This window comes from Alosa pseudoharengus, unplaced genomic scaffold (assembly GCF_046254945.1).
Source record: "Alosa pseudoharengus isolate Yale_2024_CS ecotype anadromous, Long Island Sound unplaced genomic scaffold, YU_APseudo_1.1 YU_APseudo_1.1_scf_17, whole genome shotgun sequence".
Lineage (NCBI taxonomy): Eukaryota > Metazoa > Chordata > Actinopteri > Clupeiformes > Clupeidae > Alosa > Alosa pseudoharengus.
Genome location: NW_027468640.1, coordinates 9,720,428 through 9,792,516, shown reverse-complemented (window position 1 = coordinate 9,792,516; position 72,089 = coordinate 9,720,428). Strand labels below are relative to the sequence as shown.

The 72,089-nt window shown below is 39.5% G+C and overlaps 2 protein-coding genes across 6 annotated transcripts in view; both read left to right on the top strand.

Moving 5' to 3' along the window:
- Positions 1 to 19,329: 19,329 nt before the first annotated feature.
- LOC143127939 (butyrophilin-like protein 10) lies at positions 19,330 to 54,287 on the top strand. The gene is made up of 16 exons (XM_076289626.1): positions 19,330 to 19,378; positions 21,969 to 22,028; positions 27,396 to 27,749; positions 27,847 to 28,002; positions 28,810 to 28,950; positions 30,656 to 30,733; positions 36,311 to 36,334; positions 37,435 to 37,467; positions 38,234 to 38,275; positions 38,707 to 38,757; positions 39,813 to 39,872; positions 40,958 to 41,038; positions 43,033 to 43,086; positions 52,065 to 52,139; positions 52,642 to 52,698; positions 53,840 to 54,287. The coding sequence occupies exons 2-16, from the start codon at positions 21,971 to 21,973 to the stop codon at positions 53,866 to 53,868; spliced, it is 1,293 nt and encodes a 430-aa protein (XP_076145741.1). The 5' UTR covers positions 19,330 to 19,378; positions 21,969 to 21,970; the 3' UTR covers positions 53,869 to 54,287.
- A 15,236-nt stretch (positions 54,288 to 69,523) lies between these two features.
- The window catches only part of LOC143127216 (uncharacterized), a 57,864-nt gene continuing 55,298 nt past the window's right edge, over positions 69,524 to 72,089 (top strand). For all 5 annotated transcript variants that reach the window (XM_076288560.1, XM_076288556.1, XM_076288555.1 and 2 more), the window contains exon 1: positions 69,524 to 69,605. The gene's annotated coding sequence lies outside the window, so the exon portion shown is untranslated. The remainder of the gene's footprint in view (positions 69,606 to 72,089) is intronic.

Below are 72,089 nucleotides of genomic sequence, written 5' to 3'. Positions count from 1 at the left end.
CACGCACACACACACACACACACACACCCACACACATAACATAAACATGTACATGCACACAATTCAAGAATTTCTCAGAATTATGAACAGGCAAGATGGAGGTGGGGTTGTATAAAATGAATTTTACATGTGAAATCTATGAACTAATCATGTTTTGGTACTTGTTGTCTAGCAGATACCAGTGAGAATTGAGTGTGGATAATGCAATTTAGTGAGACAGTTAGAATCATATAGGCCTTTCAGCGTGATTTATTTTTTGTGGAAAAAATGTGCTGGACTGGGCGGCGGTCATATTTTGTACCGCTCTGCGGTACATCTAGTCTATCTATAAATTACAGGAACGTCTGACTGTCTGTGTGTCAGTGTGTGTGTGTGTTATAGTGATAACCACATATCTGTCGAACCGTCTATCCGTTCTATTTCAAACTTGGCAGGTGTCTTGCTACAGGCACAAGTGACGTTTGACGTTGTTTGGATAAGAAATGCAAAAGATATTGTTAAATATATCGGTAAAAGAAGCACACATTAGCTTTCTCCGCTTTACTGTATCCACTCCCACTCTCATACAGCACAACGCAGGACCAGAGACAGAGAGGGTAAGCAGAATTTTGGCAGCACTGAATTAGGGCACAGCACGGGTCAAGATGCAAGATGTTTGGATGATTATCATGTCTGACATCAACAATAAAGATCCCCTTAAGTTTTCAAATTTAGTAGTGAGTCTGAGGCACTCAAAAGGATATTTGCAAATAAAAAGCCTTTATTGAGCATGGCTATCAATTAAAATCATGCCAACATGTTTCGGCCAAGATGGCCTTTCTCAGGGCAAGATTCCCTGTATGCAGTTTGCTACAAGCCAACAAACACAGGTATGCAGTGGCTATTCAAAATGACTTAAAAATGATGTGCAACAAATTGACACTTTGAATAGCCCAATAGACTTTGGATTTGAGACTTTGAGACAAACAACAATTCCGACTGCAAGGTCCCAAATTAAAATGAGTGATAGGCTAATGGTCCCAAATTTAACTAGAATGTAATGCCAGAGGAATTACAATAGTGGATGGAAAGCTGCTGGGTTAATGTTGGTGGGGAGATTCCTGAAAAAAAAACATTGAAGCACTTAATCTTTGAGTTTATACAAACCCTTGTACCAAAAAACCTTGTGCGTCAGGCATTCTTGAGATATCACACTCAAGGTGGGTTTGGCCTTGACATTGACTTAATCATTGAGTCCATACAAATGTTCACACCAAATTTGAAGCATGTGCGTCAAGCCGTTCTGAAGTTGTGACACAAGCATGAAAGCTGGCCTTTGGAAAATGTAATTCAGAGTATGCAATGCAAGACTACTGTACCTACAAAACGGGGCTTTCAGTTGGTGTTGATGACTGCTCATTCTGCAGCCAGCTAACAATTAAAATAATTGAATCAACGTCACACTGCCACATTTATTCTACATCACTTTTGCACCCTTCATTAATATTAAAGCAACGTTGAAATTCTAACTACAGATCAATGGGATTTCAATGGTATTTCCATTTAAATGAATATTGAAACAATGTTGAAATTATAACCAAACTAAAGATCAATGTGATTTCAGTGGTATTTCAATTGATATTAAACCTCAGAAAACCACTACTAGCCTAATCTGGCAAAACATTGGGAAATTCATATCCTGCTTTATCTACAGCCAGGATAAATTTGGCTAGGCCTAGGTATGTCTTGTTTAGGCTACACAAGCTTGCATAAATAACCATTGACAACTTGTTATCAGTTAAGCAAGTGCATTTATTCACTCTTCATCTAGAAATTCGTGTGTACTGTGTTTTCCTGCCATCCATAGCAGTTGCAGTCAGCCTGATCCTTCAGTGGCAGAGTGAAGCGGCACCTAACAGAAATAGGGGGGGGGGGGGGGCAGCTGTTAGATAAATATGTTCAACTGAGCAACAAACTAACAGCTAAGCCTACAATCAAGTTATTTTACGCCAGTGGTTCTCAAACTTTTTCTTTTATTCCCCACTTAGATCAAGGGGGCATTTTTAAACCCCACCTTTCCCTCATCGCTCTAAATCAGACGTTTCAGCGATTTCACTCAAATTCTCAAAGGCATAATACTGTCGCGATCGAGGCGCCTGTCCCATACCTCAAGTTTTTTGGTGAATGCAGTAATCTTAGATCTGCTAGGTGAGGTAGGTGCTTGTCTTAGCCTTGTAACTGGAGATTTAACTCATTGAGCCACTCATACAAACGTAGTTCAAAACGAAGGCCAAGTTTCAGCCAGTGATTGTTTGCCATTTCCCTCGTCAGCTGGCAATTTGAGTGCTTAGCTATAGCTGCTACCGCCTCCACTGCACACAACCGCGAATCTAGAAACATGAACTTACTATGCTAAGCTATAAGTTTGAAGCTAACGCCAGCTTGCTTACTTGATTAGCCGAGTCGTTTTAAACAGACTTCACACACTCAATTCAAATACAAAACACAAATAATTAACTTACATTGGGTTTGGTAGGAAAATGTCCGTTTCGTCGTCGTTTGTTGGACGAACCAGACAACAAGAACGTAAACTTTCTTCAAGAGGATGCTTGACAGCAGCAGTGCCTGTAGAATCGGTAGGAATTAGAGGCAAGGAGAACGCTACTGCGCATGCGCACAAGTTCATTACGGGATGTGTAGTTTTAGGGAGCACCAGATTGTATGCATTAGGAGCTGAGACCGTTGAATTCACAGGTGACACCTGTGTCAGTGTTCTAATTAGCCCGGGAAATTCTCTGGGAGCTTAACAAGCGCAGCTGGCTTTAGGCATGGCTTTAGGCCATTATGACATCACAGCCTTTGAAGTTTAAGGGGGAAAAATGAGCTTTTTACCATTTTTAATCCCTTATTTCTCAAAAAGTATAAACTTTTTAAAAAATCTGAAAAAATAACTCTCTTGCCCCACTCCAGACCTTCAGAACGGTTATTTCAACATGTCTGTACGTTAAGCGGTTAGAGTCGCATTAATTCTTGAAAAGGTAAAAAGAAAAGGTTATAATAATAACTAGAAAAGCATTTCCTGAAGGAAATACAGTGCATGAAAATGCAAAAATATGATGAGTTTATTTGGTTAAATTATTTGCTTGGTAGATGAGGTTTAATATAGTTGGAATGACTGAACTAGGTAGATGAGGTTTAATATAGTTGGAATGACTGAACAGTTAAATAGGTGGATAGTTTAAATGGTAAAATTATTTAGGTAGATAGTTGACGATAACTGACAGTTGGAATGGCTCTAATGTTTGCTAGCAGTTATGCTAACTATGTTAACAAAGATAATAATGTTAACCAAGTTACTATGCTAACTAGCATGCTAACAATGTTAAAATGCTAACTATGCTAACCATGTGACTTAGCTAACTTAGCTAATCATTTTTAGCAGTTTTGTTAAAAATGCTAACTAGCATGCTAACTATGCTAACCATGTTACTTAGCTAATCATTTTTAGCAGTTTTGCTAAAAATGCTAACTAGCATGCTAACATGCTAGCATGCTAACTATGCTAACCATGCTAACTAGCTACAGTGGGTAGGGGTCATAGTTGATGACAAGTAACAGTTACAATGGCTGAACAGTTAAAAAGTTCAGTAAGTTTAAAGGGTTAAATTGTTTAACAGTGAAATATTGTAGTGAGGACTTTTATTTTGAAACAGTTTTTGGCAGAGGAAGCAGTTGGACAGGATGTGTAGTCTTAATAGAGGCAGTTTGTATGCTTAAAGCCTGAGACTGGCAGTTGATGCAGCTGGCCCGAACACCTGCCATAGGATTCTAATTGCTTAACGGCAGTCTTAATAGAGCCATATTGTATGCTTAAAGCCTGAGACAGAGTATATAGTTTAAAAGTTAAATGTAGATAGTGTAATGGATGTTGATAGACAGAAAGTTGAATGGATGTTGATAGGCAGATTGTTTAATGGATGTTGATGGATAGTTTAATGGGTGGATGAGTGAATGGTTTGAAGAGGATGAATGGATAGAAAGTTGGATGAAATGTGTCTTATATCCTTGTAGAATGTAGAGACAGAGAGAGTTGGTCTAGTTCAGTAGAAAGCAGTTGATACAGGTGCAATCAGTTGAACTGATTCTTTGATGGGGCCTAGATGAGCAGCTGGAAGATGATACAGGTGCAAATCAAGTTAATTAGTGCATTGTGATGTCATCAGCCCATGTTAAGTCTATGGGGACATTTTGAGTAGTTTTTAACTAATAGTTTAAAAAGTATAAAAGTTACAAAGCTGAAAAATACATAGCCCACATGTCCTAAGTAAGACCTACGCAACATAGTTTGAATGAAGTTTCTACGTTAAACGGTTGAAGCTGCATTAACTGCGTTAGAAGAAGACGAATAATAAGAACTAGAAAAGCATTTCCTGAAGGAAATATAGTGCATGAAAATGCAAAAATATGATGAGTTCATATGGTTAAATTATTTGCTTGGTAGATAAGGTTTACTATAGTTGGAATGACTGAACAGTTAAATAGGTTGATAATTGAAATGGTTAAATTATTTAGGCAGATAGTTGACGATAACTAACAGTTGGAATGGCTCCAATGTTTGCTAGCAGTTATGCTAACTATGTTAAAGATAATAATGTTAACCAAGTAACTATGCTAACTAGCATGCTAACAATGTTAAAATGTTAACTATGCTAACCATATGACTTAGCTAACCTAGCTAATCATTTTTATTAGTTATGATAACTATGCTAATTAGCATGCTAACATGCTAATTGTGTTAACCATGTGACTTAGCTAACTTCGCTAATTATTTTTAACAGTTAAGCTAACTATGCTAACTAGCATGCTAACATGCTAGCATGTTAACTATGCTAACCATGTGACTTAGCTAACTTAGCTAATCATTTTTAGCAGTTTTACAAAAAATGCTAACTAGCATGCTAACATGTTAGCATGCTAACTATGCTAACCATGAGACTTAGCTAACTTAGCAAATCATTTTTAGCAGTTTTGTAAAAATGCTAACTAGCATGCTAGCATGCTAACTATGCTAACCATGTGACTTAGCTAACTTAGCTAATCATTTTTAGTAGTTTTGCTAAAAATGCTAACTAGCATGCTAACATGCTAGCATGCTAACTATGCTAACCATGTGACTTAGTGAACTTAGCTGATCATTTTTAGCAGTTTTGTTAAAAATGCTAACTAGCATGCTAACATGTTAGCATGCTAACTAAGCTAACCATGTGACTTAGCTAACTTAGCTAATCATTTTTAGCAGTTTTACTAAAAATGCTAACATGCTAGTATGCTAACATGCTAGCATGCTAACTATGCTAACCATTTTACTTAGCTAACTTAGCTAACTAGCTACAGTGGGTAGGAGTCATAGTTGATGACAAGTAACACTTACAATGGCTGAACAGTTAAAAAGTTCAGTAGTTTAAAGGGTTAAATTGTTTAACAGTGAAATATTGTAGTGAGGACTTTTATTTTGAAACAGTTTTTGGCAGAGGAAGCAGTTGGACAGGATGTGTAGTCTTAATAGGGCCAGTTTGTATGCTTAAAGCCTGAGACTGGCAGTTGATGCAGCTGGCCCGAACACTTGCCATAGGATTCTAATTGCTTAACGGCAGTCTTAATAGAGCCATATTGTATGCTTAAAGCCTGAGACAGAGTATATAGTTTAAAAGTTAAATGTAGATAGTGTAATGGATGTTGATAGACAGAAAGTTGAATGGATGTTGATAGGCATATTGTTTAATGGATGTTGATAGATAGTTTAATGGGTGGATGAGTGAATGGTTTGAAGAGGATGAATGGATAGAAAGTTGGAGGAAATGTGTGTTATATCCTTGTAGAATGGAGAGACAGAGAGAGTTGGTCTAGTTCAGTAGAAAGCAGTTGATACAGGTGCAATCAGTTGAACTGATTCTTTGATGGGGCCTAGATGAGCAGCTGGAAGATTATACCAGGTGCAAATCAAGTTAATTAGTCCATTGTGATGTCATCAGCCCATGTTAAGTCTATGGGGAAATTTTGAGTAGTTTTTAATTAATAGTTTAAAAAGTATAAAAGTTACAAAGATGAAAAATACATAGCCCACATGTCCTAAGTAAGACCTACGCAACATAGTTTGAATGAAGTTTCTACGTTAAACGGTTGAAGCTGCATTAACTGCGTTAGAAGAAGAAAAATAATAAGAACTAGAAAAGCATTTCCTGAAGGAAATACAGTGCATGAAAATGCAAAAATATGATGAGTTCATATGGTTAAATTATTTGCTTGGTAGATAAGGTTTAATATAGTTGGAATGACTAAACAGTTAAATAGGTTGATAATTGAAATGGTTAAATTATTTAGGCAGATAGTTGACGATAACTAACAGTTGGAATGGCTCCAATGTTTGCTAGTAGTTATGCTAACTATGTTAAAGATAATAATGTTAACCAAGTAACTATGCTAACTAGGATGCTAACAATGTTAAAATGTTAACTATGCTAACCATATGACTTAGCTAACCTAGCTAATAATTTTGATTAGTTATGATAACTATGCTAATTAGCATGCTAACATGCTAATTATGTTAACCATGTGACTTAGCTAACTTCGCTAATCATTTTTAACAGTAATGCTAACTATGCTAACTAACATGTTAACATGCTAGCATGCTAACTATGCTAACCATGTGACTTAGCTAACTTAGCTAATCGTTTTTACCAGTTTTGCAAAAATTGCTAACTAGCATGCTAACATGCTAGCATGCTAACTATGCTAACCATGTGACTTAGCTAACTTAGCTAATTATTTTTAGCAGTTTTGCAAAAAATGCTAACTAGCATGCTAACATGCTAGCATGCTAACTATGCTAAACATGTGACTTAGCTAACTTAGCTAATCATTTTCAGCAGTTTTGCAAAAAATGCTAACTAGCATGCTAACATGTTAGCATGCTAACTATGCTAACCACATGACTTAGCTAACTTAGCTAATCATTTTTAGCAGTTTTGCTAAAAATGCTAACTAGCATGCTAACATGTTAGCATGCTAACTATGCTAACCATGTGACTTAGCTAACTTAGCTAATCATTTTTAGCAGTTTTGCAAAAAATGCTAACTAGCATGCTAACATGTTAGCATGCTAACTATGCTAACCATGTGACTTAGCTAACTTAGCTAATCGTTTTTAACAGTTTTGCTAAAAATGCTAACTAGCATGCATAGATATATACACTAGATGTCGCCTTCTGCTTCTCAGCATGCGTCAACACCGCCGCCATCATGGTACAGGGATCTGAAGCGCTAAACTAGTTCTCCTGTATTGTCAGCGTTACCTATTTAGCGACGTTTGGCCATCCCCAGCGATAGAAAACCTTTTTAGCGATTAGCGACAAATTTGGGAACTTCTCACAATGATGGCAGATCGGCTTCTTTGTTGTTGAAACGTAAGAAAATCACCTTTCTCATGGCTTTGTCATTTATGAATTCAGCTACATCTCGTTTGCCCATGGCACTGACCCATGCATATAAAAGTAACGACTGGCGTAGCCTATGTAGTAGCAGAGGTAAATGTTCTACAGATATACAGCAACTTCTGGTGAGATTACAACTTACATGAGTAAACGAGACGAGGGGTATGTGGCCTCAACCAGAGCCTGTCTACGAAGAGCCTGTTTACTTTCATTGTATCGAACCTGGTTGCAGTTTACTCATTGTTCCTCTAGGGGCCGCCGCTAGCTAGTGCAGAATGAATGGGAGTCTATGGGGCTAGACGGGTAAAATGTATCTTTATTATCGTCTTAAGCTTAGTTTTCTCTAGACTCAACCATAAAAACATGCCTGTCAGTTGGAACGACCCAAAAAACTAGATAATTGCTTGAGATTTTGACGATTTATGGTGATTTTATTTTCGCTAGATCTTTGCCCAGATTGACGCTAATGCATTATAGAGGAGTGGATCACTGAAGCAAGATGGCGTCTCGATTGACGCATTCGTTCCAATGAACAGCAGTAGTCAAGGCGACATCTAGTGTATATATCTATGACTAGCATGCTAACATGCTAGCATGCTAACTATGCTAACCAAGTTACTTAGCTATCTTAGCTAACTAGCTACAGTGGGTAGGAGTCATAGTTGATGACAAGTAACAGTTACAATGGCTGAACAGATAAAAGTTCAGTAGTTTAAAGGGTTAAATTGTTTAACAGTGAAATATTGTAGTGAGGACTTTTATTTTGAAACAGTTTTTGGCAGAGGAAGCAGTTGAACAGGATGTGTAGTCTTAATAGGGCCAGTTTGTATGCTTAAAGCCTGAGACTGGCAGTTGATGCAGCTGGCCCGAACACCTGCCATAGGATTCTAATTGCTTAACGGCTCTATTGTGATGTCATCAGCCCATGTTAAGTCTATGGGGAAATTTTGAACAGTTTTTAATTAATAGTTTAAAAAGTATAAAAGTTACAAAGCTGAAAAATACAAAGCACCCATGTCCTAAGTAAGACCTACGTAACATAGTTTGAATGAAGTTTCTACGTTAAGCGGTTGAAGCTGCATTAATTGCGTTAGAAGAAGAAGAATAAGAAGCCTAGGAAGAACAGTACAGTGCATTTTCATGCACTGTAATAAGAAGCCTAGGAAGAACAGTACAGTGCATTTTCATGCACTGTAATAAGAAGAAGAAGAAGCCTAGGAAGAACAGTAGAGTGCATTTTCATGCACTCTAATAATAAGAAGAAGAAGCCTAGGAAGAACAGTAGAGTGCATTTTCATGCACTCTAATAATAATAATAATAAGAAGAAGAAGAAGCCTAGGAAGAACAGTACAGTGCATTTTCATGCACTGTAATAAGAAGAAGCCTAGGAAGAACAGTAGAATGCATTTTCATGCACTCTAATAAGAAGAAGAAGAAGAAGAAGCCTAGGAAGAACAGTAGCACTCTAATAAGAAGACTTGGAAGAACAATATAGTGCATTTTCATGCACTATAATAATAATAATAAGAAGAAGAAGAAGCCTAGGAAGAACAGTAGAGTGCATTTTCATGCACTCTAATAATAATAATAAGAAGAAGAAGCCTAGAACAGTACAGTGCATTTTCATGCACTGTAATAAGAAGAAGAAGCCAGGAGATTTCAAGATAGTGGATTCCATCCACTATAATGACGTTTCGGAATGCCACACAGCTAGACAACGAGTAGCAGACAGAGCGACATGTAATTTATGCTACCAAAGACTGTTTTTGAGTCACATTATTGCAAATCTCATATGATGATGCATCTTTCTACAAAATGGTTTGTCTTCTCTATCAGGAAGTTATTCAATAAGCTTAACAATAAACATATAGCCTTAACTCAAAACAGCTGTTAGGCTTATGTAACTTTGATCTCTAAAAATGTCATATGCAGCTATGCCTAAATTCTGATTACTGCACATTAATTATAGGCTAATATATTTTAATATAATATTCAGTATTCATTAATGAATGCTTAGCTGTATATTGTAGTATAGTGAATACTAGTATATTGAATCACAGGAAATAAGATTTGTGGCTGATATATGAGCCCAAACATACTATGTGCCTATTTTAGCGCCCCCTTCTAGAGATGTGTCATACTTGGTGTTTGTGCCATTATGAATGAGCCTCTGGACTGCTGAAATTGGATTGGCGGTTGGCCGGCATTTTGAAATGTGTGACGTGTGGCACTTCATTAGATACAGTATCATAAAATCAAGCCAAGTATATGTGTAGGCATTTTTATCTGAAACGGTTCTTGAGATATTGACATGTGGCAGTTGTAGCAACCTCCATAGACAGAATTTCATGAGATGTGATTGGACTTTTACATCAGAAGATTTAGAGCTCAACAGTTACTGCCCACTCCCATCAATTGTCTTTATTTACAACTCGACGATAAGCCATAACCATCCCAGTTAGACTAGGTAGATCTATGAAGCAATTGTATAGTATGATATTAAGCTGATTAAGCTGAAACATTTTAATTTGCAATTTCAAGGAGAACACTACAGTAGCCAAAATCCTGAGGGTGGGGAAATAGGTGAGGGCTGAGGTAGTGAGAAGCAAAGCGTTGCCATCTGATAAAAAAAAAAACAAATTCTCACATTGAAAGTTGAATTCCCAGTGCAAACAGTGACTAACAAGTTAGTCACCTTGTTGTTTTAAATTCAATAGAAAGCGTGATATGTGGTTTGGTTGGATAAGGTAGTATTTCCAATGGTTGATGGGATGATTCCTTTACACTGAAAATTACATATGGGGATACCTTTGCCTTTTCAGTGTTTTTCTGATTTTTTTTTAATCAATTTCAATTTAAATCAACAGGAAATTTGCTCCCAGCACCAGAGCCATTGTGGAGATCGGCGGTCACTGTTGAGCTCTATTGGCAATAGAATGATTACTGAAATTCGGTTGATGTGTAACTTTGAAATGGAGGGACAATTCCAAAATTCATAAAGTAATCTTTGTCCACATGGCCTGGACATAGTTTGAATCAGTCTGTCAACTGGCTTGAGAATCTGGTTCTTGACCAAATGGTTCTTAAGATACAGAAAAAGAAAATATTCATGCAACAAAGGTAGAAGAAACACTGTCTCTCTTGCACACTGTTTCCCTTGCAATATTAATTGATTATGAATGTTTCAATCTGTAGACCTTTGTCCGGCCTATGGATCGAAATGTTCATAATAAACAGTAGAATAATAGACCATAGAATGCCACTTGGACACAGACTGGGGCTTGATCAACCTCGGTCAGCTCACCTGGATCAGGGTGTCTGTTGAAACAGGATACAACTCTTGAAGTTGTGTCCAAGTTTGGGCACAAGTTTGAATGGAATGGAGACAGCTATTCTCTTCTCAGATTAAAACAAATTCTCAGTTGTTTGTTGTTGAATAATGGTGATGGATGCTTAGTGGTGACTTCATTTTTATTCAGGAGACAGTGGATAGGAGAATTCATCATGAAAAACAAGACCTCCTGGAGAAGTTCAGTGTCAAGGGTGAGGAAGAAGAGGGAGAGAGAGAAGAGAGTGTGGCACAAATGATGGACACACAGATGATGGCTCATATTCTGGAGGGTAACAGACATGATGAGACATGATTAAAAAATGCATTTATTTTACCACAAGAGGGACCCGTTGTCATTAATTGCAGGTTGTCTGGTGCGGCAATGTCATGGAGCTCCGCCAAGGTATTACAGTTTTTTCTGAATGCTTAAACACATTTTTTCTAACTATGGCTTTTTTTGCAAAACTCTACACACAAATGGCAAAACCACTCACTGAGTTCTCAAAACTAAAAGCACAAACACTGCTTTGCACTCAGTTTGCAGTTTTGTAACACACACTTTGCACAACTGTAGGCACAATGGCTATTATTTACACTATTTTGCCAACTCTCTGGCACACTTTCTCATGTGAAAACTGTTTTAGATAATTAGTTCACTTTGCAATCAGCCTAAGCACTATAAATAAGCCACAGGTAATGTACAATGGGTATACAATGGAGTGAGCAGGAAGAGTGAGAAGAGAAAGAAATAGCCCTTTTACAGACAAAAAAACAGTCTACATGTGGGGATATTGTCATGTCAGGCCTGGATACGTCATTCCACAATATATTTTTCCCGGTGCCTTGGACTAGGACATTGCATGTGATGTAGACAGAATTTTGAGAGAGACGACCCGATGTAGACTGATTTGTTTTGTCTCAGTGAAATGCTATTTTGTGTTTTGACTTGGAAAACACACTTGTGTTTGTTTTGATGTGTGTAAATAAACACTACTGTAATACCGGTACTTGAAGTTTGGATCCCTGTATGTTTACAGAACTATGACAAAAGTATGACCTCAAACTGACATAGTCTACCTTGTGCACAGAGAAAGCAAAAGCCAGATGTGTTTTTCATTCATACCATCAGTGTGTTGTTGGCACATTGTGTGCTTACTATTGTGATGGCTTGTGTTTACTGTTAGATACGAAAACACCATTTTTACGAAGGTGTGAAGAGTTAAGCAAGGTGTGTTAGCTTTTGCAAGAGAACTACAATGTTTTGCTGATTGGGTGAGAGGTTTTGCCATTTGTGTGTAGAGTTTTGCAAAAAAAAGCAATAGTTACAAAAAATGTGCTTAAGCAATCAGAAAAAAACTGTATTACACTAAATGTTTGGTTGTTTTTTCTATTGTCTTGTAATATTAACCTCTTTAAAAAAAAAAAAAAAAAAAAAAAAACTCATTAGTTGCCAAAGAGAAAAAAATGACAATTAACAGATTTGTTTAGAGTAGCCTGTATTTGTTTGTTTAGAGTAGCCTGTTAATGATACTGTAATGATTAATGAGAAATGATTCTTACAGCTTTCATCGGCAAAATAAAAAGTGATTTCCCAACATACCCACACATTAAATAATGCACAGAACAATACATATACAATTATGTTCTATTTTGTTTAATATAAGATTGGAATGGTTTTAGACATTTTTGTCCTTTGATTGTGTCAAGAGGAAAGGACTCATCATCAAATGATTAATTGTCGTCATGTGTCCTCATGTGGTTCTTATGAGCGTCTAATTAACAATGGGTCATGTGAGTATTTGATTGACAAAGGTCACAAAAGCAGTTTGGTCGACAAAGGGTTTGGCATCAATGAAGGCTGGGGTGATGATTAAAATAAATGTTGAAGATTTCCACTACAGGGACACTACAGGCTATAATCGGCATATCATCAGTCAATAGAAACTGTTTCTTACACATTATTGTCTTTGTTCTTATACTTTTTTGTTTTAGTTATGTTTTTTGTACTTGTATACTTAATTGTACTGTTGTTATAGACATCTTTGTTTTTGTTTATTCTTTTTTAAACCTGATGTTTTCATGTCTGTTTTATTTTGCCTTTGTACAGCAATTTGTAACTTGGTTTTAGAAAAGTCCTCTATAAATAAAGATTATTATTGTGTCATTATATATCACCAGCCTCTACTTTTCCTACACGGAAAGCTGTTTGCTCTAAATGTTCCTGTGCTGTACTGTTGAGATGCAGCATGCATGTAAATGCATGTATACTTACTGAACAATCATGTTCAGCTAGATAGATAGATAGATACTTTATTGATCCCCAAGGGGAAATTCAAGGTCTCATACAGGTAGCAAACAGACATCACACACAACATGCACGTACAGCAGAAAAAGTAATATAAGTATATAAATATAAAAAACACTGAACAATAAAGACAGTAGAAGATAAAATACTAAATATACTAAATCAAATATCCACAAAGTGTGCTTAAGGATGAATAAGCATGAGGTGCTTGCAGTGACAGGCCAGGGACTGAGCCTGTGAGCTGCAGGTGATTGAACAACATGTATTATTAGTTATGATCTTGGCTGTGGATTTTAAATCTTCCGTCATTTCTGTTAAAAGTGCAGGTGATGTTGTGGGCTGCCTGTACCTGCCCTGCTGGAAGGTGGGGGTGGGGGAGAATCAATGGGGGAATGTAACAAAGAACAAATACTTTGTTACTGTGTTTTAAGTACATTTTCCATTCATCTGTACTTTACTTAAGTACAATCAATGCCTACCTGACCGACACACGTTTGTCTCACCAGTAAAGTTGGGTTGCTACCAAAGATTCTAGAGTGCTAAGCGTCCCGATAGAATAGAATCGTGTTTCAGCAAAAGTGTGTATGTTGTAACATCCATAACCCTCACGCTTTCTACGTCCCTGTGGTGGACGTCTGTTGGTGTTTAGCTCAAATGCCCACTGTTTTGACACTTCTTAAATTGATTTAAATTATATTTTACTTTTTTTTTATTTAATTATATTTTTTCCTCTTCATTTTATAGTTTTTTGTAAATGTTCATGAAATGTTAATCTAAATGATGGAGGTTCATGTTGGTCTGATGTGCAAATCTGATTTTGTTGTCAAGGCTCATCATCCAACAGTCCACTCACATGTGATGTGTGTAATACATTTAATGAGTTTTAGATTAAAAAAAATAACTCACTTTTACATTGCTTTACATTACATTTGGCTGACACCTTTAAACCAAAACGACTCTCAACATGGTCGGTAAACAATTAAGGTAGAGTGCGATAAGTTAGTGCATCAGTGAGTGCTATTTCCATACAGTTAAGCGTCAGTTCTAGTCAGGTGGTAAGTACTAGAATTAGCAAGGCTAGTTGTAAGTAGTGCTACGAGAGGAGATGTTCTCTGAAGTGCTGGGTCTTCAGGAGTTATTTGAAGATGGATTTGCCTGAGCGTACCATTGAAGCTTCCTGTTGGGCAGTGCACATAGGCTACTACAACAATAATGATATGATAATGATAATAATACATTTTATTCATAAGCACCTTTCAAGTCACCCAAGGACACTGTACAATTAAAAGGTTATGGATGTTATACATTACTGTCATGATCTGGCCCAAGATCTTGTGATCCTGTCCATGTTTTCCCTGTGTTCTGTTGTGATCTGTCTTGTGTTTTGTGTGCCGTGTTCCCTTGTTATCCGCTCCATGTTTTGTTCTGCAGTGGTACTTCCTGGCCGAGCCGTATAAAGAGAGAGTTTGGCCAACTAGGAAATCAAATTGGCACACTGTTGAATACCTATAAATCTGTATATTACATATTGACAAACAATGATAACATTTATATTAGGGCTGTCAAACGATTATTTTTTTAATCGCTGAATTTCTATAGTTAATCGCGATTAATAGCATATTTTATCCCATGATTGAAACTATATTATTTTGCATTTCTGAACTTTTCAGAAGTCCATATTAAAAATATAAAGCATTACCAGTGTATCTTAATTGGGATTCAAATGAAAGCAAAGCAAGTTACTTTATTAACTTAATTTGATTATTTCAAATCAAATTTCAAAAGATGTGCAGCAGACCTGAGGCAACACAATGTATTCTTCAGAAATATAGCTGATATAAACTGAAATAAATGCTACAGCAAAAGTGCATGCACAAAATGTACACACATTATAAAGGGTATAACAAACAGAAAATACTCCATATAGCCTATATTCATTATCTTTGAGTTCAGTTGAAAATAAGGAACTTCTCATATCGAGAAATATGCACAAATGTGCAAAATGTAGCCTAGACCTATAGCACATTTCAATGAAGTGCATAACAAACAGAAATAGCCTAGTCCAGTGGTTCTCAAACTGTGGTGGGTACCACTGGTGGTACGTGGACTCCTTCTAGTGGTATATATAAATATATAATTCAAAATCCTTAACCACACAACCACTGAAGTTAAATTTAAACTATTTTTTGTCTTTCATGACAAAAAAGTAGGCCTTTATTTGTTTTAATCAGCCTATAGGAGCCAATATAATAATTTAACTGTATGGAGGATTAGCAAATGGTTGACAAACTAAGCTGTGATGGCAAGTAAAGGAAAGGGAAGCTAACATGATGGATCAAAAAGATTCATGCAATCATGGCTCCAAACGGGAAGTATTAGAAAAAGAAGTGTGGTTAATATGTCGAGCAGAAACAGAAGTTGGTGACAATGAGCCCAGCACATGCGGCTAGTGAAGCTTCCATAGCACCTGCAAGCAACAAACGACACAAAATAATATGTATAATATACATTATGTGAAATTGGCATGCACTATTGTATTTTAATGCCAGTCATAATGGTGGTACTTTGAGAGCCAATTGTTTTCTGAGGTGGTACTCATTGTGAAAAGTTTGAGAACCACTGGCCTAGTCTTTGGCCAGCTCGCAAGCCCAAACAAGTGTGTGCAGCGTGCCTACTGTTTTGTTTCCGGTCTAGCTAGATCCAGTGTGGTGTTGTAGTTTTTCTAACGTTACTAGATGTTGCAACAGCATGTGTAAAAAAACGACAAAGTTTGCTAGGCCAAAAAGAACGTTAATCTTGCGATAAAAAAATTGACGCCGTTAAAATGGGGTTGCGTTAACACCGTTAATAACGCGTTTAACTGACAGCACTAATTTATATGCCTGTTATAATGGTGAAAATAAGCGATTATTTTCAACATAGCATATTCGCCCCATAGGGTTAAGCTGTAGTCATCTGACGTTGGTATGAAACATGGCGGAGTTGGCCAAACTCTCTCTATGGCTACATCCCAAAGCTCTATTTGAATATGGCCTCTCTCTTCGGTCCTCGATCCTCCAGCTCGTGCTCCAGAAATCATTCAAAGCTCTTGACTTTGGAACAGTGCTCGACGGAGTTCGATGACGTAGCGACCTTGAAAAGGCAGCCTTTGAGTATGCTTCCTCGACTTTGAGAAACAGCCTCTCCATTCCTCCATCCTCTATCGTTCCTTCCTCGTTTCCTTCACAAAATTAATTAGAAGGAGGGGTTAGAAAAAGAGGAAGGAAGGAAAGAAGGATGAACAAAAAGACAAATGATCTGCAGCCTACATGTATATATGGCTCTGCTTCCTGGTGGGATGGGAAAAATATTTTTTCCAGTGAAATCATCATCATTCACGTCCCTTCATGTGGGAATAAGAGGTGGGAAACTGGGGGAAGATTTTGCTAACGGAGTTGCCCAGTCGGGGGCCGTCGTCACTTTTGTTGTCACATTGTAGTTCATTTGTAGTCCATGTGGCCTTCTATGTCCAACAATTGTAATGTGAACTTTGTGTCACTTGAAAGCTGCATATCCTTCTTTCACTAGCGTCTTACACCATATCTTTAAGCAGATATTGTTTATTTAAGATTAGTGAGTGTATGCTGTAACCTTTGCTGTGGCATCCATGTTTTTCACATATTCCGACGACAAAGCACATGAACACTCACAGTGGGAAAAACAACGTAATCACCGGGGCGGTCCTTGATATTCCCAGGTGGCATGAACAGACCATAATTGAGTTATATGCGGCACACCTGTTCCCAGTCTAACAATCACCCTCACTATTTAAACCCTGTCCCCTCTTGTGTTCTTTGCTGGATTGTTTTGAGTCTTTCAGTCATGTCACATAAGTCCTGTGGGGTATACTACGAAGCATGTTAAACATATCTAGGCTATCTAGACATATCGAGGCTTCACAAAGCCTTGACTCAGGGGTATAAGTTAAGTGATGCTATGATAGCAGTTATGTGATATATTTGTCAAACTAGGCTTTCAGCCCAGATCTGTGCGCATTCTCGGTGTTGGATGATGTTGGCCAATTGTGAAACGTGGAGACGCACAAGACCGCCTCTATTTAAAAACAATTACTTCCGCATTCATGAGCGATAGTGTAATCTACGCTGCGGTCATTTTTAGTGTCTAGCCTATAACATGAAATAAATCGATTGTCATCAGATGTTGTATGGTATGCACGTCCATAGTGGCATATTTGCACGCACAACACTGTTAAAGCGCCTACGAGTTCCAAAATGTTTGTAGAGGCGGAGCTCCACTTGTAAGATATGACATCCTACACGTGAGATATTCATTTTTCAAGATAATTGATTGGTCAGTGGGCGGTAGCTTCACACGATTTGCATTATAACTTAGCACATAACCTGCTCCTGACCAGGTTTGGTTGACAGCATAAGACACCATGGTGATTCAGCGACGCTAAAACAGAGCCACATTCGTGTCACAGCATGTCACAGCCCTGTGTTACAGCGGCTTATTGTTGGGATGTTTATGGTCCCTCCGTTTGATGTGCGTTTTGGCACCCCCTTGTTGCCACCGCTCTCCTTGTTTTTCAGGCCTCCAAGCTCGCGCCCAAGTGTAATGGCTACACCTGCACCCAGGGGTGCAATGCCATTTAAGGCCAACCTAACCCTGCTTGAGGAGAGAGGCGTTTAGGATCCGGAGTCGTCCCCATCACTAGGGGTGCAATGCCATTTAAGGCCAACCTAACCCTGCTTGAGGAGAGAGGCGTTTAGGATCCGGAGTCGTCCCCATCACTAGGGGTGCAATGCTATTTAAGGCCAACCTAACCCTGCTTGGAGAGAGGCGTTTAGGATCCGGAGTCGTCCCCATCACTAGGGGTGCAATGCTATTTAAGGCCAACCTAACCCTGCTTGAGGAGAGGCGTTTAGGATCCGGAGTCGTCCCCATCACTTCCATCCGTCCCGTTGTTAGAGGCCTTTGCCATATCGCTGCTGTCTGGCTGCCTGTCCTGAGAACCCGCTTGCTTTTTGATTTTCGTTTGAATACCCTAGACTCGTTTGTCATTACTGTAATCTTTAATTTTTGGTAATAAATATATTTTTGTACCCTGCGAGGCAATTCGTGTGCGCCTTCCCTCTTTATGTTACTTTGGTTCGTAGCACCCTGGCTATGAGCGCAACATACTAATCGCTAACCCACTAATCGAGATTCGTAGCATAGCCCACTTGTCAATTCTGTGTCTAAAGTGTACTGTGTCAAGCTTTGTTTTTTGTGGTCTTCGACTGTATTTGTGTTTTTTTTTTTTGCCTTTTTCAATTGACTCTGATTCTTGGAGTTTGAGATCTTCTGACTGTTTTCGCCTTAACTGTCTTGTAAAGTTTGATCCTGCTCTGTCTGAGATTCCTTGTTTTTGAACTGCCTGCCTTTACTGAACTTGTAAAGTTTTTTTTTTTCAATTCCTGGTGTCTGCTATTTGGTCTAATCCTACACGCCGGTCATTGGACCATGGCAATTACATAAATACAGACAGACACAGAGGACATTTTACAACTAAGTTCAATGCTACACACTACGTACAGAGACACAGACACAGATGACACTTCACAACAGATAACACGAATACACAGACACAGGGCAAAGTGGAAAAAAGACATTGTGAGAAATAAAATGAAGAAAGAGGATAAAAACAGTTTTGAAGCAGTGGAATGGGGTTGGGGGCAGAGGGGGAGGCTATTCTGAACAGATGTGTTTTAAGCATGGTTTTGAAGGTGCAAACACACACACAGCACACACACACACACATCAAATATGGCGTGTAGTTGAAATATCTGCCAGCCACATCATTTAATGGCATAAGGGGGCGCTATGGAGTCCCCAAACCTCTGTCTCTGTGACAGTGACTGTGAGGACTGAAGTGCACCAAATGAGTGAATTAAACATTAACTTTTATGACTTTTATGAGAGCAGCTACAGATATAAACCTCTGAACTTGGCATTGTATGCAATGTTGCCTACAGTTTATACCACTCATACAGTATATTTTAGAGTTTGTTTCAAATCAGACCTAAACTGAGCAGAAAGCGTGTTTTGAGCCTATAGCCAGGGTCCCTTGCATAGCAGCCCCCTCCGCTATCACATGCAGGTTCGCCCTGATAAGCTGCGGAGTAAGTGAAAGAGAAAGAGACAGTGGACGGAAATGACCTCTGTTGTTCTGATGAGAGCACTGGATTAAGCAGATTAGTTTCTTTAGAGAAACTTGGCCCTAGAAGAAGGTAAGAAAATGTATTTCTGTTTAAGACAATGTTGAATATTGAAATGACACAGTAAAATAATGCAATTGTAAAGTTCATTTTGAACTACCAATTGTGTGAAAGAAAATAGAGAAGTAGAAAACAGGATATGCCATGGCAACCTGCTATGGAAATGCTGCATGGGACTATGTGTGAACTAGGCTAAATGAAAAATGCACAACAAGCTACAGAGTGATTTTCATGAAGCATAAAACAAAATATGCTGAGATACGTATTAAGAAGTATAAGAACCTATAGCATTAGTATTTATATTGGTCCAATTATTCAAATTATTGCCAGTGGGTAACTGTGGGGATATGCTTTCTAGCTTTTACCTTGAATATAAGTGTGGATATGGGTTGAATGACTACAGGATCATTGAAGGTAAGACAAACAAAGATTGTCGACGTGTCCTGGGGCATGCAGCAACGTCAAGGGCATAGTTAATCTTTAACTTCAATAAAAAACACTGTAGCCAGGAAATGATACTTCTGGAGGAAGACAGTGAGAGGGCTTTATACAGGGACTTGATACAGTAACTCTGTATACAGCACCATCCACAATTATTGGCACCCTTGGTAAAGTTAAGTTAAAAGGTGGATTTGCACCCTGCTGAAACAAAAGAGCAAGAAACCAGCTTATGCTGGTAGCTGGTTTTAGCTGGTCTTTGCTGGTTTTTTTCTTCCAGCTCCTGCTGGTGTAGCTGGTTAGGGCACCAGGTGGACAGGCTTGACCATCTGAGGAAGCTGGTCTTGCTGGTGTGACCAGCCTGTCATGTGCATGATACAGCTGGTGTAAGGTGGTCTGGTCATGCTGGTGACCAGCCTGTCATGTGGGATACAGCTGGTGTAAGGTGGTCATGCTGGTGACCAGCCTGCCAAGCTTGACATTGCTGGTGTAAGATGGTGCCACCACTTTGTTTGTTTCCAGTTTTCTGAGCCTGGGCTGCCTACAGAGACAGGTTTTTTACATGGCAATCACGGAATGTCACGATGAGATGATTGCTGAATGTGACAAAAAATTGTAATGGCTTGAAATAGCGTATTCCTGACTGCGCCTTTCAACTGATCAGGCTGGGGTTTTTTCAGCAGGGCATTATCATTTTAGTCTCAGAGTGAAAACAGTGAGAAAAAAAATCCAACCTTGAAGGGAAGCAAAATTTATTCAGAGGGGAAAAAACGAAATACTTAAAAAGAATGATGTTTTGCAAATAAACACATGCCCATTCTAATGGCACCCATAGAAAATCGTATAAACAAAATATAACTGCACAGGTTAACTCTCCTACATTCCACTGCTAGCAACCCTGGAGATTGAGGCTGAAGATCAGCACCCTCCTCGTCAAATGCAGGAGAAACATTTTTGGAACAACTTTTCCAAACTTTTAAACTTTGCCTGTGCACGTTTTCTGAATTATGCACCGACTTTGTACGTCTCATTCATGACTGTTATTTAACCCATGTCACTGGAAATTATTTACTTGCTCCCGCATAGTAAACCATCCATTACTTGACAATCAATGTGTTTTCAATGTTGTATAGTTTGCCACGATGTGGCACCCCTGGTGGTTTGGCGTCCTGGGCCCTGCATAAGTGGAGAGGGACCCATGTTTATCTTGTTACTCCACACAGCTTTTATCCATAGCAACACAGACTCAACTATGGGAAACAAACCCAGGTGGATTGATTGCCAATGAGTGTCATTACCGCTGCTCCACCACACCCTTAGTATCATCCTGTAGGTCAATGATCCAAGATATATGTCCAGATCAACACAAGACAGTGTAGCATTGGTGTGTTCAGTGACTGTCTGCTGGGGTACCCAGAATGCTGAGCGGTTGTATTGTGCTGTCATAATGTCGAATTAGTTGTGTTTTAGGTTGCATTTGCGTGTTTACCATGTCATGTACTGTATTAGTCAGAGTGTTTAGTCTCGCTTTGGGTGTGTCTCCTGTATTATCCTCATGTTGGTGTGTTTGATTATTGTGTGTATGATTGTGGCTACCCTTGTGTTTCCCTGTATTATTTCCAGTGTTTTCCCACGCGTCCTCTCATAAATCACTTGCATTCAACTTGAGTCTTAAGTTCGCTGTTTGATACAATAGTTTACTTAACACAATCTTATGCCGGGGTTATCTTTGTCCTCTGATCTTAAATCAATAGAAAACCGGTTGGGGAAGCTAAAGGGGAGAACGCTCAGGAGACCACCTCTGAATGTGGACGATCTAAAGAGATTCTGTAAAGAGAGATGATCTCAAATCCTCTGCTTTGTATTCCCCATTTGTAATGTCATGGCAGAAAACTAAGAGCTGTTTTTTTTGGCAAACAGAGGCTTTAATTAAATACAGGGATACCAATAATTGTGGCATATTGTTTTATTAAAACTATTCATTTCCTTATGTAGGTATTGCTTTTTGCTTCCCATTGTGATATGAAGATAAATCACCCAATTGTTCACCAGGGGTGTCAATAATGTGTGGTAAACTGATAAAATGTTGCAGACTACTTGTTTTTTAAACATTGTTAGTACAGGTAATCATGCTTTATACTAACTGTATCATTCTCTTATGAAGCTATGCGGGTGACCTTGGCATTCCTGATTGTGTTTGTTGCTACGGGAAATGCTGACAAAGGTAAGTGTTATGAAGTGCTTAATTTAAACAAGCAGCTATTGCATTAATGAACTGGGCAGCCGTTGCCTACTGGTTAGCGCTTCGGACTTGTAACCGGAGGGTTGCCGGTTCGAACCCCGACCAGTAGGAACGGCTGAAGTGCCCTTGAGCAAGGCACCTAACCCCTCACTGCCCCCCGAGTCAATTGCGTCGGGATTAGTGTGTGCTTCACCTCACTGTGTGCTGAGTGTGTTTCACTAATTCACGGATTGGGATAAATGCAGAGACAGGCGCATAGCAAGCGTGGGGGATGTGGGTGTTATAACGTACACACTTTTGCTAGAACAGTTTTTGTCAGATTAAAATGAAAGTAAAATATGGAAATAGACGCTCCCGTACAGAGTTGGAACCGTATCTACCATAACGCACACACAGAGAGACACAAATAGGTCTGTTGATTTAATTGAACGGTCATCCAGCCAATCACATCAAGTTAGCCAGTTCAAATTCAAAGTGTGCGTCTTACAAGGGTGCGGCTGCTTGCATTATAACGTCTGCAGTGAGCAGATTTCAGGTAGAATTTAAATGATAATTGTTACCGCATTATGCTAATTTAGTAAACCAAAATTCACTGTCTGACAGTTTTTGTCACAATGTAGAAATGCAGGGAGTCGAAGTGAAAACGGGGGTGGGGTGCGCGCACCGAGGCACTTGTTTCTGCAGAAAGACCTTTGGCTACTGTCGGGGCATTATGCTTTCTCTGTCTATGATCTGCAGCTTTTCTCAAACTATGGGCCTTCTCAACAATTAACCTAATGGTACACGTAGCCGCGAAATTAAGTTATGCCCGGTGCTTCACACGTCTGATTTGCAGCAAGATTGAATTGGAACCGCGGACTGAAAACAAAAATAAACTAGGCTAAAAGTTTCCCCAATCAAAACGTATAAATTTGGTGTCATTAACTATATAGACATATCCCAGTCAGCACACATATGTCTCCAAGACGCTTGGAAAAGATCAGCTTAATTACATCGCGTTCCATTTAGAACGTCTTATTTGACCTGATCTTACAAACGTCGGCGGCATTTCACTGTCATATGTGTCGTAGTGCTACATCTACTGGAGATCTTATTGTCTTAAATACGATCGCGTTCCATGTAGAACATCTTATTTTGATCTTACAAACGGCGGCGTCAAGACAAATTTGAGTTCTACATCTGAGAACTAAGATTTCCAGCATGTAGAACTCAAATAGATAGATAGATAGATAGATAGATAGATACTTTATTGATCCCCAGGGGAAATTGTGCAATGTGTGCGTCCCTGCAGCAAGTGAAACTGAAGGTAACGTGGGCTAGAAGCAACAATAGTTTAAACAACGTGGCTTCCTGTAACTATCAATGTTAAAAACATAGAAACTGCTAATCATAATCTTTAAATTGACATTAATTAAGCTGGCTATATGCAACACAATTTATTTATATTCCCTTTGCATATGTTTGGGTGGACTTCAAACGTTTTTGAATTTGAGCTTACAGTTTTGTCACTATTCTGTGTCCTTTACATTTATTTAATAGGTATTAGTGATACCTCGAAATTAGGCTGTTATCTGTGAGGCAATTTATTGTAGCCTGCTAACCCACATGCACAAATCATAATTTCTGAAATGATTTCTTGATTTATAACATGAGATGTCTCCATGTAGGGTAGTGTCAAATAGTGAAGTGATAGCAGGTAGATCATGTAGGCCTACATGTCACATGAGCCACACATAGCCTAGGCACTGCTTCTTCTGTCCCTCCTAAACTGCATTAAAATGGTGTGTTTAGCAATCAGAATCTCAATTTTTTTTCGGGGGAGAAACTCCCAGACACCAATATAGTCCGCACCCCTCTCAGAAAATACTTACAACGTCCCTAGGGAGTTATTTATAATTTGGCCAGATTGTTTCATTTTCCTATCCCACAACCCCCACACTTTTAAAAAGCTTGATACGCCTCTGTGCAGAGACCAAATTAGTGAAACACACAGAGCACACTGTGAACACTGGAGCAGTGAGCTGCCTTGCAACAGTGGTGCTCGGGGACCAGTGAGTGGTTAGGGGCCTTGCTCAACTTCAACCGTGGATGGGAGAGCAATGCTCAACCACTTCCCCGCCCACATTTTCCCTACTGGTCGGGGATCGAACCGGCAACCCTTCGGTTACAAGCCCGAAGCCCTAACCAGTAGGCCACGGCTGTATACACCTAGCCCAGGTAAATAAGGGCTTGAACAAGAGAACATAATGTACATTTATAATGGAATTATAAATGTACCAAACTGTGTGTGTGTGTGTGTTTGTATACCTGTGTGCATGAGCATGAGGTACCTGTGTTTGTATGTGTGTGTGAGAGAATGTGAGAGCCAGTGCGTATGTGTGTACATATAAGAGTGTGTGTGTGTGTGTCTGCAGCACCTCTGTGTGTAAGTTAATTTAGTGATGGGCAAATGAAACTTTGGTGAACCACTGAACCACAGCAGCGTGAACCTAGCGACACTAGCTGAAAAGCAAAAAGATGGCCGCCACACATACATTTTTCAACATAAAAGTCCTTAGCAAACCAATATTTTTGGTTGTCATTCTCTTTTGGGGTCATTCTCCCCAGAGCTAGTCCAGTCCCTTAGCCACTACGCTCTCACCACCTCACAAAAGATAACTGAAACAAATGAAAAAGTAAAGTCCTCACACTAGATTAAATGTCCACATGTGCATCTAAAGACTGGTAGCAATGCAGCATATCAAATTGTGTAACTTGGAACCTTCAAATCATATGATATTAGCACAGATTTGTCTACCGAATTCTGATTGGCAGTTTGTGGTCATTTTCTTGAACGAGCCAAATGAAAGTTTAGTATATGTGGCAAAATTAATTCAAGCATGCCAAATTTCAAAATCACAAATTAAATGATTTTTAAGATAGAAATGCACCAATTGTAGTGACACATATGTATTTTAACTAAATCTGGAGTGGATCCAGAGAATGTGCAGTGATCCAATATGTGTAATTCCATGGTTTGCATCTAGTTCAAAAGATATTGGTGTTTGAAGCACCAAATTGACGTGATTCACTAGGTGGTGCTACACTACAAATAAGCAGTTATTGGCTGGGTTGATATGCCTAGTGGCCAAAATTCCAAAATAAATGTAAATCTTTGGCTCAACGGTTGTTGTCGAGTTATTCTGCAAAACTGCTTTATCGGAAGCATGGCTTTCAGGAGGGCCAGAATGGGGGGGGGGGTGGCCTTGGGGAGCAAAAACAACCTCAGGGGAGCATCATCAACCTAGTGGGGCTACAAGCATACCAAGTTTCATGTTCGCTGGTGGTTTAGTGATTAAAAGACCGAATATTGCTGTGGAAAAAAACCCAACAACAATTCGGATGACAAAACAAATACAGTATGAATGTGCTAGCGCTGGTCACAATACATTTTTCAATTGATCACTTGATGGAATACGTTGAGCAACATTCTAAGTGCAACATTGGTAAGCCTGGGTCAACTGATGCTCTTACATGCCACACGATTCACAAGACACTTTGCTCATTGACCGACTCTGCACTGACTGACTGAGCATTATTAATGACTCAAAGAATCATGGACTTTGATTTGAGTATTTTCCTGGTCTGAGTATTGTCTTAGTATGGAAAAGGAAAGAGGAGAAACATTTTTCTGTTTTCAAACTATTCCTACAGTAGTCCTTTAAAATATAAAATTGCTCAAATTCGCTACTCATAATTCATAATTCTGAGAAATTTTTGATTGTTTGTGTTATGTTTATGTTATGTGTGTGGGTGTGTGTGTGTGTGGGTGTGCGTGCTTGTGTGTGTGCCTGCGTATGTGCCTGTGCATGCAAGCGTACATATGTCTACTGTGTGAGTATGTGTCATACGTATGATTACTGTGAATGTATGTGTGTGTGTGTGTGTATCTGTTTGTGCACATGTGTGCACATGAAATGGGTTAACATGACCCCTGGAGGCAAACATACGGAAAAAAATGGTCATCCTAGGCCCTACAGTTCTTAAGATATTCACAGAGAACTGTGTCTGCCTTACCCTCCTTTCGGGGGGTCCAGTCCAGCGGGGGGGCTACAGATCAAAACGAAAAATGACGGTTCCATGCTATCCATGTGGGGGTACATGCCCACCAAGTTTTGTGTACCCCGGTCTTTCAGTGTCCCGGGAATCCTTGTTGGTGTACATCACTAAATGTACACATAAATTATTTTATTGTAAGGCCCCCCATGAACGAAAGTACACAAAACTTGGCATGCATTCGGAGGGTGTCATAATGATCCTACACTTTTAATTTCGTGCAGTTTTGACCTTGTCAGCCAGAGATATTGTGATGAAAACACCTAATTTTTTGCTTTTTAATTTTTAACTAGGTGGCGCTATACATGAAATAAGTGGTAATGGGATGGGTTGACATGCCCCCTTAAGACCAACATACATAAAAAAGGTGGACCTCCTAGGCCCTACGGTTCTCGAGATATTCACAGAAAACTGTCTCCGGCCACCTACAGGCCAGTTGGTGTATAGTAACATAAATTAATTTATTGTGTGGCCCCCCATGAACGGAATTCCACAAAATTTGGCGTGCATACAGAGGGTGTCATAATGATCCTACACTTCCAATTTCGTGCAGTTTTGACTATGTTAGGCCACAGATACCTTCAATTACAACACCTCATTTTTACTTTTTTGTGTTTAACTAGGTGGCGCTATACATGAAATGAGTGGTTATGGAATGGGTTGACATGGCCCCTTGAGATCAACATACAAAAAAAAAATGGTTTTCGAGATATTCACAGAAAACTGTGTCTGCCCTACCCTCCTTTCGGGGGGTCCAGTCAAGTTCGCTGCGCGGCGGTCATAATAATGTATGTGAGTGCACAATCCACCACAGAGCTTCCTCTATGAAAACGATCCAACAACGGGCAAGTATGTGTTTTCTGAGGACTAGCAAGTTAAATATAAAGGCTAGATCCCAGATGGCAAAACTTATGCAGCTCTACAGTAGGTCTAACCCTGTGTTGCTGCAGTCTTCTGAAGCATATATTAGAATAATATATTTGAATAAAAAACATTTTAAACAATGATGCAATGTGCAAAGATAGTCAATGAGCATATGAACTAAAGCTAGTGTGTGGCATGTGGGAGTGTTAAACTGATCCACGGATGTTCGTGTTCAGGATCTTTGTCATAGCATTGCATTATCAGAATTAGTTTTTTTGTGAGATCAAAGTTTGGATATTTGAGTACGGAAAAAAAAGTATGTGGTTGAGACAATGGAAAATGTTTAGGTGGCTGGTAACTGACATCTCTGTCCCTATTCACTACTTTCAGAACATGTGAAGTTTAATTTGACTGTTCCTGGGGGTCCAGTCTCAGCTCTTTTGGGAGCCTCTGTCACCCTGCCCTGTGCAGTCTCTCCTACATTCAGTGTGGTGCCACTAATGATGCGTTGGCACCGACCCAAGCTGTTTAAAACCCCAGTCCTGCTCTATGACAAAAAGAAGATCCAGCAGGACCCAGCTGGTACAGGGTACAGGGGCAGGGTGTCTCTGGTAGGAAGCCTGGAGCAGGGAAACGTGTCCATCAAGCTGGAGAACATTACACTGGCAGACAGAGGACTGTACGTGTGTTTTGTACATAGTGAAGTATGGTTTGAAGAAGCCAATGTGACTTTAAATGTGGAAGGTAAAGCACTGTACTAGACACAAAACACAACTCCAATATTACTTCAAATGTCAAAAACTAAAATGTGTCATTGCTTTGATTTCTGTTTTTCTTTCAGTCATGGGCACTCTTCCACTCCTGTCTGTATCCAACGGAGATACTGGACAGGTGAAGGTTTCCTGCACATCAGATGGATGGTCTCCACAGCCTGCACTCACCTGGACCAGTGGAGGAGGAGAGAAAATCAAAGGTCACAACACAGTCTATACCACAGGTAGCACTGATTTCATTAGCCATATTAGCAATACAGAGTTAGTGGTACCGTTACCTTCACTGAATACCGTTACCTTCACTAACAGCAAACTAACCACTGTGGTAGGCCTACAGTGGTGGCTGAAATATTTGCAAAACACAACAAAATAATGTCTGTTATTAAAAAAATTTAATTGTATTTTATTACATACAACAAAGTAGTTGCAGAGGAGGTCAGACCAGGAGGCCTCAACCAACCTGCAGCATACACTAATGTTACCAACATTTACTGTGACATGCTTCCGATATCATTAGACAGTGATATTGATTGGTTGCTAACAGAGGAAAATATATTTCTGTGCGACAATATTTTGATTTTAGTAGCTACTAACTGATGTAACTTGTACCAATGATGCAGCTGAAAAAGAATGCAGCGGTAGTTTAAAACTAGTAAGTTTCAATGTTGCAATGACGCACCTTACGTCTGAATTTACGATCAAATTTAAACTCGACTGGTGCAACCGACTGCTGGTCTTTAATCAGCCAGAAGAAGACACATGTAACTCTGGTAATTAAGATGTACCGCATAGCGGTACAACATATGAAAATATCATATCTCTCTGTAAAAATAAATCCTGCTTGTCAATTTATCTTCATCTCCTACTACTCCATCCACTACTCTTGCAACTCATGCTATGTGTATGTAATGAATGTGTGCTTGTGTGTGTTCACTTGTGATTGTGTGTGTGTGTGTGTGTGTGTGTGTATGTGCATTGATTGAATGTTTAATGTAATCTACTTGACACCCTCCCCTGCTTGTCTGTGTCAGATGACCAGGGTTTGGTGAGCGTGAGTTCCTGGCTGCTGCATTCTCCCTCAGAGTCTGAGTCGGTGTCCTGCTCTGTGGGACTGTCTGATCAGAAGAGGAAAGAGGGCAGAGTGGTGCCATACGTTTACACTTCACACAAAGGTACAGACACATTAACAGAGGGATATGTAAGTGTTCTGCACATGTGATGTCTGTAATTATGACCGTCGCGTAGGGGTCATATAGGGATTGTCAACGTTTTTTTTTTTTTTTTCCTTGCTGGATCTACTTGCTGAATTTTTGGTCAATGATTCCCGGGACACAGAAACATCGGGCCACATGAAACTCGGTGGGCATGTAGCCCCACTAGACTTTTACGGGGAAATTTTGTTTGGCCACTCCCCCCCCACCCCCCTCCTGGTAAAAAATTGAAAATGCAATATTATACTGCTTTAATCGTCCCTATCTTCAGATTAGATGTTCAGAACTTCACCAAATTTCATGTGTATTATTAATCTGACATCCTCTGGGGGAATGCCAGTTTTGTGGAATTTCATCCATGGGGGGCTATAAAATAAATTAATTTATGTGTACATTAATGACTGTACACCCATCAGCCTGTAGATGGTGGTGTTTAGCGAAGGGTTTCTGATAGAGGATGATGCTGTCTCACACGCACCTTTTCTCGCAAACACACACACACACACACATAAACACACACGTGCATACACACATGCATGCATACACACACACGCATGCACACACACTCACACCCACACGCACAGACACACACGCATGCACACACACACATCCACATGCACAGACATGCACACACACACACACATGCACACACACACACACACATCCACACACACACACACACACGCACTCAGTAGCATCCTGTCCATGTTTGCTGACACTTGCAATGAATGTCTTGTCAGCAGCCAAAAACTTACTTTAATGTTGGCCAGATGCTCCCATAATGCATTGCTGGTAATTGCAGGCTAGCTAATTATTGAATGTACTGGTAGCACTTTACAGTAAGGGTACATGAATTATCATTATCAATTACTTAAAGGGATATTCCACCATTTGGGGAATTACGCTCATTTTACAACCTCCCCTCGAGTTAAACAATTGATTTTTACCTTTCTCCAGTTCATCCATCCATTCTGTGAGTCTGGCAATACCACTTTTAGCTCCAGCCTAGCATAGATCATTGAATCGGATTAGACCATTAGCATCTCACCAGCCTAGCATAGATCATTGAAACGGATTAGACCATTAGCATCTCACCTGCTAGCATCATACCTAAAAGTGATTAAGATTTCCAGTATAAGTAAGTAAGTATAAGTATATATACTCTTTTGATCCCGTGAGGAAAATTTGGTCTCTGCATTTATCCCAATCCGTGAATTAGTGAAACACACTCAGCACACAGTGAGGTGAAGCACACACTAATCCCGGCGCAGTGAGCTGCCTGCAACAACAGCGGCGCTCAGGGAGCAGTGAGGGGTTAGGTGCCTTGCTCAAGGGCACTTCAGCCGCTTCCTACAGGTCGGGGTTCGAACCGGCAACAAGTCCGAAGTGCTAACCAGTAGGCCACGGCTGCCCCAAGTAATTTTCCTATTTAAACCTGGTCTCAAGTTAAAAAGTGTAATAAGACTGAAAATGAACGGGAAATGAAACGTGGCGATTTTCTAGGCTGATTTGACATGGAACTACTCTCATTGTGCTACAGTGCTCTCTCAATCTGGATTTTCATCTTTTTGTCACAATACTGCAGTAGAAATGTAGAATATTTAACTCACAACCTATTTCAATCAAGGCAAATTATCAGTTTTGTGATCATGTGATCTGTGAACAGGTGCTATGATTGGAGGAATCATCTTTGGTGTGCTAGTCCTAATCCTGGTCCCCACTGCGGTTATCTTCTGCATAAAAGGTACGTGCTGCCATAATAGCCAGCATGTACTTTTTGTGGACCACCTCTGTTATGTGGAATACTGTACTTTACTGAAAAGAAGTTAATGATGCAGTCTCTCTTTACAGACTAAAAACTTAGCTCATAGATGAACACATAGCAGATCTTAACACAGGGCACAACAGAGCTGAGTAATGCTTTATAATAAGGTGTGTTAATTAACTATTTACAAGGTGTTAAACAATAGTCTGTTAACTATTTACTATTTACTCTAGTGTAAATAAAAAGCTATTGTTGATCATTAAGCTGCTATGTTGCTATATTAATTAGCCTGTGTGAACCCAGACAGATATATGAGTAGGGGAGTAGTGCTGTTAAACACAACTAGAGATGTAAAAGTCTGGCTTCAGAAAGTCCTATTATCCTATTTAGTCCATGAGCCACAGGCCCAAAAAGGGGCGTGTCACTACCACTTGGGGGGGCAAATTCTCACTATATTTTTCTGAAAGCTACATATCTCTGGAGTATAAAATGGTATGATAGCAAGTTGGATCTTGTAGCTTTGTGGCTGTACAGGCCTTCAAAGTTGACTTCTGATTTGAAAAAAAGGAAATTCCGCCTATTGACTTTTTTTTGTTAAACCACTCATAAGAGCCCAGAAAACAATCCAAACCTCATTATTACTGATGCATATGTGGTGTTTGATGTTGGCATACATATTTTGAATCATTATGTGATTTTGCCCTTAATTTTGGTTGATAAAATTCAAGATTTATGTGTAATAATGAGCAAATCTACGTTTTCAGAGACACAACGTGTTGCAGCACTAATTGAAATGCCCACTACCTCATTAATCAATGTATTTATACCTTCCTACCTCCCAGCAGAGACTTGAAATACAAATGATTACATAGGTCTGCATTGCTATGCTATTTACTATTTGTAAATGTACTATTCGGAAAAAACACCAAAATTCAGTAAATTAGTATTTTATTGAAACTACCCATAAGAGATATTCCAAGAGATCAAAACATCATGATTACCAATCACATATTACCTTTACATTCAAGGAATACCATATGAAAATTGTTCACATCACCACATGTACCCAGCTTAACATAAATATTATAATTTTATAATGTCCAGGGCACATGAAATACATATAGTAATTTCCTGTGTATTAGCCGTATTGTGTATAAGCCACAGGACAGTGTTTTATGCAAGTTAAAAGAAACAAAACCATATACCATATTACTGCCCCCGTGTATTAACCTCATAGCTGAAGAAATTTTGCAAAATCATTGTACAAGATACAAGGATACAAGGAAGTTTATTGGGGGGGGGGGGGGGGGGTTTGCAGTAGAAGAGGGGTTTAGTAGATTAAGTGGCAGGGGCTGCATAAGAAAGGTGGGGGAGGATTGGGATTGGGGGGGGGCACCAACAAGGAGCACCCAAGAGCAAGTACATACATTTACAACAGTTTTAAAAATTCTACACAGTTAGATCTGATGAGACAGAATTGGATCAATCCATTTTCAGAGGAACATGAGTTCATTTGCATATCTACAGCAGGCAAAGCAACACAAGAGGTTAGGGATGATCTGATTCAGGCTTATACTACATGCAAAGATCATGACATAGAGGCTGGAGTCAGATACACCTAAGCACAAATTCCATGATACATTGACAAAGCAAAAATTAAATACATTTACAAGCATGAGTCAAAAAAGAAAACACAGGCACATGGGAAGACCATAATGTTAAAGACATGAGAGAAGTCTTTTGTCACCCTTTGGACCTTAAGCACGGTCATTGGCGACACCTGAGGGGACCCCAAGGAAAACCTCTAAAGCAACACTTGCAAAGCATTTGCAGAAACTTGCATCACTATCAGATAATCTTCCAGATGAATATAATACAGCAACAATCATTGATGGAATGTCTCTGGTCCAGAAGGTCAATAACAATGTCTCAACTTATGCAGACATTGCTGCTGCTATTCATAGCATGATCCGTAAAGAGGCAAAGCAGAGGCAGATAATTTTTTAGATTAAATTAGATTAGATTTAACTTTATTGTCATTGTGCAGAGAACAAGTACAGAGACAACGAAATGCAGTTTGCGTCTAAGCCGAAGTGCAAAAAAGTAGAAAAGTACAATGTGATATACACAGTATAGGCAGGTGGTGCATAGACAAAACAAGAAATATAGTGCAGTGTAGACAGTTAGTATACAGTTGTTTTGCAGAAGGTGGTTTAGAGTAGCATAAATTAAATATAAATATGTGCAGTGTATTAGCAGTTACCTTATAAGAGCAGAATAAATATGGCTATGTACTGTAATATGAACAATGTATGAACAACATGTACAGGTATGTGCAATGTAGTGGCGGTACCATTATAGTAGTAGTAAGAACAATATAGATATATGCAGTGTATTAACAGAATATATTACAGAAAAACTGAATAAATATGGATATTTAGTATGAACCATATAGACAGATAGGTACAGTATGTACAACTATGTGCAGTGTGGTAACAGTACCATTGTAGTGCAGAAACAGTAACATTACAATAGTATTAATAATAAGTGCATGTGCAATAAGTGTAATTACAGTATGTACATTTGTAAATAAATAGATGGATGGGATAGATGGGTGGGATAGGGTAGTGCAGTTGTGGGGGGGGCTAGGGGATGTCCGCCTCCTTGTTGTCCCTGTCAAGGTTGCCATGGTCGTGGACACCTCAACAGGCACAGGCAAGGAGGCATCAGGTGGGGGCGGGGCAGGGGGTGATGGGTGCTTAGTTTGTTGGATGTCACCGGGATGCAGAGCTAGAGTTCAGTAGGGTGACAGCCGCAGGAAAGAAGCTTCCTCTGAACCTGCTGGTTCGGATGCGGAGAGACCTGTAACGCCTCCCGGAGGGGAGTGGGGTGAACAGTCTGTGGTTGGGGTGAGAACAGTCTTTGATGATGCGCGCCTTACGCAAGCATCACTTGCCCTGGATGGCCTCGATGGAGGGGAGTGAGGAACCGGTGATGTGTTGGGCAGTTTTCACCACCTTCTGCAGTGCTTTCCGGTCGTGGGCAGAGCAGTTGCCATACCAAACTGTGACACAGTTGGTGAGGATGCTCTCGATGTTGCAGCGGTAGACGTTCACCAGGATCTGAGGAGACAGATGGACCTCAGAAAGAAGAGACGCTGGTGAGCCTTTTTGATCAGGGTAGAGGTGTTGAGGGTCCAAGAGAGGTCCTCAGAGATGTGGACAACCAGAAACTTGAAGCTGGTGACATGCTCCACCTCAGTCCTGTTGATGAAAATGGGTGTGTGTGTGCTAGATTTAGACTTCCTGAAGTCCACAATGAGCTCTTTGGTCTTCTTGGTGTTGAGAGCCAGGTTGTTATCAGTGCACCACGATGTTAGGTGCTGGACCTCCTCCCTGTAGGCCGTCTCATCGTTATTGCTGATGAGCCCAATCACCGTAGTGTCATCTGCAAACTTGACAATGGTGTTAGAGCCATGTACAGGTGTGCAGTCGTAGGTGAAGTGGGAGTAGAGGAGAGGGCTCAGGACACATCCCTGTGGTACACTGGTGTTCGATGGTTGAGGAGGTGCGATTATCTAACCTAACAGACTGAGGTCTGTTGGTTATGTTTTTTGGTAGATGTTTTTTCTTTACCTTGACATGTTTCGACGTATACTTCCATCTTCATCAGAAGGTCACACGGTGGAGTAGTGTGACGCGTTTTTATCAGCTGATGTTGTTATGGAGATGTGATCCACCTGTCAGTTTTTTGACAGCTGGACCACACCTCCTGCATGCCAGAGTCATTAAGCAGGAGAACAACCGATACCACCGCTGGATAAAGGAGGCGATTGAAATAAGAAAGCGGAGCGATGAACAGAGATGAGGGAGCATAGGCTACATGCTCTCCCATACCTGGAGTGCCGTCCTGGGGGGCGGCGGACTGACAGCAGGAGGTGTGGTCCACCTGTCAAAAAACTGACAGGTGGATCAAACCTCCGTAACAACATCAGCTGATAAACACGTCACACTACTCCACCGTGTGACCTTCTGATGAAGATGGAAGTATACGTCAAAACAAAAAACAAACTTATTTATCTCAAGTGTAGACACAATGAATGCAATACAAGTAGTCCAGAATCCAGTTACAGAGGGAGGTATTGATGCCCAGTTCACTGAGTTTGGTGATCAGTTTGGAGGGGATGATGGGGTTGAAAGCTGAGCTGAAGTCAATGAACAGCATTCTTACATACTGTAGGTGTTGCTATTGTCAAGGTGGGACAGGGCAGAGTGAAGTGCCATAGAGATGGCATCCTCTGTGCTCCTGTTCTGACGATGAATTCAATGAATAGATTAAAGATCCTTTGTACTCGTTTCAGCTACAATTTAAAAAACATTTGTACTGCAGACCTACAATGTCATCATTTAACATTAATTTCAACTCGCAATTGGAAGTAAGGAAGGTAGAATAGTAATGATCAATAAGGTCTGCATTCAGGTATAACATGTTGCTCTGAAAACTCAAATTAGCTTTTTTTTGCACATAAATCTTGAATTTTATCAACCAAAATGAAGAGCAAAATCACATAATGAGTCAAAATATGTATGCCAACATCAAACACCACATATGCATCAGTAATAATACGATTTGGATTATTTTCTGGGCTCTTATGAGTGTTTTAACAAAAAAAGCCAATAGGCGGAATTTCCTTTTTTTTCAAATCAGAGGTCAACTTTGAAGGCCTGTACAGCCACAAAGCTACAAGATCCAACTTGCTATCATACCATTTTATACTCCAGAGATATGTAGCTTTCAGAAAAATATAGTGAGAATTTGCCCCCCCCCCAAGTGGTAGTGACGATCCCCTGTGGCTCATGGACTAATTATAACTTTTGGAATAGAAAACTTTCACACATTTGTTCTTTAGTTGTGAGTTGTGACTTGGTCCAGATAGGTAAAATTGAGGTGTTTGTATTCAACAAGCTGCATGATAGGATGTCACATTGTACTATGAAGTTCTGAGTGGCACACTGAATTACATGTTTTCAGACCTAGGAAACCCATAAACAATCGACCGGATATTGTTGTTTAATTTTTTTCTTTTTGCATCAGTAGGCCTCCCAAATACCTAAACACGTGCGGAAAAACAATGAAAAAATCAAGTTATGTCAAGTTATGATAACTTTAAAATGAAACTAAGGCTTTCTCCTTAGAATTGTGTAAGCCAGTGTTTCTTAACTGGTCTGGCCTTGGGACCCTCAATCTCCCATGGTTAATAAGTGGCGACACATAGTTTTTAGCATTCAAGCCAACTGATAAAGTGAGGTAACCTATGTGGTAAAAGCGCAAAAGTGCCTGTAGCCTACTTGTTCAGAACATGCTGATGTTAGGCTCATTTGCAAAGTCCTCAACTCCTGTGTCGTCTTTCAAAGTACTCGACAGGTTTGTCTTTGATAGTACGGTGCTTTGTTTCCATGTGGCATTTTAGTTTTGCTGGTTTCATGTTCTCTTTAATGGTTAACATGTGTTCTCCAAAATAAAGTGTTACCGAAATCTGTTCTTTTTTTGTTCCAGGTTCCCGGAAAAAGAAAGAAGAGGGTAATTTATTGCATTAATGAAGACGTATAATTTGTCTTTGAGAACATTTCAAACATACACAGAAACAGTGTTATATTCCCTGTGCTATAATCCAATCTGGCGAGCGATTTGTGTATGTCGCCATCTTGTGGCCGTGCCATTACTGCCCTGCCCACTGACAAGTTGACAGCAGCTGACAGTGACTGCAGACAACAATGTCAGTGTAATGGGAAATTAAATTTGGGTTGACGATGTCAGATAGTGGCCCCCAGTTACTGATATAGGTAGCTTATCATGGGTGGTTGTAGTGTAGTGGTTAAGGAGCTGGACTAGCGAACAGTAGCCTGAAAGGTGTTGGTTCAATTCCCGACTTCCACTGTTGTGCCCATGAGCAAGGCACTTAATCCCAAATTGCGGGGACAATGTAATACAGTTGACATACAGTATATAAGTCCCTTTGGACAATATCAGTATCTGATAAATGTATCAGTATCTGATAAATGAAAAATAAAATTAAAATTATGATATTAAGATATTAATTGGCTACAGCAATAAAACATGACCGCTAAACCGTAACATTAGGTTACAGTAGGTAGCTTTAGTGCAATCATTCACAAGTTGCATTTAAGTTCTATACGGCTCTGCATTTAACTATTAGGCCAGTGACATCTATCTTTAGAAGTATTCAGGATTATTTTATAGACCGCCTGGCATGTGATCAACTCCAAAATGGGAACTACAGGTCACTACACTACAGAAATACTGACGTCTATGAGTTAGCCCCACCATCTTGGTTAACTTTCAATCAATGTACCTCTGTACATTGTAGTCTGGATGTACCAAAGGTGTGTGTCATTACTATTGGAGCAGCCGGACATCATATGTCATACCACAAAAAAACAGTTTAAAGTAAAAAAAAGAAAAGCTGGAAAACAGGTAAATTATTCACTTCCACAGGTAGTTTCCATAGACATACATGCAATCTTCTCTTTATTACACCGCAGTAATGGCGCTGTTGATTCTGCCAGATTGGTCTATAGGTACAGTAGGGGATTTCCAAGAGTGGCCAATGTGTTCCCCAAAATAAAGTGTTATCGAAATCTGTTCTTTTTTTGTTCCAGGTTCCCAGGAAAAGAGGAAAAAGGAGGACGAGGGTAATTGATTGCATTGATGAAGACACACTTTGTGTTCAGACATACACAGAAAATGTGTTAAATTCCCTGTGTATAGGGGATTTCCCAGAGTGGCCAATCAACAACAAATCCAATTTTCACATTACAAAGCTTCATTCAAAGATGAATTCACCATTGGCTTGTTGCAGTCACAAAAACGCCACATGTATTACTTAGGATCCAAGACTCCTTCACGACACAACATGGGTTACTGGCAGCGTGAATGCCTTACCAAAGAAACAAAACAGAAAAAGCACATCACCAGCAGTGAAACCTTTGGGAGCATTTCACTGTGGTTATCAAGCAGTACCTTCCTTCATCTGTTGCGTTGAATTAGGCTCATAACACCACTGAAATCTCAACAGTATGTCTGGTGTGGTGTCTGGTGTGCCTCCTCCACACTCATGATGGTTTAGGACACCTTACAATTAGACACAACATATAGACCCTTTCAACAATAAAAACAAAAACAATGCTTGAACGTTCTATTTGGGCCCCAATCTACTTCCTCTGCATTAAGATAACATATGGAATGTTAAAAAGGAAGTCTTGTGGGGCCAACTATGATGCTGATAATGGAACTCTCTTGAAAGGGTCTATACTACTCCAGAAACACAGTGACAAGGTTTCACATTATCTCAGAGTCAATTCAGGTCAAAACATCCTATAGGTTGTACATCTTGTCTTGCATGTGCATAGTTAACATGAGTGCACAGAATGACATAAGATATGTCCTCTGTTACTACAGGGAAAGAGAATGAAAACCTGATGGAGATGAAAGAGAAAGACGGTAAGACACTATCCATAGGAAAACAAAATATGAAATAAGATTTCACCTGTTTCTCCCAAAGACCCATTGGGTGAAATCAGGAGAAATAACAGTACATTGAGAAGAAAAGCAGAGCATTTGGAGATCTTTAGTTGAACTCATATTGGACGTGGGCTGAGACAAGAGCAGGGCTAATACTAATTCATCCATTCTAATCTGCCTCTATCATTTAAAAATTTGCTTTGCAATGGGAAGACCCAAATCGCAGAGTCTCTTTGAAATATTATTGTAAAGCATCCTGTGGTTTCTTTAAATGGACCACGTTAATCCAAGATCATTAACAATATCTGCACATGGTGTGTGACACTCCTATGATGTGTCTTTTGAGGGACTCAAAGTTTTTCCAACCTTTAATTATGTTAATTGTTTTTCAAATGTTGCCTTCTATAAAGATTCCCTGATGCAAATAGAGAACACTACCACAAGACTGAAGCACAATTACGGTAAATATAATCTGATAAATGTTGAAATTGAGATGTTGGTGGTCAAGACTCATCTAATAGTAGAGACGCAAAGGATTAAAACACTTTATTGTTATTCATGTGTTAAGACACCACACATGCTGTGTCATTTGAAACCATGTCTGCTAAATGGCTATAGCTATGTAGTGAAAATCTGCTGAGATTTAAAAACAGTGTTTTTCAACCTTTTTTGACACTTAAAAAGACCCACGGCACACTAACATCCTGTGTGAAGAAAAAATAAACATACCATAGCCTAAAATTTCAAATAATACACAGATATGGCCTTATTATGGCTTCTATGCAAGACCTGCTCAATAAAACAAGCGCCCTCTGTTTCATTTGTAGGTGACTATATTTAATTTAATTTAATTTAATTGTTGTTATGAACTGGATATGTGATGATTTTGTGAATACTGGATATGGGGCCCCTGTTGTACAATGCCTACCACAAATAGTGCAATCATACAATCAATGAGAGCATGTGGTTATAAATTCTTTGATGCAACAGTTGCTTTTCTGGACCAGTAAGTGACATTTGGGTAATTTTCTGCGGCACACCTGATGATCTCTCACGGCACACTAGTGTGCCCCGGCACAGTGGTTGAAAAACACTGGTCTAGAAAAGAGTCCATTGATGTCTGTTTCTGAATCACCAAAATCACAGAAATGTGTATTTTCTTTATAAACAACTGCATTTAGAACCTTAGTTTACAAAAAATATATGTTTGCTGCACGTCTGAAATGATTTGGTAAGACTTTAATGTACAAATTTAAGTTTAAATTCACTTTTAGTTTTACCTGTGAAAACAGTAAATGGCAAGTTTGGAAACAGGTGTCAATAGGCTCCTTTCCAAATAGACCTGCAGAGCAAATTCAAATTTGCTAACAGGTTCGTTTGGGTTCACCCAGGCTTTTGGGTACAAATGTGGGTAGACTAAGTAAAGTAACACTAGTAAATGATGTTCTGCGTTATGAAAAGATGGGGATGTATTCATCAGTTGGATTTAATCTGTAATAATCGTCCCTGTATAAAGGTGCGCTGATGAAACTGAAGAAGAAAATTCAGGACACACAGAAATTGCAAGTGGGAGAAGGTAAATATGTCACAGGAATTTCAGTCAATACAAATGTGAATGAAAACATGTAAGTATTATATAAATATTTAACTTCCAGCCCCATTTTGAGTGTTTTGCCCAACATTGCACATCATACAGGCTACTTAGGAGGGCACTGCTCCCACACACATCATGTCCTACTTGTAGCGTAGAGAGCTGCAGTATGCAACACGGGAGTCTCGGGTTTGAATCCCGGCTCCTCCTTGCTTAATTCAACATTTTCAGCTCACTGCAATTTCTTTAGAGTTGCTTTCTACAGTGGAAAATGAAAATGATGATTTGTCATTTTGTCCTGAGACTTCCTCAATCCCTAGTAGCAGGAACTTTCAGCAGCCCTTTCCAGCAAGGCCCCCCCTTGGGTTTACATTGGGACAGACTATCAGGAATTTATTTTGAATGGGATGGGTAATTTGTGCAAAAGTGCTTCTGTTTAGGACTGTGTGTGATCTAATCAGAGTTGAGCAAAGGCATAGAGAAAAACAATAAGATAGATAGATAGATAGATAGATAGATAGATAGATAGATAGATAGATACTTTATTGATATTAAAGTATAGTTATGGTTTGTATAATATTGTTTTATTTTCCTTAGGCTGTTGATTAATTTGACATTATTGTTTATTATTGATATTCTCCTTAATGTAGTCTTACCATGTCATTGTTTTTATATTATTGATTGAATGGACATTATTGTTTTATTATTGCTTTTCCCCTCATTTTCATTGCTTATTTTATTAGGCTATTGATTGAATTGATATTATTGTGTATTATAACTATTCTCCTTATTATATTTGACCAACATTCTAATCTGTTCCCTGTTCAATTTTAAATATTATTATGTTGTTTGTATTTATGTGTCGCTTTGGACAAAGGCGTCTGCTAAATCCATAACCATAACCATAACCATAACTTTAAGTGTGTCTGCTAAATGATTAACTGCAAAGGAACAATCCATCTGTGCATTCAGTAAAAACTATGGACATGATATATTTGTAGATACTAGACATTTTCTCATTTCAAAGTATATCTGCAAATTTACTACCATCACATGAACTTAATTTTTAGATCGTGCCCCACTGAATAAGCTGCTGAAGGAACATGGTAAACTGAATATGGAAAATCAGAAACAGACGGATTACATAAAAGGTTATTTATTTTATTTTATTTATATATATATATATATGTGTGTGTGTGTGTTATATTATGTTATGTATATATGTTTATATATATATGTATGTATGTGTAGAAACTTCATAGTGTGTGTCCTTGATTGTCTAATGTTTGAGGGGGAGTGCTGTTTGATTGGTCTTTGCTTCCCACAGGTGCTCAGTACTGTAGGTTACAATACAGCTTGTGTGGGTACAATAAGGCTCCTTGCATGTACGCCTTGTTTGTTTCCGGTGGAGCCATGTGTGTTTGAACCTGCTGCTACTGTTAATATAATTAGTGTCTACAGGGACCCGGTTGGGTGTTGCACCTAGTAAATCAACACATTACGATAAAGTTAAAATTGTTATTATTGGGCAGACAAGATATTCAGTGTCTGAGTGAAGGTGTAAGGAGCAGAATACAACAGAAGATGCCATTACTTAAGGGATAATGCCTTAAGTAACTATCGTTGTAATAGTTACCATTTATAGGCATTGATATGGAACGGCGATTAAACTTTTTTTTTACCAGACCTACTTCATAGGTGTAGTATATCACTTTTTAAACGACACCCTTTTCAACCTAGACCATGGTATAAAACACAGTTAACGCTCCACCGGAAACAAAGTGGCCGCATTGAGAGCCTTTCGTGCAAAGAGCCTATTGCTTCATTCACACAATTGAACAACAGCTTTTGATATTAAAGGGGAACTTGGCAACTATTTCAACGTAATAAACCCGCTTAGAAATCATTTGGATGGTTAAATGACCTGTTCCGGTGAAAATGGTGACTTTAGGCTACATGGTCCTCGTTTTAGATTGGGGGGCTGCAAAATTTACTACAAATAGGTAAGAAAGGTCTTATAAGCATATTAGTTATCCACCTCTTTGTCTTATACACCATTAACAAGCATTAGCAAGCTGCTTGTTAACACTTACAACTGTTAACAAATATGCTTGTAAGTAACTTAAAAGGCTGCTTATTATCACTTACAAGCTGCATGTTAACAGTTAGTTAATGTTATTAAAGGATAACAACAGTTAACTAACTGTTAGTAATGAATTGTTAACTGCTTATTATGCACTGTTAATACCTAATAAGCACATGTTATTCTAAAGCGTTACCAAAAATCTCTCTCTTTGTCAAACTAAAACTTTAATAACAATATTTTTTCCTTAACAAAATTGACATGAATGCTCTTGTGGTAGGCTAGCTCCCAAAGTCTCTTGAAGATAATAAAAACAATCAACTACTTCACTAGGCTACTCATCACATCTCTTATCAACTAAAGAAGCAGCCAAATGTGGCCTAAATTTTATAAAATAGTAATTAGGTGGATTTGCTTCTCATCTACAGTAGACATGTGGTATCAATAAGAAAGAGCACACACCTGTAAAGAAACATATACACATATTGTCTGTACCAAGTTAATTGAAAATACTTTTGAAAAACTGACCTCCATTTCCAATCAACTACTTCAGTAGGCTACTCATCACATATCTTATCAACAAAAGAAGCAGGCAAATGTGGCCTACATGATTATAAAATAGCTAGGCTATCACAATTAAATTGATAACCCTATGACATTCTGCAGAGTTGGTGTTGTTTTCTTACCTAGTGCTTCCTTGTAAAATCATTTGACTTAATTTAATAAGAGTTCGACATATTTACTATAAAATAAGCAAATTTATAACTGCCAGTGAGTTGAGCAAATTTGTCTTGATAAGACTTCTTAAAATAAGCAAAACTCTTATTAAATTAAGTCAAAATGATCTTGCAACCTAACCTCCCTCATTAGTCTCATAAGTCTCTTTATACTAAAAACAATAGATTTCAATATAAGATTAATAAGACTTTGTTAGATTTTATTGACCAAGTGTGTGGATTTAGCTTTCTACTACATTTTATCTCTCCTACATGTCTTTAACAATGCATTACATTTCATTTATTAGACAATGCTACTGTAACTGTGTATATTTTGCCCTAACAGAACTGAAGAAAGAAATGGATAAAGTAAAGAGAAACATGGACCAAAAGCATACAGGTAAATCAGATCTAATAAATTAAGGGCTGTATTTTGGGCACCAGCGCATGGCGTAAAACTCGTTTTTCACCCGCGGAAAGTTTAATTTGGTATTTTGCACGTTTATTTTTTAAACATTGCGCCCAGGGGTGTGGCAATTAACAACCTAGGGAGGGGCCTGGCGCGTTGTCTAAAAATCGATATAGTACACCACCCAAACCTGGTGAGAAGTCAATGGCGAGTTGTTCATATGCTATTTTAAGAGCGCATGTCAACAGTCATATTGGCAGGCGCAAGCACCATCATCCTTCTATCATTCATGAACGCACACCAGCGCACGTCCATGCCAGTGGCATAACAAACCAATGGTGGGCCCAGGTGCGAGAGCGCTACGCGGGCCCCATACCGACGAACTTTGGCCCAGGATGAATTAGCTCTGATACATGCAATACACATTAAGGGTGACTTCAATTGTTTATGAAAAGGGCCTGAGGCACCGAAGTTGTTTAGTAGTTACAGATTACAATTTCAAATAAAAAACACACGACTACATATCCATTACATGTGAAAACATTGAAAAATAATTTTATTAACAGCATGCAGGCCAGGGTAATCTAATATTACTGCATTAACATCAACTCGCATAGAATTATGGGAACACTCAATGCGCCTCTTCAACCCTCTGCTGAAACTGCAAGCGTAGATTGCTTGCTTATAAACTCGCACTGCGCAGAAACAAAACTTAATGTAGCCTAACTTATTTAACCGTCCAGAAACCAAATAAAATCATTCATATGCATACAATCCCCAATATGCGTGAATTAGGCCATTAGAAGAAGGCCATCTTACGAGCCTTTCGTTGTGCAAAATCGTCAACGATGTTCCCAATATTTAATGCTCTTGCTCTCGTATTTTCAATGGACAGGATAGCTAACCCACGGAGCCTCTCCTGCCCCATGCTGCTCCTTAGGTATAGGTCTTAATAAGTTTGAGTTTGGAAAAATATCGCTTAGCTGTTGCCACAGTCACAGCAATGTCAGAAACAACATGAGTACACACTTCCCCGAATGTGGATGTTACACTGTCATAATCTACCACCAGCATTTTGGCAAGTTGAAAAATAGATGACTTCTGTGAAATCTCTGCTTTAAAGCAAGACCTGAATGAGAGGAGTTGTGTTGGGAATGTCGGTGCAATGTCCCTGCTATAATGGTCTGACAAACGTCTTGCCTTTTCAAGCAGTTCATCATCACCTGCGAGTTCAAGGGTCATAGGACGTAAAGACTCAAACACATTACAAGTTTCCTGCATACTTGCAAATCTTTGGGAGAGCTGACTGATTATGATGTCCAGAGTTGCATTAAATACCTGCACTTTGAAGTATCTCTCTGCATCCGTTAAGCGATCATCTTCCGATAGAAGTGACGCTTCACTTTCCGTGCTCTAACATTCTAAAAAAAAAGGAGGCAGGGCGGGGGTAGCGACGGGCCCCGGGAGGTCACGGGCCCTGGTGCGACTGCACTTGCTGCACCTACTATAGTTACGCCACTGGTCCATGCAAAGCATTACAAATTGCACGATTACAATGGGAAACATAATTAGAATAAAGATATTCCGAAATACTGTACATCTCATGATGAGTAGTTATTCACCATCATCTGCAAATTGGTAATGACGGTTAAAAGTGATTAGGGGAGAGCACAGCTGAAGACGCACTGTCACGAGATATAAGCAACTCCTCTGCAGGATAAATGTTGTTTTATTCTGTCATTTGAGCAATATTAAGGTAAGTGTTGCTTTTTCTAGCCCCATTGTCAGTCAATAGTGAAAGTAACTGCATATAACTGTCTTCGTTGACTGACACCTTGGTGAAGTTAGTTTCACTTTGCCAATGAGTTCAAATAATAGACGAGTGCAAATGCGTGAAGGCTATGCTAGGTTTTAGTAATGCATGGTTTAAGAATGACTATTTCATACGGTCTCGCAAGCATCCTCCTTCAAATGCGCCGTTGAATGCCAAAATACCGATGCATTTATTTGACATATTGCGCTTTGCGCCGTTAAAGGGAATGACAGATGTCATTCTCATTGGTTTAAAATGATGTTACGCCCCAAACACACCTATATGACTGATTAAAAAACCTAGGAACACCTTGTTGCGCCATGCGCTCCACTTTTGATAACAAAACCCCTCCCAATGTGAACTGGACATCCTACTAAATTTGAATAGACTTTTGACGAGTGAAGATGCACTTTAGAATGTCATGATAGGGCCCTAAGTCACAGGTAGATCCTTTTCCCAAGCACGAATAATGAGTAGTAAAGCCTGAATAGCCTGTTTAATGACTGAAGCTCAGCCACACACTTTTCAAGATTTGCAGCATTACTGTGAATGCCAAGGGAATGTTTCAGGATGTTTTTGAATCCATGCAAGAACAACTGCCTGCTCTATGGGGGGAAATGGGGTCCTACACTGTACAAAGTATATGTAATATAATCAGGGCCGTTTCAAGGAATTTGGGGGCCCCAAGCAAAATGGACATGGAGGCCCCCCCCACCGCATGCAAAGCCTACAGGAACCACCGCATAGCCATACAGTTTAAGTTCACCCACAGTTTATATAAATACAAAATTTTGACAGTGCAAATACTGCAGTTGCATATATATACTGTGCATTAGTTTTGAACATTTGCAAAAACACCACCGTACCATAAAATCCAATATAAATGTAAAAAAGTGCACAATAACTAAATCCAACATACTTAAACACACACACACTCACATTTACATTTTTCAGTTCTCACAAAGTGAGAAAATAAAACACTGCCATCTTATGCAGAAAAAGGATGCATTGTTCAAACTATAAAGAGTGCAGGTTGTATAGCAATTTAAAAATCCAACATAAATACAAGTACACACACAGTCACACACACACACACACACACACACACACATAAGATTAACCTTTCAGGCCATCTTCATCAGTGGAGGTATCCTTAGGAAGAGCCTGAGGGCTGAGAAATTTAAGCAAAGCACCTTGAGGGAGAAAGAAAAGATATGTTAGCATTTCCATATTTTGATATTTAGAAGGGATGCAGCTGCTTTCACAACTACCAATGCTTACTGTAAAAACATCCCAAGCTAATGTTATACATTGACCTAAGCCTACTTGTAGCTTAACATAGCATTTAAGCATTCTGCTGTTTGAGAATTAGACAGACGCACCTGATGCTTTAAAGAGAGTAAACAGCTGGCGTGCATGAATACTACTAGACATGAAAATTCCAGTCTGCTTTGATGCACGGGATTTATCGTGTGGTTTTCCTAACCCCCATTTGGTAAATAGATTATCACGGTCGAATAGTTAGTATAGCAGAGAAGCTATGCCACTTTTATCAAAACCTATTATAAAGCTATATCGTAACACCCCCTATTTCCACCGGTCCCGTATTTCCGCCGTCTTGCGTGTATGTGTCACTTAATATCAATTTCTATACAAACCAAGACAGCGGACTCCTATAGAAACGCAACTACCCACACCATAGGTGTATCTAAATTAGCTATGTACCAAAAATGACATTTTACCTTGACTCGAAGAGCTGTAAACAGTGTTGTAAGGCTGCGTGTACACAACCGCTTGGAGCTCCAGTGGAATTTTAATTTCACGACGAGAATTCTCGGTCTAACCGTCCATGTGCCGTTGAAACGGTGTAAATTCATACTTTGCACGTGACGTCACAACCACTGGCTGGCGGGCAAAAACGTCGTTCTCCAGCATCGAAATCCAGTAAATTAGTCTAGGATCTGGCCAGGACGTCGCCAGTTTTACTATACAAAAGTTGGTGTTTTGAGGTGTAAATAACATGCCAGATAGTTGTTGTGCGATTGGATGCACTAACCGCCGAGGAGATAAGCCGGGGTTATGTTTTTACCGGTTCTGATAAGGAGAATTCAGAGAGAAGACAACTATGGATACAGGCTATCAGACGTGAAATCGTTTCAGGAATGGGACATGGCAACCTTCACAGTATAGGCCCTACACGTCTGTGCAGTGATCATTTCATCAAAGGTAATTTCAACATTTGTTTGAATACAATGGGTGTATGATCATGTAATTAATCGTGTCTTAAGTTACCCTGTAGTTTCGTTAATCAACACCACCAGCTGGTTCCGCGAGTCAGCTGTTTGTGTTATGAGTCTAAGCTAGGCTAAGAGTTGTAGTCTTTTGCTAACAACAACAAAAGTTGTGTGATAGGTTGTTTTGAGGCTTGTGATATCTATGGTTTTCAATAAGAACCAGAGATGACCCAACAACAGTAGAGCTAGATTATTTACGGAGGAATTATTTCTGCTCGATTATTTAAAAAAAAAAAAAACTTGTCTGCTTCACACAATTTAGCTAGTTACAGTAATCCCAGTCCCTTATGCAGCTAGCTTGCTAACAGACTTGATAACTTTGTGTGGCAATAACATGTTTTATCTATTATATTATCTTATTTTATTATTTCAGGTGCCAAATCTGATGATCCGCTGTCCCCTGATTAGGGGTGTAACGGTACACAGAAGTCACGGTTCGGTTCATACCTCGGTTCGGACATCACGGTTCGGTACGAGTTCGGTACAGTGGAGGGAAAAGCAAAACAAAAATGCAGAAAGCATTTTTTTTTGTACATGTCTCAGGCTGTACCACCTAGTGTCATACAGTCTCTTCCCTGAGCTATCTGCAACAGCCTGAAGTGTGTAAGATGTAGGCTAAACAGTACAATAAGTACAATAAGTACCCAGACTCCATCTGTAACTTGTAAACAAAATAAGACAATCAGCTCTAAAACTGAAAATAGGCCTACAGCATCTCTTATTTCTGAAAGTGCAAATTACATAGAAAAATGATTTTTAAAAATCCACTTAAGCAAGACCTTCAACATCTGTGTTTAGTTGTATATGGAAGGGTCTACAATTTGCCTCAATATTTTTTTTATTGTGTGTAAAGTAATAATCTAGCCTACTAACTGTGAAAATATCACACTATTTTGCCTTTTTAAAAAAAACGAAATTGCTCCTTTCATTTCATAAACAGACTACAACTAGAAGTCACGTGACTTTGCCCTTTGACGTTAACTCACCGTAGCATGGTTTGTTTATTAGCCTGGTTAGCGTTGTCACTTTATTTTACTGTCTATGCACTTAACACTACCAGAACCTCATGTGAGAAGTTACAAGTTACCCCAACATAAAGGTAATTACCACGCGATTTACATAGCTTTCTGTCATTACGAAATCATTTAATTTAAGCCATAGGTTTTGGCCCTATTTGTATGTGTATCCAAAGGCTGCTGAAGCGCAGGGGAAGTTTTTTCCCCTCGTTTCAGTGATTGGTAGCCTACATCATCTGGGTGATGGCTTCGAATATGTGTAGCATTTTTTCCACTCACATACCCAACAACTGCTGAACAACGCCGACACACAGTTTCATCTTATCCACCACTCTTTCGTCTGTACTAACGTTACTGTAACTGAAGTTCTTAAACGTGCGATCTTAAAGAGACCAGCGGATCCTCTAACTCTTGTGGGTCTAACCTTAGTGCTGCTAATGACTGACGGACTCGACCGACGACCTGACAAAAAAAACATAGGCGCCAATCAGAGCTTCAGAGCTAAGGCGAGGCTACAGATTAGCGTTAGGTGTCGCTAAAGAACTCCCGTAACTCTCGCTACTTAACAGTAATTGCGCATGACATTAATTAATCCACACACGAGTTGTATGTATTTTTATACCGTGTATTCTCCGTGTAAATTCATGCACCGAACCGTGACGCCCGTACCGTTTCGGTTCAATACGAATACATGAACCGTTACACCCCTACCCCTGATTGGGTTCCGTCTGTCTTCTCCTACCATCTGCCACCAAAACGAGGAAAAGGAAGAAAGACATGGAAAGCTTGTCCCATCATTTTTATTTTGGCCACAGAGAGAAGAGCTTCGGCTGTCAATGCCCATGATATTTAGACAAACTTACCCTAGATGTGCCTGCATAATTGATTGTTTCAAAATTTTTATAGAAAAACCCAAAGACTTAGAAGCAAGAGCACAAACATATTCAACCTATAAACATAATCACACCATAAAATACCTAATAGGCATATCCCCACAAGGAACAGTCATATTCATATCTAAGTGATGGGGAGGCCGAACAACAGTTTTAGACAAAGTAGTCCATGTGTGTTGTGCCCTTACAAATGTGGCACCCTCAATCATTCCTTCTAGTTAAATACTACAATAATACAATGTAAATATGCAATGATTTATTTATACAAACACACACTGTAAATAATAATAATAATGAATATATGACATTTTGTATATTACAATAATACATGTATTACATTTTCACTTTAAATACCTTTGTGCATTGTATTTATTTGTATTCATCTGTTTTATTTATCTATGTATGTGCATTTTATTTATTTATTGAATAAATCTGTAATTGTCTGTCTAACAGTGCAATTCAAAATGTAGCACTTTTCATTTGTTTTCTTTGTGCACGCTTGCGTTTTGCCAATTCCTGTTTGCAGACACCACCTCCAATTCAAAACACTAAGATCAGTAGTCTGCAAACAACTTCTGTACATGTACATACAGTCTCTTACAGATTCCTGATGTACACTACATGTGAGCACACTTCACCTAACCCGGCCATACAGGTGCAGTGGCCAAATCGAATCAGTCCCTCCTTTTCCACAGCAACCCAAGTTGTCAGAGGTGATTCATTCAAGCTGTAGGAATGATGTACCTAACATAGAAAAAGGTTTTAGTTAGATAAAGTATATCATTCACAAGCACAGTAGCCTACAACATATTTTTTAAAGCTACACATTTCTTTCCTTTTTTTACCATATATGTTTACATGTGGCATCACGTGGGTATACTAATCAGACGAACTGCAAGCTGTGCGTCCTGCTGGGTTTCACTTCTAAGTGACGGTCATGAAGTCTCCTGTCATAGAGACAGTTGACATAATGGATAATTTCAGATTTATGATTCGCTGATGTTGTTTCATTTATCTTAACTAAACGTGCTTACACGTTCGCCAGTAGGTGGCGAGAACGCGTTATCATCTGTACGTGATTTGATATGAAGAAGAGTACATGGTGAATGAATGACACGTTACTGTTGTACTGCGTCTACTTATTACTTACAGTTACTTTGCATGCATACTATCGTACACTTATTACCACTACATTACAACCTAACAGATTGCTAACAGGATTATACGCATTTCGCTGCCCCAACTGCTCTTGTCTGTTGTCTGATGCTATGTGGAGTGGATAAGCAGGTAGGCTACAATGTTGACATCCTGCTAGCCATATATGATACAGTTGGCATACGTTTTTTTTTTAAACTACTTATCAAGCTGTCATTCGCCGGCAGGCAGGGTGTGCATATTCAGATGAAGACTTCATCACACGATGGAACAGATGTCACTTTGTGTAATTTATAGCTACAAACATGCAAACATTAGCAAACGGGTAACGTTAGCTAACTAGTAACACTCACCTTTTATGAAGATATTCCTGTTTTTCACCTCCCATACGACAGCGTTGTTAACCCATCCACTCTTGATAAAAAGATAGCTATCTGTACTTTTGTAGGCTTTAATTTTTTGTGCGGTGTAAGGTGACGGATTCTCTATAAGATATGTAAGTTAAATATCTCCAAACTCCAAGTCTGGTAGAGACTTTGCCAGCTTCAAAGCAATGAAAACATCAGCGGGTGCTGTGTAACGTTATGGATCACACGTTCCGAGTATGTTCATCTTTTCTTGATATCTATTTGAACATTTGGTGACATATGGTCTAAATAGTTAATTGATTGTAGTATTGGAAATCTGCAATTCCCCTGGCTGGCCACTGTTCGTCGCCATTTTGTTAGCGTTTCTTGCCCGCCAGGTAGCCATGGTAGTCACGTGACTGCAAAGTATGAATAGGCGACCCATCAGGCCAGCACTATAACTCCGAACAAAATCGGATATTTCAGGCAGTAAATGCTCCCGTTAAGAACCAAACCAGACTTTGTTCAAATCTACACACCTATGGCTACTGAAAAATGTAAGGTTCATTTAGTAAATGTTATTTTGAAGTGTTAAAAAACATCGTTGTTTTAGAATTTCTGAACAAAAGTGGCGATAATTGGGGGTGTTACGATAGCAATGTTATGTCATCAAATACGATAAAAAGTTATTCTGGAACAGATCTGCGTCTTCCTTATCCCGTTAATAAACATATTACAGTATGTAACCATATTTCGTCCGTTCGGGAAAAAAAAGTTGTGCTAGCACTAACTGTTCTAGTTTGTTACAAGCAGCATGGGCCGTCAGGCAGGTAGTTAACATAAAAATGTTTTGCTAGGCTAGCCTTCCTGCTGCACATTACACCATTTGTACAAGACAAGTAGAGCTATTTTATCCAGTGTAATTTATCACTTACCACTATCTTGTTTTTTCTTGTCATCCTCTTCCTTTCTCTTCTGGCTTCCGGACACATAACTCCGCTTCATTATGACTGTTTTATATTTTCGCGGCAGCAGCAGACCACAAACCTGGCTGGCTGGCTGGCTGCTGTCAGCGACTACTGAGAGGGGCCCCCTTGAGGGGGATCCCGGTATTGCCGGTAACAGTGTCATTGCACTACTGCATTGACTATCAAAGGGGCGCTCACAGTTTGTCGTTGCATTTTAATCTTAACCAGTCGTTGTCTTGGGGCCCCTGGCCAGCTCGGGGCCCCAAGCAATTGCTTGGTTTGCTTGCCTTCTAGCGACGGGCCTGAATATAATGGCAACCAAGTGTTTAACATATACCTAGAATATAGCAATCAAACATAAGTCAAATGTTTAACATAATAACTTTTTAATTAGGCCTAAGTGATGTTTGACAAATTGCCTGTTGAGTGTTTGATATAGTTTACACTGAAAGATAAAAGTTTCATTTAACTGTTAATTTATAGGCATCGATGAGATGGCTCCGCTCCAGCAGAAACTGGATGAAATAAAGAATTCTGTCTCAGATTTGGAGAAAAAAGGTGAAGACATTTTAATGTTATATTAAGAGCAGCAGCAAAGCAATAGAATTTTAATCAATTTTACAACTTGCCACAGACAGAGAATAGGTTAAATAAACATAAGTAGAACATTAACAGCTGGCATTATTCAAAATTAATCCTATTGAGATAGGCGTAAGTGATGTTTGACATATTGTCTGTAGTTCTGTTGTTCGCTCAATATTCTCTACTGAAAGATACGTTTCTTTACATTTCATTTTATAAATCTGAAGAGACGTGTAACTGATGCTAGCACCCATGGGTTTTAGCACATGCCCTGTTAGCACATGCACCTCCCAATCAGAGTCGTGCACTTTAAGAGACGTGCTAGCAGTGCTAGCACCCATGGGGTTTAGCCTCCTTGCTAGCACACCCACATCCCAAACAAGTTCATGGGAGGCAGGCAGGCAGGCTGGTGAGGGACTGAACCGTGCAGTGAACACAACATGGGTTACACTAACCAACTTTAAATCTGTTTATAAAGTGGCAGAACTGCAAAACCAGGTTGCTAAAAAAACAAGAGGACTCAATAAAGGAAAAGGTAATTAACTTTTTAAATGTATTGACAAATAGAGCCCAAAAAGAGCCCACTCCAATTCCGGAACTAAGAATCCAATTCATTTTCACCATTAAGAACTGGATTATAAGCCATAAAATTGTAACCGTCCAAGATATACTTAAAAACCTACATACTGTCTCTATCGCTAGAGAAGCTAGACATTTAGATTTCGCTATCATGTCTGTTGTACAAGAAATTGGGAGCGCAATAACTTAAAAAAAACAAAAAACAGAAAACAGCGATTAAAGCATTTGTCCAGAAGAAAGGTGTTTTGGCTGATGTTTTCCCTACAGAATTCACGTTGGGCTATTTTGCTGTTCTGATTGGTTAGGTCTATCTGATTGTGTGCAGACGCATTTCCACAGCCCCTCCCCTTATCGGTTGAGATCATAGACTGTAAAAAGGTTGAAACACGCCCCATAATCATGTCCCAATGGTGTAATATCAGACTTTCATTCTGAAAAGAATTAAATATGGCTACGTCAGGCTACATGAACATATTCTAATTCATATATTAAAGAGAATAGAGCAGGACAGGTCCCAGTCAGCCCTCCTTTCACTACTTCCTATTGAAAAATTGATTGGTTGGAAAATACTGTAAAAGGTAGCCTTTGTAATGGTAGATGGGAGGGTTCCTTTACTTTTCCTTTCCCTTGCCTTTTCAGCATTTTCTGTCTTGTATTATTATTATTAGCTCTAAATCCATTTATATATGGATTTTCTGAAATGCAAATTGAGAAAATTAGTAGGACATTTGCTTCCAGAACAAGAGCCATTGTGGAGGTGGGTGGTCACTGTTGAGCTGTTGAGGGAAGAACTGAATAAACTCTTGTACACTTTGTCTCTTGCACAATGTTTCACTTGCCATATTCATTGATTATGAACAATGTTTTACTCTGTAAACCTTTTATCCGGCCTACAAACCGAAACGTTCATAATAAACAGTAGAACGATAGACAGTAGAACACCATTTGGACACAGGCCCGGGGCTTGATCAACCTCGGTTAGCTGGATCAGGGTGTCTGTTGAGACAGGATACAACTCTTGAAGTTGTGTCCAAGTTTCAACAAGTTGAATAATGGTGCACTGCTGGATTGTAAGTGTTGACTTTGTTTTTATTCAGGAGGCCAAAAACAGGAGAATACATCATGAAAAACAAGACCTCCTGGAGAAGTTCAGCATCAAAGATGACAAGGAGGAGGATGAGTGTGAAACATGATGGGCACACAGACGATGATTCATGTATAATACAATTATTCTGAGATGGGCGGGGGGTGTAACAGACATGAAGCAGTTTTTTACCACAAGAGGGACACGTTGTCATTGACTGCAGGTTGTGTGGTGCAATGGCATGCAATGCCATCAAGTTATTATCACACTGAAGGTTTGGTTGTTTTTACCATTAAAAGAACAAAATTGAAGCCGCACACTGAGCTCCACGTTGACTATTTAATCACTCAAGTAACATTTCGGGCTACTGCCCTTCTTCAGTTAACTCTTCTGTTTTTACCATTGTCTCATAATATTCAACTCAAAACCTAATTAGTTGTCCAAGAGAAAAAAAATGTTAATTAAAGCAACACCAAAGAGTTTTTTGTATCTTAAAATAATGTTTCCAAAATTGTTTCAGTGATTCATCAACTCGTAACAGGGTGAACGGCACTTTCTGCATTCGCTTCGCGGCCCTCTATCGGCTATGCACTATTATAAGCACTATGTAAGTGTGCCGGATCGGGTAGAGGATCTGTAGTTCGATGGAATGAGACATGAGAAACTACAAATTTGACTTGCATTTGATGTCGCAATACATCGTACTTTCATAAAATCATGCAACATATTCTACCTTGTCTGTGGACATTGTTATTTGCAAAGCCGGTGCTGGATAAACAAATAGTGTGTGCGACAGAGGAAAAGTTCTTTGGTGTTGCTTTAACAGATTTACATCTACTTTGTTCTTACTCTTTTTTTTTTAAACATGCCCATATCCTAAAATCTTTCTTGCCTCTCTCTCGCCTCAAACAACCCGTGGGTTGTGTTTGGGAGATGGCTATTGGTACCTTACATGTGTTGAACTCAGCTAAACCAGGGAACCTTATAGTATATAAAGTCATTAAATCTATTTGTTTGTTTAGAGTAACTTGATTGAGCAATTAGAATTATCATTTAATTAAATCTAGTGGGTTGTCCAGTCCACATTGGGAGTGGTTTTGTTATCAAACGTCGGGCGGATGGCGCAACAAAGCGTTCCTATTGTTGCATTGTGCACCCGCCCATATCACTGTTGATAATGCGCTCTTTAAAGAACATATAAACATCTCGCCACAGTTTTCTGACCAGGTTTCTCTTGGTCTGTAGCTTAATGCGTTTTAGGTAGCGTACAATAGCGATTTTTAGATAATGCACAAGACCCCTCCTTAGGTCGTTAATTGCCACGCCCCTTGACTTTTTGCTCAATAAAAGAGATGGGCATGGCGAAAAACTTGAGTAAACGTTAGGAATAAGTTTTGCGGCGTGATTATACACTTTGCGCTTTACTTTGACTATCATGAGCCTGATGCAGATTGTTTTGTTTGAAGCATAATGATAAATGACCATATGAGGCTCTTGTGATAGAAAGTGTTTGCTGTAGGGCAGGTGTGTGGACACTACAGGATATAGTCAGCACATCATCAGCCAATAGAAACTGTTTCTCATGCACATTATTCTGATGGTCCCTATACTTACTGAAATGTTTTTTAATTGTTTTATTTATACCTGTATACTTAATTGTATTGTTGTTATAGACATAACTGTTTATGTTTGTTCTCTTTTGAACCTGATGATGTCCTGTCAGTTTGTTTCATTTGGTCTTGAAAAGCAATGTTTAACTTAGTTTTTCAAAAAAGTGCTCTATAAATGAAGATTATTATTTTTATTATTATGTAATTATTATCGCTGTTATTGTTGTTATATTATTATATATCATTAGCCTCTTGGGCAGTTTGAGACAGTAGCCTGTTTAGAATGGGAAAGACCATGATCTGGAACTTGAGTGTTTGTGTGTGTGTGTCCAGTCCACACAATTGAGCCAATGCAGATAGATAGATAGATAGATAGATAGATAGATAGATAGATAGATAGATACTTAGATACTTTATTGATCCCCAAGGGGAAATTCAAGATGCCTACCGAAGCGTGTTCTTACCTATCAGAACCATCAGTGCCTCTTATCCCTGGTAATTTCCTGTGTGTGTGTGTGTGTGTGTGTGTGTCACAGTCAGATGTCAATATTCAGATGTGATTTTGGCCTATTCTTCTAAGCAGATAGTCTATAAATCTTGAAGATTCCAGGGGAATCCTGATCTTTAGTTCCTTCCACAAATGTTCAATTGGATTTAAGTCGGGCCTTGATTTTATTTGTCTGAAACCAATTGAGATTTTCCTTTGCTATATGCTTTGGATCATTGTCCGACTGGAAGGTCGGATCCTCATCCTCATCTTGGTGGATGGCAAGATTCTCCTGGAACAGTTCCTTCAACTGTGTGAAGTCTGCCAGTACCACGGGCGGACTGGCCATCTGGCATACCGGGCATTTTCCCGGTGAGTTGACGCACCTTTTGGGCCGATAGAATAGGCTATATATATATATATATATAATTTAATAATTTTGGCCAACGATCGGCCCAAAGGAAGGACAATCAGCGGCCCATTGGTTACATTTACATACAGTATTGACACTTGCCTGATCCAATAACAGCTCACGTCAGGCCCCACCCCTCGCATTTTGGCTCAGAGACATTATAATAACAAATATAGCCTACTTGAATGTGGAGATCATGTGCTCCATCGCTACCTCTGATCAGTCAGAGTGATAGCCAATGAGGCCTACATCACTTTCAGTGCTCCATGACAGTTGAAAATATAGGCATATTTAAGGGTAATGCAAAGATTTTGTATTTAATTAGGTGTAACCGACCGATTTGAGGGCCGCTTGGGGCAAATATGCCAGGGCCGATTTTTGGTCCCAGTCCGCCCCTGGCCAGTACCATGTCCCCAGTAAAGTGCAGACACAAAATGTTTAGTAAAAAACAGGGTGATCTTTATCCCGTGAAAACTGACAATAAAACAACACTTACAGTATAACAGCTGCTTGCAGCAACCACATTGTATTAACGCAGCAAGCTATCAGACTAAGTTAGCTAAAACTTGTAGATATTCTCAACGTACTGTAGGCAGCTACTAGGCTACCACCTCCCTCGTTGGCAGCTTGTTACCAACAGTGTTGGGAAGGTTACTTTAAAAAAGTAATTAGTTATAGTTACTCACTACTTGTTCCAAAAAGTTAGTAACTGAATTACTCTACAATAAAAGTAACTCGTTACCAGGGAAAGTAACTATTTGCGTTACTGTTAAAAAAAGTTGCTATCTGTCAAAGAATTTGGATTTTTTTGAGTTGGAGTTTTGGAGTTGAAATGAGTAGATCAGACAGGTGTTTGTACATAACTTTCGATATTTATTGCACGTTGACAGAAAGCAAGATGTTTATTCTGCACTTCAAGTATTATCTTTGTAAAAAAGTAAACAGTTACACCATATAAAGTGCATTTAACTCTAGCAAATTAAATCAAATTCTCCCAACTTGAGACAACTGGTCAAGTAAACAACCTGTACTTCCAAGTGCTTTGTTCACAACAAAAGTAAACTTTTAAACAACAAAAAAGTGTGTATAGCTCTGTAGTCTTATTCTTAATTAAACAAATCAAACTCCCAATCTCAGACAACTGGTCTGGTAGACATTCTGTACTTCAAGTATTTTCTTCAAAAGTAAACAGTTAAATAATATAAAGTGTCTTTGCAGTAACTGTAGCAAATTAAATAAATCAAACTCTAACAACCTGAGATAAATAGTCTGGAAGACATAGGCTGCTGTATTTTTTTTATCTTCATTAACATCTTATTCAGTTTAACAAGATGGGGTGCTTTTAAAGATTGAACTTTAGCTCCTAGATATTCATCTACCAATCCAAACACTCCGACTAACCCATGTAGCCAAACCATCCTACCCTTCAAACCACTGATTGTATCTAAGAAGCAGCAGCATTTCAAACCTCTTGTCTGTCAGCCTGTTTCTCTTTGGGGTGAAGACCAGCTTCCCCAGGCTAAATAGCCTCTCTACTGGGGCACTAGATGTGGTGGCTGCATTGTATTTGAGTGAAATTTTCTTTATTAGTGGGAATCCGTTAAGTGTGACCATTCCTTGTGCTCCTGATTTTAAATAGTCAGCGACTTGGCTTTCCACAGAAGCAGAGGTGTCCTCCTCATCCTTAAAAGAAAATAATTCATCCTCTATGGCTGAGTCGGTGCTGAGGCTGCGCGTTGGTGCGTTGGTACCTGTTGGCTGGTCTTCATCTTGGGCACTTTTCCGGCATTCCGCCAGCAGACTTGCCTTGGCGTTGTCCTTCCTTTCCTGTGTCCGCAGCCAACGTAGTTTAAATCTGGGAAGTGTCACCGCAGCCAAGACGGCAGTCTCACTTTCCAGCACCTCTGCGAATCTGGTTTTGATTGCCTGAAATGAGACACACACAACCCAAAATTGTAGGAAATGGTGTTCAGCTCGGCGATTGGGAATTCACAGACACGAGAAACAGCATCATGAAAGGAGTTCCATCTGGTCGTACATGGGACAAGGAGCTTCCTTTCAAGGACTTCATCCACGATCTCTGCAGCCGCTGTGGAACGGCTGGCCTTGTTCCACAAAGCTGTGCATTTGGAGGTGGCACTTCTGTACACTGCTTTTATGCCTGGCCTTGAAAGTAGCCACTTGTCCACATCAGAGCATGAAATAAGGTTTGTCTGTGACAGTAAACCATTGTCTGTGACAGTAGCTGTAATAAACTCCTCAAAACTCTTTTTAAGCTCTGTGTTCATTTTGGCGTACTCAGAATCTAGGTATTTAGCAAACGTCTTTGAGCATGGCGTACAGGCCCCTGCTTTCCCAGGTATTTTATAAATAATGGCTCGGAATGAATCATCCTCCACCGTCGATAATGGCAACATACTTTTAACAACATACCATACCTTCCTATCATACGGTTGACTTTAGCCTGTGTCAAAGGTTTTTGTTGTAAGCCAGAAAGATCTAGCTTTACCTGCTTGGAGGACCTTGCTCCGAATCCTTCTGTGCTAGTGGATGCAAGCTATCATCTGTGGTGGTGGAGGTATCGGTGGTTTTGGCCACGAGCTTTGTAGATGCGTGTGTCATTGTGAGATGTTTCATTAAATTAGAGTTGCTTAAAACGGATGTCGACAAAGTTTTTGCTCCTGGACATAATGTACACATCACTTGCACGTTCTTGCCTTTGACCGCAATGAATTTGAAATAGTGGTTATATCTCCACCTTGAAAATGCCAACTTCTCATTGGATTGCTCACTCGCCATCTCTGCTTCATCGAATCTCTGTTTCTGTGTGTGTGTGTGTGGCGCGTGTACTGGCATGTGTGTAAAAACACTGGCTTTGATTGGCTACCATGAAACATGACTCTGCCTTAGCCAATCATAATCGCTTACTTCGTTATTAAGCTTATCTCCTCATTAGCTATGAGCCATACCAGAGGTGCTTTCGGGTTACAGTTTATTCAATCAATGCATAGTAACGCACCGCATTTAACGTCCAGTAACGGTAACGGCGTTGTAACGACGGAAAAAATAATTAGTTAGATTATCCCGTTACTGAAAAAATAACGTGTTACTTATTCCAAACACTGGTTACCAAAAGGAGCTAAAACCAGATCTTGTGTATCTTCAACACATTTCATCACAACATATCTTCAACACATTTCTTACAAATACAATGTAATAACTAAACTTAAAAGGTAATATTACATTTCCGAGTGGAATGCGCTTATCACTACATTATGTAGAAGACATAACATTTATGCACATACAACTGTACAATAACTGTACTGAAATTATGCACCACAAAATAAAACCTAATGTGTAGGCCACATAACATGTTAATGAACTGGTGGCCTCAAAGTCTTTCTGGAACTTTCTCCAAATGGTCCTTGGCTCTTGGTAGCCTGGCCACGCCCACCTAGATCTCCTTTCAGGTAAAGTAAAGCTTTTCTGACTACAGATTCTGTTTATTGTCAATATTGACAGTTTACAGTTTAGGCGAAGTAGGAAGTAGCATCAGAAATCCCTGATCAATGTGATTGGTTAGGCTGGACCAATGATTTCAAAGTTATCTCTATGGGCCCTATTTTGGCTATCTAAAACGCATTTGGGGTAACTCTCCCATGTGCGTAAGGATGCATAAGTAAAGACTACGCGCATTTCACTCTGCGTAAATTCTCCCCTTAGCTTAAATCTGTCATTTACGTGTGATAGAGGGAGTTATGCGTTTTGGGAGGAGCAAACCCAACATCTGGGCGTTTCTTATATATACAACTCTTGCGCGCATTCTGCCATGGCTTAAGCACCTTTCCAGCTAAGCGTTCCGGAGGGCTGTATTATGTTTGAGCGCCACTACAAGGTCAAACAGCATATTGCTCGATGTCGGCAGTAGGCCTAGTTCTAAATACATGTAGGTTACACAGAATGTTACAAATTAACATTGCAGTATTAATTTGGTGCTTAATATGCTGATGCAGCTTTATGTTTTCCTCCATTACAGTATCACACGGTGGCATATTTCCCAACATTACCTTATATATGAGGCTACATTGTTAAATAGTGAAAACCCCGTTATAATCACCCACTTTGGATATTGGAGCTTACCGACTGTGCATCTTGAGTTTTAACTTGACGTGAAGTCATTATCCCAGAGCCTACTTTGTTCGAATCTGTTCATTTATTTCCAATTTGACCGAAGTCATCCATACATTTGCACAGACGTCTGCATTATTGTCGAGCAGCGTTTATATTCGTCTGTCTCTTAATTCATTTGTAATAGAGGCTGGTATTGTTATGCCAGTCTCTCTACTGTATTCGAAACTGCAGGTTTCAGTCTACAGCTTTTGGTTAGCATAGATAAATTGATATTATGAGAAGCAGCTGCAATTGAAACTTTTTTTCTCAACAGTAAGTTTTTAAATTATGGATTGTTACCGGCTCGCTCGTTACTGCCTCCTGCTGGGCTGTTCTTGTTTGTGTCGCAGGTTGGGAGTTGTGCAGGTGTCCTGGTCAAGTGCCCCAATCAACTTGATGGACCTGCACCTACAGTATATAGGGCTACCTCGCAGGGGCATGGGGTCTCTCTCCAGGCGTCGCTTTTGTTGTGTTGGATTATTAATTACACTTGACTGATTTGTGATTTGCACCACATTCTATTCTTCTCACCACTACATTTATATTGACTAGCTTACTTCTATTATTTACTTATTTACGTTAATAAATTACTTTTGTAAATACTTTATCCTCGTTTGGTCTCCCATTTATGTTGCCACGCCAACTACGAGCCTTGGTTTGGTAACAGGATCTACACACCTGAAGCACGTCTTGACTCTTTATAAACTAACCAAGTCAATTCTTTGTTATGCTATGTGATGACACTGTAGGCCATTCTCTATTCAGTTCACAATGCTTACGTTTATGTTTACAAAATCAAAGACTGGTTTGTGTTGTTTCTGGATTAAAATGACATTCAGAAGGTCAATGAGAAAGTCCATGTTCCACGTTTTCATATCAACCTAAATTAATGAGGTGGTGGATCAGTCAGGTTCTATTTTAAATAAATCATGCCTCTGCGCACTGTGGGTGTGATAGAAGTGGGAATGGGAGAATACGCGTAACTGAAAGGTGTGTAACTGAAGTGTGTAAAAAAAGCTTTTGCGTGATTTCCCTGAATGGGATTTACTTGAATGGGAGAACCCCCCCCCCCCCCCCTCCAAAGTGACATATAGCCCATCTATATGCACTAACCCCCAGCTGATATTAATCCTCACAGATGGGAGGTTTAATTACTTTATAACTACTTTAGTGTGTTCAATACTTTTTTCCTGTCTCATTTCACTTTATTACACATAACTTTATTGATGGACTAATGTTTGTATTTCTTTATATGTAAGTTAATAGCTAAATTAGTGTTATCATACCAAAATGTTATCTACAGACATGGATCTTTTCAAAAATGATAAGTAACCTTTGCCACCTTGAGTGGTACTGACATCTGGTCTGGCCCATGGACTATGTGTGGGAGTTGAACTATGCACTTGACTTACGGTGTGTTTCCACACAACGAAATTTCGCGTCGCTCCCATTGAGTTTGAATGGAGACGAAATTCGCCCTAGTTGGGCGAAATGAAACCGAGGCAGGCGAAACAAAGTTGGCCAAAGTTTAACTTTATTTAAATGAGGACCAATCGAGAACCAATCAGGTCCGCGTCTTTGTGTTTGGAGGCGGGAGTTACAAAAAAGTCTGACCAAGATGGCGGAGACTACCTGAGCTGTAACACGAACATTTGTATGTGATTAAAATGTTTCTACACGAACATTGGCACTTGTATCAACACGAATTGTGGTTTATATGCCACACGAACTTAGTCAGAGCACATACACCACTAAATAGACCACTATATATGTTAGTTTAAGCACTCGATCTTTTTAGCTAGCTGACAGGCGAAATGCTAGTATTTTAGGACATTGGATTGCATTGTAAACCTAGCTAGACAGCTAGGCTACATGCTGCAACACAGGTATGAAATAGATTATGTCTTTGTGACCTTGTTGTTTCTATGAACATGAATTGTTGTTTATATGCAACATCAACTTAGTCGAGGCATAAAGACCCCTGGATATCTTCATTAAGTAATTAAACATTTGAATTAGCTGATTAGCCTAATTAGCTCGCTTGCCACCACTGGCTAGACACTGCAGTCAAAAGGTTAGCGGTTTCGCCGTCACGCCTAGGGTTGCCAACCGTTCCGTAAAATACGGAATCGTCCCGTATTTGCAAGGAAAAAGATGTGTTCCGTATTGAACTGATACGGAACGCATTTTGTTCCGTATTATTGTGAATCAACTCGTGCAAATCCATGACCAGTATTATAAGTTCGACTGAATGAAAAATTCACGATTTGTATGAGATAAAGGGAAACTTTGCTGCTGTCCTTTATCCCTCCCAGTTTGTCTGTCATCACTATCCCAACAGAGAATGCACTTTTCGTTTGAGCCACTGTGAGTCACGTATATTACGCTGATAGCCTAGTAGCATGAGATGACATGTCTTGCTCAGAGTTTTACAGTGCATCTGTGCAAGATAAACAAATAGGCTAGCCTACTTGCTGCAGAGACAGAAAAAAGCCAGAAATAAAATAAGGCTTCACCAAATTCAGAGCTTCTACAGCTGCTTGTGATGTTCAAAATGTATTTTTTTCTATGACGGCATATATCTGCCAGTTCAGTTTTCAGAGTTGTTTGGTTTGAGTAAAATAGGCTACAAACAGTTATTTTTTATCAAGTGTTTTAGCATCGAAATTATTCTTGTTTTGCACCAGATATAAAATGAGTAGGCTAGTAGGTTACATTAATTCAATATGGAGCCCTGGAGGCGTCATTGCAAGATTTTAAAAAAATATATATTATGAGAATGTGCGCTCATTTGACCAAATTGTGCACTTGTTTTACTCAATTATGATCTCATTTTACTAGATTGTGTATAGAATGTAGTATATTATGTACAGTACGCATTTTAGTAAATAATGGCTCACAATTTTGTAAAATGATGCACTATTTAGTACAATAATACATACATAATTTCAATACCCCCCCCCCCCCCCATGGGCTGGTGTTGGGGTTAATTGAATGATTGGGACATGGGCGGCGATAAGTGCTTTTATACAGGCCCACGAAGACGGAGGGGGAGAGAGGATTTGGCTTTCCAACTGGCAACGGAGGGGAACGCGGTCCGAGATGCGGCAGCAAGCCGATCGATGGGTGTCTGCAGGATGAATGCATGCGTATGCCGACAAAAGGAAAGTAACCTACCTATTCCTACTGTTGTGAGTGAGTGGGCCAGTGTCGGGAGTACCGCGATTGTAAAGGCTGTGCATTGTTTTGTCTGTCGTTCCGGAGAGCTGTGGAGTTCGGGACTGTGTCTGGATCAGCGAGGGGAGAGACAGAGAGAAGCGCGCTGTCACCTACTAAAGGGGAGTAATATTTCTCACCTGTGATTAATAAGTGGGCCGCTGTCTAGCCTGTAGCTGTCTGAGTGTTTGTCTTGTCACTTTCCAGCCTGTGAGGAAGAGGATCGGCGCTTTGGAGGAGCGGACGGGAGAGGTTGCATGCAACGCGACTGAAGTTGGGCGTGGAGTGCGAGATGTTCCAGTCAGCGCATGGCTAAGGGAAGTGATCATAATTTGTTCGCTCAGTGAATGGGCTGGCAGATGACTGAGTGGACACTGAGTGTTTTCCCTTCGTTTAACAGTGACTAGGAGAAGACGTGACACAGCCAGAATAGGAAGACACAGCGGGCTCAACTCTGGGAATCACAGAAAGTGGACGGAGTGCCCCGCCCCTTCTCTCAACTCCGGTTCGTGATTGGCCTAGAGGGACTGAGTGCGTTGTGGGATTTATGTGTTTTGGTCGGCGAGGGGAAATCGCCGACCAAGTTGTTCTTTTCTTATGCGGGTTGCGCACGCGCCCATCTAGCTGGGCAGCTGTGTACTGAGCCTCTCTTAGTGGGGTGACATGAGTGGCAAAACAGACAATACCCGTATGAATGGACTGCCGTTGATTAAGAAACTTCCATAGCGAGTGTTTGGTGTGATTAGTAGTGTTCAGTGCTGTGTGAACATATTTGTGTGAAGTGATTCAATGAATTGCGGGCTGCTGTGACAACTTTATCTGCATGTCATTTTCTTATGGGGTGTTAATGCTACTTATTTGTTTCATTTTCATTACCTTTGCTATCTGTGTAATTAATTTCCTGTCATTCGGCTGCCAAAATCGTGAGGTTGTATTGCCTGCCTGCTCCTCCTTAAACCTGGTGTTTGTGTGGCTATCTGTGTATTGGCCACTTCTGTGTGTGGGATTAGCCGGGGTGGGATATATTGGTGACGGGCCTGGCCCGGCTGTGTATCACCTGCTTAGACACTACTGCATTACGCTGGGGGGTGTGGCTGCCAACCCGTTGTTCAATAAAACCTGTAAAATTTAACCTTGTCTGGTGTGGTGTGTCACAGAGAGGACTGAATTTGAGTACTTGCTCGGGTAGCCCGGCACGACATGTTGACCTCTTCGATCATCTTCCCAGTGTCTGTGTTCCTTCTGCTTTCCTTAAATCGAAAGGTGACAGAGCTTTCTCTGTCTATGCTTCCCAGCTCTGGAATAGCCTTCCTGATGTCAAATCATCCTGCTTTAAATCCAACCTAAAGACCTATCTCTTCTCCCTAGCTTTTAACACTCCCTGACCCCTTCACCTCTCCCCGAAATATATACTGTATATTTTTTTCCTTGTCATTTTCTTTTCCCCCCATCAACAGGCGCGTAGCAAGCGTGGGGGATGTGGGTGTTATAACGTACACACTTTTGCTGGAACACGATTCTATCCCCCACACTTTTTGTCAGATTAAAATGAAAGTAAAATATGGAAATAAACGCTCCCGTAAAGAGTTGGAACCGTATCTACACTGTAAAAAGTTTAACGTAAAATTTACAGCAACTTGCTGGCAGCAAATAACCAGCAAGTTGCTGTATTTCACTCTACAGTACACCTACTGTATATGAAATCACAGTACCTATGCCTGATACTGTAAATGCAAACTACAGTAGTACTACCAGTGCTGTAATGTATACAGCATTGAATTGTCTACCGTATTTTTAATCACAGTACTTATGGATCATACTGTAACTAAGTACAGTAGTAATACCAGTGCTGTAATATTATATACAGTCATTTTGGGAAATTCATATCCTGCTTTATCTACAGCCAGGATAAATTTGGCTAGGCCTAGGTATGGTTTAGGCTACACAAACTTGCATAAATAACCATTGACAACTTGTTATCAGTTTGAAAAGCAAGTACATTTATTCACTTTTTTCCGTTTAGAAATTCTCGTGTGCTGCATCCTAACGTTAGACCAACGGTTGCAGTCAGCCTGATCCACCACCAGTAGCAGCTAGCAGAGTGAAGCAGCACCTAGCAGAAATAGAAGAAGAAAAGATAAATAGTGTTAGATAACAATGTTCAACTGAAACTGAAGGCTACTTACAAGTGAAACTTTAGAATAATCATTTATATATATATATACTGTATGTTTTTTGAGTTTACTGTCAAAATGCCAGGCTGAAGAAGGTGTTAGCATAACTCAGTTTCGCAAGGTATATTTAACGTTAGCCAGCTGGGTGAGCTCATTGATGATGTTTGCTTGCAGCAACAGCCATTCGCGCTGTTCGTCCGAACAACGGTTAATGATAGTCAGATGTGACTTAAAGTTAACTTATATCAATATTGCTAAAGTTCGCCTATTAAACTCACAAAACCGTACATGATTACGGGGAGTTAACGTTACATAAGTCAGCTAAACCTCCACGTTAACGTTAACCAGCAGCACATCATCTTCAGCCTAACATTTGTGACAGTAACATACTAGCAGCTAGGCCTAGCACTACTAGTGAATGTTTTATATAAATGATATGAATATAATAAACTGTAACTTACTGAGAACTAAGGTAGGCCTAATATAAATGAGACTGCCATAACGTTAACGTAACATAAAACATTAACGTTAATGCCACCGTCACAGCAACTATGATAGCTAGCCTAACGTTAGCTGCTACTTACTTAGTTGATCCAACAAGCATGGATGAGTTGTAAGTTAGACAGTACAACGTACATAGACTGTACACATGCCCGAATTTAATGTAGTACACTTTCACAATGAAACATTAACGTTACATAAATAAATGGTTGCTTACCATTAAGGTGGAGCTGCGAACTTGTCAGAGTGCTGAACACCGTTGGTCTGACTGACTGAACTGTTGCTCAAAAATGATCTCCCGCCCGACAGTTCAAACGTCGTCGCGCGGTGCACGTTTCAATCACCACGTCAAAATTTCCCAGTAAACCATAAATCCATGACTTTTCAATATCTTTTCAAAATAATGATTTGGATGGAAAATCAACATAATATCAATGTCACCTTGCTATCTGGGAGCTTAACTTTGTATTTATGTGCAAAAAGAAAACAGAAAACCCCAACTGATTTTCCGCCATGTTTTTTCAAAATTTTCAAAAAGCTGACAAGTGAGGGAGGAGTCAGATTTATTACTGTGTTATGATTCGCAGCAAATTTTTATTACTGTAGTTTGACCATTTTTGACCATAATTCATAGCGAAACCACAGCAACATACTGTATTCACAAATACAGTACACATTTTCCCCAAAAACAGCAGTGATGCTGTGAAAATCACGGAATCTTGTTACAGTGTACCACAACGCGCACACAGAGACACATAGGTCTGTTGATTTGATTGAATGGTCATCCAGCCAATCACATCAAGTTAGCCAGTGAAGAACCAGAGCCGCTCTGATCAAATTGTACATCTTTCTGACTGACAGTTTTTGTCACACTGTATAAATGCAGAGTCAAAGTGAATACGGGGGTGCGCGCGCCAATGCACTTGTTTGTGCAGAAAGACCTTTGGCTACTGTTCTCAGAGCATTATGCTTTCTCTGTCTATGATCTGCAGCTTTTCTCAAACTATGGGCCTCCTCAACAATTAACCTAGGTTACTGGTCCATGTAGCCGCGAAATTAAGTTATGCCCGGTGCTTCACACGTCTGATCTGATTTCACTGTCAATGTGTCTCGTAGTGCTAGGCTACATCTACTGGAGATCTTAATGTCTTACGATCGCGTTCCATTTAGAACATCTTATTTTGATCTTACAAACGGAGGCGTCAAGACACATTTGAGTTACATCTGAGAACTAAGATTTCCAGCATGTAGAACTCATATAGAGCGCTCATGCAATGTATGTGTCCCTGCAGCAAGTGAAACTGTAACGTGGGCTAGAAGCAACAATAGTTTAAACAACAACGTGGCTTCCTGTAACTATTAATGGAAAAAGCATAGAAACTGCTAAATCATAATCTATAAGTTGACATTAATTAAGCTGGCTATATGCAACACAATTTATTTATATTCCCTTTGCATATGTTTGGTTAGACTTCAAATTTAGGTATTAGTGATACCTCGAAATTAGGCTGCTGTCTGTTAGGGCAATTTATTGTAGCCTGCTAACCCATATGCACAAAACATAATTTCTGAAATGATTTCTTGATTTATAACATGAGAGATGTCTCCGTGTAGGGTAGTGTCAAATAGTGAAGTGATATAGATCATGTAGGCCTACATGTCACATGAGCCACACATACAGTATGAGGGGCGTTGCTTCTTCTGTCCCGCAAACTGCATTAAAATTGTGTGTTTAGCAATCAGAATTTCAATTTTTTTTCGGGGTAGAAACTGCCGGACACCAATATAGTCCGCACCCCTCTCAGAAAATACTTACAACGTCCCTGTAGGGAGTTATTTATAATTTGGCAAGATTGTTTCCTTTTCCTATCCCACAACCCCCACACTTTTGAAAAGCTTGATACGCCCCTGCCCATCAATATTAGTACAAGGGCCATCTGTTGTTATCTTTGAGATTTTAAGTTATTTTCTTTACTTAGCCTATTAGTATATTATTATTATTATTATTATTATTATTATTATTATTATTTTTTTTTTTTATTATTATTATTATTATTATTAGTAGTAGTAGTATTTGTATTTATTTATTTATTATCATTATTATTATTATTATTACTACTATTATTTGTATTATTATATGTAAAGCACTTTGGTGCAATGCTATTGCTTTTAAATGTGCTATAAAAATAAATTGACTCAACTTAACTACAGCTTAAAAACACTCATAATGATTTTTCTGCCATGTAGTTGATAGCTTTCATGTTACATGTAGGTTCCTGGGGTGCGTTTCCCAAAACCATAGTTGCTAACCTGTTAGCAACTTGGTTGGTTGGCAGTGGGAAGTGTTGCCCACAACTTAGCTTTCTGCTAATGAATGACGTCAATGACACATTTGAAAGGCATTTGAAAGGCTTTTTAGAACAAATGAGTGATTCAAAAAAATACAATACTCAGCGGTTTGTATTTTCCCTGCCCCCTCTTTCGACTGCAACATTCAAATTTCTACACAAAAAATTATATCGCGAGAAAAGTGGATTTTGACGGTTACAGCTAGCCTAGAAATCTAGACGCGCCCCTAGCGGCAGCCAGGGCTAGTCTAACAACTCTCCGTTGGGTTGTGAGCTCCAGAAATCGAAACTCAATCAGGCCAATGAAATCGTGTATCGTTAGGTGGGCTTAACATAATGATTGATGGCAGAGTTGCAACGGCTTGAATTCCCTGCTACTTGAAAACAAATAAGATGGATGTTGCTGTTGGCGAACAGTGTGACACAAGTTTTTATTAAGTTGGCAAACGTTTGAACTAGCCAGCTCCGCTCGTGGGAAACGCATGGGACTCATAGCGCTGCTGCTGTCCTATTGCGTGCAGAGGGAATTTGAAAGACAACTGATTATCCCGACCCTTGGACTGAGCACTGCGAGCGGTGAGTGCCCAGACCCTAAATTTTAATGTGGGTCTGGCTCGTCAGGCTAGGTTACAGCTCCATAGACCTCCATTCATTCTGCACTTATTCGTGAGCGCCCTCACGTGGAAGCAGAATGGGAACTGCAACCAGTTCAGAAACCGAAAGTGTCCCGAGAGTGGCGGCTCTCCCCTTATTAGACATTCTCTGCTGTGGAGTAAGTGAAAGAGGAAGAGACAGAGTGGACAGGAAGGACCTGTTCTGATGGGAGCACTCATTGAAGCGGAAATTTGGCCATATATGCAGGTAAGAAAATATCTTTCTGTGTAAGACACTGCTGAATATTGAAATGACACAGTAGCCTACTTCACCATCGATAATGTGTGAATTACCATGAACACAATCATCTACGATGCACTAAAGACAAGACTCGGTTATAAACTTGGCGAGAACCTCGTTCAGAGCGGTCTCTTCGTGACTAGGCTATTGAAGCCAGCAACATTCACTTCTCTAACATTTAACTTTATACCCTATCTACCAAGATAACATGACCTGTATTTGTATGTGATGAAGGCTAATTCCCTAATTCCTAATACGACATACTAGAATCAAGGCTTGGCACTCTTCGGAATCGATGCGTGCACTCTCACGTCCCGTCTTACCTGCTGATCCAGTAACAGGATATAGATCTTCACCTTTAGCTTCGTGTCTGGTAAAAACGTGTCATTCATGTAAGACTAATCTGCATTAGATTGTAATTGGACTGCATTAGATCTGTTGCCTACCAAGCTAGAATGCGCTTGCTCTGTGCGTAAAGCCAATAAATTATGCGCGTGCTTACTGTGCTACACTCAAAACTTAATTTAGTGTCTCTCCCTCTCAAAAGTTTTGACAGAAGTAGATTTCATGTTTGTGGGTTGATGAAGTGTGGACTAACTTAGTAAGGTGGCCTATGTGATTCTGTGGGTTTGAAATGTTAATTTTTGGAGAGTGGTTGGATCTTGCAGTTTTTTTGACATGTACCTTTTTGGATCAACAATATCCAAGTATCAACTTACAAACATCAACAATAACAACAAACACAATTATCAGGAAAATGCTAGTGTTGATGCCTATTATTTTAAAGCAAACCATCTCCATCGTCTTCATCATCAATCCCCTCCAGATTTCCCTGTCTGACATTTCCACAAACATTCTAGACAATGCTAAAATGATTTTGGATGTATTTGTGTGCATATGACTTGTTGCTTTGATTTGAAACTATAGGCTTCATGTTCTTGCTCAAAGCAAGAACATCTCTGTGGACAAGTTGAGTGCACTGTCTCTGGGGGGTATTCCAAGTACGTGGTTTAGTGAAAAACCTGGGTAAATTAACTCAGAGTAAGTGGTAAACCTCCTAATATAAGAGCTGTATGGCTTCATTTTCCTAACAAAACAATGCCATAGGGCTCTTGTTGTAGGAGGTTTACCACTTACTTTTAGTTATCTTATCCAGGTTTGCCACTAAACCACGTACTTGGAATACCCCCCTGGTCTAATGCTTGATGTTGGTCCTTCCACTACCCAACACATAAAGGCATAAAGGCAAACACTTTGTGGACATGGCATTCAGCGTCATCAGTGTTCAATTCACATGTTTTGGTACATGTTGTCACCCTATTTTTTTAGTTAGAAGACACCCATAGGTAAGATAATAGGGTGGTTGTCAAGCTGAATTATTTTGTTGTGACTTGTACAGGCAATTTCAGGCAAATTTTTTGGTTTTCTGCTCAACACGACATGCCAACAATAAAGAATATCTCCATAACCACAAGGACCATATACATAAAATGGTATCATGGGCTGTCTGCAGAAGTGTCAGAATGAACATTTATTGTACAGTGTAAGAGACAACAGAAGTAGAACATGAAAACTCCGCCTAAAGAGAACCGGTTTTCAAAATGAATATCAGCTTGGAAACATAACATAGTATCCCAAAATCTCTATCAATCAGTACCCAGATAGCAGAGGGGCGTTGAATCCACGTTTGTTTGAAGCGGCGGAGGTTGATTCAACGTGGATTCAACGCCCCTGTGCTATCAGGGTACCCCTATCTATGGGAATGAGTCAAGCCAAGTTTAAAGCTTGTAGGGAGAGACAAGTTATAATACTTTAATGTCAAGGGGGAAATGTAGAACTGTGGATGGTGGTCTACGGTGCTATTTGACATGATTAATGTACCAGGTTGTAACACAAATTATATTTAATTGACATATCACTATAGTTATTAATTCCATCCTAACATAACTGCTCTCTTGCTTATTTAGGTTTAGGGGTTAGTAACTAGTTAGTAGTAATAACTATATAATAGTCGTATGGCAAAGGTATGTTTTTCCCTATCCAAGCAGTGAAACTCAGGTCGGCAGCCAATAGAAGGCACACCAGGGACCATGCATGCATGCATCCAAGGGCATAATATAAATCTAATGTACTGTACAAAACAGGAAAAACAATATCATGCCAAATAATCTGAAACAATAAAAGTATAAGTATAAGTATATATACTCTTTTGATCCCGTGAGGGAAATTTGGTCTCTGCATTTATCCCAATCCGTGAATTAGTGAAACACACTCAGCACACAGTGAACACAGTGAGGTGAAGCACACACTAATCCCGGCGCAGTGAACAGCGGCGCTCGGGGAGCAGTGAGGGGTTAGGTGCCTTGCTCAAGGGAACTTCAGCCGTGCCTACTGGTCAGGGTTCAAGTCAGAAGCGCTAATCAGTAGGCCACGGGTGCCCCTTATAGTTGC

Bases quoted from the DNA above. Each gene is read 5' to 3' on its own strand.
- LOC143127939 (XM_076289626.1), top strand. From the start codon at position 21,971: ATGCGGGTGACCTTGGCATTCCTGATTGTGTTTGTTGCTACGGGAAAT. The intron at 39,873-40,957 runs GTAAATATGTCA...CTTAATTTTTAG, and splicing joins GAAATTGCAAGTGGGAGAAG to ATCGTGCCCCACTGAATAAG. The intron at 41,039-43,032 runs GTTATTTATTTT...TTGCCCTAACAG, and splicing joins ACAGACGGATTACATAAAAG to AACTGAAGAAAGAAATGGAT.